The sequence below is a fragment of the Rhipicephalus sanguineus genome, chromosome 4, assembly GCF_013339695.2.
Source record: "Rhipicephalus sanguineus isolate Rsan-2018 chromosome 4, BIME_Rsan_1.4, whole genome shotgun sequence".
In the NCBI taxonomy this organism is placed as follows: Eukaryota; Metazoa; Arthropoda; class Arachnida; order Ixodida; family Ixodidae; genus Rhipicephalus; species Rhipicephalus sanguineus.
The window spans coordinates 110,716,348-110,788,436 of NC_051179.1; the positions used below are offsets into that span (position 1 = coordinate 110,716,348).

The 72,089-nt window shown below is 47.1% G+C and overlaps 1 protein-coding gene and 1 non-coding gene across 2 annotated transcripts; one reads left to right on the forward strand and one right to left on the reverse strand.

Annotated features, from left to right (window-relative positions):
• The first annotated feature begins 907 nt into the window (after window positions 1-907).
• Window positions 908-60,300, forward strand: LOC119388941 (uncharacterized). Its single transcript, XM_049415307.1, has 6 exons — window positions 908-971; window positions 1,496-1,549; window positions 1,634-1,687; window positions 2,306-2,353; window positions 2,449-2,451; window positions 57,410-60,300. The coding sequence occupies exons 1-6, from the start codon at window positions 908-910 to the stop codon at window positions 60,298-60,300; spliced, it is 3,114 nt and encodes a 1,037-aa protein (XP_049271264.1).
• Window positions 15,064-15,135, reverse strand: Trnat-ugu (transfer RNA threonine (anticodon UGU)). Its single transcript has one exon. It is a non-coding gene; the product is annotated as a tRNA-Thr (tRNA).
• Window positions 60,301-72,089: the final 11,789 nt, after the last annotated feature.

Below are 72,089 nucleotides of genomic sequence, written 5' to 3' on the forward strand. Positions count from 1 at the left end.
AAACTGCGCAGCAAGTTCGCTTGTGCAAGGGCCAGGGCAAGTAAGCCTAAGCTATGCATGGCGTGGGTAGCTCGAGTTACTTGTTAGAAGACGCGCCAATGGTTAATACCCACTCTTTCAGAATTAGGTGCATTTTAAACGATGATGAAATGTCGATGATTCACCGAAATTGTCATTTTAGTAGCGTTGTTTTTGCGAACGACGTCGCATTTGCATAACTCAGGGCAGTCGTTTTAGTTGCATATTCGGTCTCTGCCAATGACGCCAAAATACCTTCGTATGCTGGAACTATGGCACCGATATGACTCTAAATATTCTTTTCAGGTGTTCAGTGGTCGGCCGTACAACGTCTACTGTTGTGTGGCGTGGTGCAGTAACAACGGCCACACTTGCAAGAAGCCCGGAACGAGCTTCTTTCGCATCCCACAGGACAACAGCTGAGCCCCGATGTGAAGTGTTTTATTGTAGTGCAGTAATTTCAATAGGAAAACATGCTGTGTATTAGTGCAGATCTTTAAAATGAATTGCATACGACTGTTTTTGAAAGTATGATTTATTGAGTTTCGATTGTTGTGATGGTGTCCAGGTTGTAGTATATAAAAAATTAGGTAATTGGACAATGCCACACAAGCGTAAGAAAAACTGCAGAAAAAATTCTCAGCAATGATCTCGCATAAGTGACATCAGCACAAGCTCATGTTGTGGCAAATTCTGGTAACAGTACTACCGGGTTGTGTAGGTGTGTTTTTGCAGGTAATTTTTACGAAGCAGCTCATGTAGTATTCTAAAAACTCACAGGTTGACGGCATGGCTAGAATATGTTGGAAGAGAGGACCTCTGGAGAAAGTCGATGAAATCGCTTCGCAACTACACAGTTTGTAGTGATCATTTCAGGCAGCATGACTTCATGAATGCTGAGCACAACAGTCTTACAAAACTTGCTGTACCCTCCGTCCCTCCTCCTACGCAAGGTAAGCAAGGGACATCTTCATGTTGTGCGGTTGGATGCTCAATGCGTACCTGATATTGCTTAATCGTACGTAGCATATACATTGTGTGCTTAACAAGTTGAGTAGCACAGATGTACCGAGTACTGGATAAAAAGTAATGTTCAGCAGGTGCTAGTTGCGCATGAGCAGTAGTCGTATAAGTTCCCGAACGCCGGTCTTAATTATGTTTGCTACTTATGGGAGTTACAAATGAGTCTGTAGGTGGTGGGCATCTTGCAGCTCGAAAAACCACATTTTTCAGCTGCCTGCTGTAGTTGTAAAATGGTGGTGAATTGCGAGGGTTTAGAAGAGATAGTTATGTGTATGAACAGAAATGTAATCATGGCGCTCTTTAGATAACTAATGTTTCGGCAGGTGGTGCGCCTCTCGTATCAACAAGTGGTAGTGGCCGTGATAGTGTTGTGCGAGTGTGTTAGTACGAATTATTAATTATTTTATTCAGCGCCGTTCAATGTGGCCTTTCGCTGACTGCTTTTTTTCTGCAGGTGCTGATCCTATCGCCACCCAAAGTGTAGGTGAAGATGAAATAGTTGTTGACAGTGAGTACTAGCAATGTATGTTTGTTGTTTTGTGAAATGATGTTAAATGATGTATGTGTGGCTGACATGTAATTTTTTGTGCAGGTGCGTGGGTTGCGGCATCGCTGAAAGCAGACGGCTATGAAGTTATTGTAGATGGTAAGTTACTGATAAATTAATTTAATTTTTAAACTGACGTGTGTAATGATTCACGCCATTCAATGACTGTTCTTCCTGTAGGTGGGGAGTCTTTGTCGTCGCCATGTGAAACTGGCCAAGAAAGCTGCGCTGGCAAGTACTTGTGAGAGATATGTGATACATTCCATGGTTGAGCCACTGAGTGACACTATTTATTTTTTTTTGCAGCAGATGGGTCTCTCTCATCGCTCTTGGGTTCTTCGTCGGAAACATGCCTTGGTGAGTGCTTGCGAGAGAATCCAGATTTCTGTTGTACATGAGCACTGATTTGAAACTTTTGAATGACACTTCCTTGCTTTCTGCAGCTGGCGGGCCTCGTACCTCCCCATGTACCATGTCAGAAGCTGTCCTTCGTAAGCACTTGGCATAGATTCGCAATTGCTATCATGAAAGAGCAGTCATTTGAACCAATGGAATGACACTCTGTTTGTTTGTTCGTTTTGCAGCTGATTCCCTAGTGCTTCAACCTCGGCTTCGTCTGAAACGTGCCTTGGTGAGTACTTGTGAGATATTCGCATTTTCTCTTTCGAAAGACAAGTAATTTTAACCCTTTGAATGACACTTTTTTGCTTTGTGCAGGTGGTGAGCCTCGCGAATCAACACCGGCTTCGTCTGAACCGTGCCATGGTGAGTACTTGAATCACTAACTATTCCTGTCATGAGAAGGCACTTTTTTGAACCATTGAAATGAGACGTTTTTTGGTGTTTTTTTTTATTTCCAGCTGGTGGGTCTCGTACATCGTCCGGCACTACCTGCACTGGTAACAGTGAGTAGAACCTGTAAATGTTTATAGCCGCAAAGCAATTTTCAAATCTTTACTGCAGTTATTGAGGCCTTCGTTACTACATAATTTTCATGAAGGCTGCAGTGCCTCTGCTTGCTCTTTAAGGATATGCAGAGCTTAGTCGCTTTGCTAAAAAAAGGAAACATTTGCGTTGATAATTTGTGTGGACTTGCATGCCATTCGTGCATAAATTCAGAAGTCAAGTGTTGGGGAACATGCATTTTGTTATCGTCGCAGCATGAATAATGGGCACTTATCGTAACTGCCATCCCAGGCGATGTAATGTTCACAATTAATGGTTCATGTATTTCAAGTTTTAACATGGTTCATTACCTAATGGTACTTGGCTGTCTCTTGTTCATACAGTAGTGTATTGTGCAATGTAGTGTCTCCAGAAATGTAACGTCTCATCACGCACTACTTCTCTGTATTCCTGTTATATTGATTTTAAGCATTTCCCGTGGCAGCTCCCTGCGGAGGAATGAAGTCACCGTCGTGGAAATTTCGTCGCACCATCAAACGCCTGCAGTCATGGGTCGCCTCATGCCGCAAGACCATTGAAAGGTTTCGGAACAGCAGAGGGAGCTACATCCATCAATTGCCAAGGCCTTGGGTGTCGTTCGTCCTTTCGTGACCGAAGAGGTCTTCAATCTCCTTGATGCACATGTGCGAGTAATGAATAGGGGTCAGGAGAAAAGTTTTCCGGCATGGCTAAAGAAATTTGCATTACGCTTAAACTTCAGGGGCCGAAGAGCATACCGCGTTCTAGCGCCCATTTTTTGTCTGCCTACGCAGCGCTCACTGAGGCGTTGGTTAGGAAATATTCGAATGTCACCAGGCGTGATTCCAGGGGTTATTGGGTGTGTGTCAGCTTGTATGCAGACATGGGACAAGCGCGACAGGGTGTGTTCACTCACATTCGATGAAGTGATTTTGAAAAAGAACTTGTCCTATGATGTAACTCAAGAACTTTGCAAGGCTTTGCTGACGATGGAACAGCTCGAACGCCAGATATCGTTGGGAGAGCTATGGTTGCCCTTCTCGCTGGTTTTTCTAGGAGGTGGATCCAGTCAATCGCATTTACAATAGGACACGTATCTACGCCAGCAAGTGTTACGAAGGACTTGCTTGTCTCAATTATAAACCTTGGACAGGTCGGAATCGCAGTCAAATGTTTAATTTGTGACCAAGGAGCCTCAAACGTTGCCCTTTCTCATATGCTTGGATTACAATTCAACGTCCTCATTTTGAGGTTTCTGGTGAAAGGGTGTACTTTGTTGTTGATGTGCCACACCTAATCAAAACCACGCGAAACAACCTGCAAGCACACAAGTTGTTCATAGGAGATGAAGTTATTGAGTGGTCACACATTGAGGTCCTTTATAAGTCTACTCACGAGTTGCGGTTTAAACTCGCGCCTAAGCTGACCGAGAGGCACGTCTACTAGAAGCTTTTTTTTAAACATGAAAGTAAGCAGAGCAGTACAGTTGTTAAGTGCATCTGTTAGTGGGGCAATCGTGGCACTGGTATACGCAAAGGAGCTCCCCGCAGCAGCTATGGCTACAGCCCATTTCTGTGAGCTTATGGATAAAGTGTTCGACTCACTCAACAGCTCACCTCCCAAAAAAATGCACAGAAGTGTCGTTATGCCATTAGGAGAAATGACGAGCTGGTAAACTTTCTGCGAGACCAACTCGCGTGGATCAGATCCTGGATATTCAGTGGGAGATGTCAGCCACAGACTATTATTGGGTGGCAAATAACAATCGAAGCCGTTCTTCAGTTGTGGCAGGATCTCTCCACAAACTGCAACTTCTTCTATCTTCTAACTCCTCGGCTGCAGCAAGACGCTTTTGAAAATATTTTTGGGCATATCAGTCAAAAACAGGGATGTAACACCAAACCTAATGTTGCGCAGTTCATTGCTGGATTAAAGCATATATGTGTACAGAAGGCCTTCAAACTCTCGGAGAAAGCTAATGTTCAGCAACACGACTGTGAACTGCTGCAGGGGTTACCCTTTTCACAGAATAGTTCATCTTTGCTGGACAAGGTTGAACATGCTGGGCCTGACCTGTTTCCCTCTGTTGATGACATTTATATTCTAGCACAAGATATCAAATCTAACATTAGTCACGACTCTGCAGCATACTATCTTTCTGGTTTCTTGGTCAAGAAGTTCCTGTAAAGGTCCTTGCACAATTGTTCATGTACGGAGTTGCTTAAAGACCATAACGACACATTGGCGGGACCCCACCAGTATTTTACAATGCTTAAAACATAACATCTACCCAGTAAAGTATTTGGGAATCTGACTGTACCATCACAAAGAGCTTTTTAATATGTTAAGCTGCTTGACACACACTTTTTAGCAATGATTGAGTCCACGGCAAACCTCCCAGGGGTCTGCAGTGTTCTGTATGCACATTTGTCACAAATAGAGAACATGGATATTTGTTCGGGTAAATGCAAGGAGAAATTTTTAAAGATGTTCTGTCACGTTCGCTTGTGCTGCTACATAAAATTTATCAACCGTAACCTAGATAAGGTGAGGTATCAGTCCGTTTCTGGCACTCAGCTGGAGAAGTTCAAGGGTAGTGGTGTCGGCCATCTAGTGCTGAATGAAGGCTAACGAGTGCCTAATAAACACATTATAATATAATCAGGTTATTAGTCAAAATGTATTGCCTTAATGTAAGGAATGTTTAACATTCTTTGTGTGCTATTGTGCTGGGATCCAGCTTGTTTCTGTTATAGGGCTGTGAAAATTTGAGAAGTTGTGCTTGACTTGCGTCATTTCATTTACCTTCACTGAAGGTACATGTCGGCTTCTCTTGTCTTTGAATCTGTTCTTCTTCGGTGCTGGGCGGGAAAGCTTAAACAAGTAGTGGTGCGTGACATCCACCATTAGTCATTTGAACTATATGTAATACGTTGGAATGTACCGTGTTAAGGAAGGTAGCTTGCGTAAAATATGTCCTGTTTATTCATGAAATGTTTTGACACTATGTCCCTCGTTATTAGTATGCAGTTTGGTTCTGCTACCTGAACCGTATGGAATACATTGGAATGTAGCCTATTGAGGTAGGTAACTTGCATAAAATATGTCCTGTTTACTCAAATGTTTTCAAATATGTCCTGTTTACTCAAATTAGCATGTAGTTTGGTTCTGCTACTGTGGTCTTGAAAGCTCGAAAAAATCAGTGGAGACTTGCGTCTCCTGTCAGTTTATTTTGAGGTGTCAAAGTACCGAATGTTCAGATGTAACGTACTCAAAGGAGATTGTGTTAATGCAAGAAATGAATTGCTACGTTCATCCCGCGTTGGCAACAGTTCCGGTTGTGGCACTCACTTTTAGAGGTTCAAAGGCAGTGGTGCATGCAATGCATAATTATTTCCAGTTTACTTTATGCTGTATGGTTTGTTTAATCCAGCTTATGAAAAGGAACTCGCTACTACAGCGACTATGGCTGCGTGCACATAACTGTAGGCGTGTGGACAAATTGTTCGACTCTGTAAACAGGTAGTTTTCCTACCTTCTCCCCCTTTTTGTAGAAATATATCTGTATGGTCAGTACGCATTCAAGAAAGGTGATTACAAAACTAGAACAGTTTCTGCAGGATGTCATAACATCCAGTTTAATTCAAACTGCATGTCGTGTTAACATTTGGGTACTAAACGTATTGCGTTCAGTCTTCATGTTTGCAATGCGTTCACATTTGTTTCCGTGGCGTTTACAAATCTGTTCGTTTCCGGCACACGGGGGCAAAAGTCCGACAGCACTTGCTGATGTGTACTTATTTTTATTTTGTGCTCGATAATTATGTGCACAAATCGTTAAGCATAAAGTCTACATGCTACGTACGATTAAGCAATACCAGGTGCGCATTGGGCATTATACCACACCGCATGGACATCCAACTTGCTTGCCTTATGTAGGAGGAGGTACGGAAGGTACAGCCGCTTTTGTAAGATTGTAGTGCGTAGCATTCATGAAGACATGGTGCACGAAATGACCACTGCACGCTGTAGTTGCGCAGCAATTTGATCGACTTTTTCTAGAGGTGATACAACACTGCTACATCGAAGCGATAAACTTTGGTGCAAGAGCTTGCACGATAACATTTTCTATGGGCGTGTTGCCGACAAAACAGAATTGCGCACGTTCATTAGCCACCGCAGATGTTTAAGCAGATGGTTTGCGTCTGTACATGGCACAATGCAACATGCTTAAAGTAGTGTTGCGTTAACTGTTTAGCTACAGTGGATCCTTGCAAGTGTCGAAGCAATGAATGCTTCAATCATTATTATTTTTTTAATCCTTGCGAGTTTCGAAGCAATGAATGCTTCAATCATTATTAGTATATTTTTTTTCACAGTTAGTTTTGCAACACTACATTACTGCACCTTGCGTTGCCTTAAGGTACTGTGGCAAGATGTCTTTTTTTTTCAACACTTGCTCACCTGTGGGATCCGAAAGAGTCTCTGGTTTCACGTAAACAACCGAATAGTGCTGCGGTTATCACTAACCGTTCATTTAAATCTGCAAATGCGAGGTTTTCGTGTACCTGTGCGTGCACCTTTTCAATCGAAATGGCCAATACTGACTCTTGGAACGCATTTGCATTTCAAATCCGCATGAAACCTTTGTTGACTTTATTGTTGCCAGGCATGTTCATCTTGGAGCATTATCTCCCGTGCTCATGGGGTTGGTATGACCACGTCTGTTGTAGATATGCCGCAGAGTGTTAGGCATTGCCACTTTACTGTAGCTCTGTTACTCTTGCATTAGTGCGAACATAGCTTTGTGTGCCCAATGTACAACAAAGCATTATCAACAAGGTTTCTTGCATCAAATTAACCTCTGGGGACCTCGACATTGTTTCTGCGTGCAATACCTAGACTTTAGTTCATAGTACGTGAACATTGCCCACAAGTGTTGCGGTCAAATCCTTGCACGGTACGAAGCTGCAGAGCGCTTGCATGCAGCCTATTCCAAGTGTCCTCAATGTTTGGATACACATGCACTTTTAATTGCTTCTGCGTAAATGAGAGCAGGTTCAACAAAAACGGGGGCCTTTATAGATTGTGTGCTAATTGCAGCTGTTTCTGTAAATGACTACAAACGTGACTACAGACACTGAAACTTTAATGGTCTAAGTGTTGGTGTAGCTGCTATGTTCAAGAATGTGTGTGCTATCCTATAGTCTGTTTTGCTGTGGTGGCTATTGATCTTATGTCGAATGTTTTTCTTAAATGGTTGCACATCTGCAAAGACCAACAATTTTGAACGAGTGTTCCACTTTAAAGCATGTTTTTTGCAGGTGGAAATATGTAACGTTATGTCTCCTGGCTTGCGCAAGCAAAGCTTTTGCATATGAACTTTGTACTAACATCCGTTCTAAAAATGTTACCTCAACCGCCTGTCAACACACTGACATGTGTGTGCTGCATAGAGTGTGAGATCACTTGTAGTGCCTTTTTATATCGGGATAAGTCTGTCGTCATGGGGCATTGTCACTGATAAATGTGACAGAAGAACCAGAACAGGGCCTACTTGCAGATAGCTAGAATGTGCAGCACTCTACTCAGAGAGACAAACAACATAACCACAAGTGTGTGTTAGGTATACAAACTGTTCATTTCAGCTTGCGTGCCTAGTGGAAACGTATTCATGCAACTTTATGTTTCGCATGTACCATTCTCTGCACAACAGTGCAAATGTCGCACACGGCATATATTTTTTTTTATGTTGGAAGGTTTGCCTTGTTCTCAAGCGCAAATATCTCTAAGTTACTTTCATGCACCACATGTTTATGACATATAAACCAATTGTTTTTGCAAACATTTTGGCACATGTACTTCTTTTAGCTACCTTCTGTATTGATTGGGCTGCTTCGGATATCTTTCGTTCAGTTTGTATTGCACTGTGTGTCTTTGAAAACGTCCGTATTACAAAATAAAGCATTTCTCCATTCTCTGTGCTTGTCTTGTATGCTTTCGTGCTTACTCAATAGCGTGTATGCACGTGATCTGAAAAGAAAAACAAAAAAAACAAATCCTCGCTAAACATTGCCTCAGTGCAAATGAACGCAATATGCGAGCGGGAGGGACACTTGCACGCACTGCACCACGTCAGAACTTTTAAACTGCGCGCGCTTTAAACCAAAACCGGAAACTCGCTGCACCATGTCCTAAAAAAAATTTTACGCGCGCGGAACCAAAACCAAAACTCGCGAAGGCTGCATGGCCACTGGTGCACGAGACTAAAAAGCCACTTAAACATCGCCCAATGTTAGCGCTGTAAGCATGCTTCATGTTGACTACCTTGTGCTGCCGACCAAAACTAGCGCCGTGGTGTACCCAGAAATTCCCTAGTCAAATTGACGAGAGCAACGAGAGGCCGATTTGAAACTTGAAGTTAGAGGCACTTGATGGCGTGTCTCCTTTAAAGATTTTGTTTACCTGTGTCATGCTTTGTTGTGTTACCTCGCGAGTGTTCGCTTAGGAGTGACTGAGATTGCTAAGACTACCAGCAGCCTGAATTACGACGTCATCGACTCTGCTGTCAGTTTGGATGAAGCGCGAAAGACAGGGACAGAAAAGACACAAGTAAAACCACTCATACTGCGCTACGTGTGGGTTGTTGAACCAGCTAGCCAACAAGTTCACTCTTCGTGGTATCAGTGGTGTTCCGATCCTTGTTAAGCTTCGCCGCTGCACAGTGGCGTTATCCGAAGAAAACTAAACGTCTCGCTGTGAAGCTCTAGCCCTTCGTGGCCGAGAAGGGTTCGCTGCCGCAAAGTGGTTGGCAAAAAATTTACGGCTTCGAAGCAACTTAAAGGAATCAGTCATCTCATGAGACTGTCCGAGACGTGTGAATATTAAAGCTTACAGGCGTATTTTCCATTTGAAATAATGGATATATCGAACTATTTCGCGATCCCCTTCGCATCCGATGTGTCCGACGGTCGTCAAGTGAGGTGAAACTTGAGGCACCCGAGAGCGTGCGTTGCGTTAAAATGTCTGTGCATGCCCTGCTTTATGTTACCTCGCGAGTTTTCGCTTGAATTTATACAGATTGTTAAGACTATCAGCAGCGTTAAGAAATCCATCATCTGCGCATTTATTTGACCTGAAATGTAGCAGCTGGCGTTTGAAGTAGGCATCCGTAGCGGCGCCTCGTCGCAATAGTGCAGCAAGTTCACCATGCGATGGCGCTTCAGGCCACCTGATTCATTGGTATCTTGTAATAATCTCTCTTGGCATAATTAAGTTTCTCCATGACAATATTCCAAGTGGCTTGCTCTGTAGATCTAATGTTGAGGGTTGCTGCAGGCAGAAGAATTGAAGAAAGCTTTGCTATGCACTTGCGCATTTATTAGACGTTTGGGTGCTCGTACGGTGACTGGAGACTGCGTGGGCGCCTTTTTTGTAATCAAAGAAGACAAAGCATCAGGTAACGTATGTGGCAGTTGCGATTTCTCTGCTGGTGGGCTTCGCTGCACAACGAATCGTCGATGCACAGTACATGTTTTGTGGCGTAACACAGCTGCAATGCCATAAAGCGGACTATAGTGAATCTGTCATCTTGTAGCACGTATATATAATGTAAATATATAGTGCATTGAATCCAAGAGGCAGTGCAAGCATGGCGTAAACAAGCAGGGTACGAGTCAAAATATGGGCGATGTGCGCAGCACAGATTTCTTTGCGTTCCACAACGAAGGAATTGCTTTGTAAGTTTTACCGCTACACAGGGTTGTAATGCGACGAAAACTAAATACCACGCTGTGAAGCTTGCTACCTGAAAGAGTATCGCCAGGTTCCTTATACTCAGTATGTATCAAGACATGTACCAACTATATTTAAGCTTCAGACAGGCATTTTATGCATTTTTAATTACGGGTATATCGAACTATTTAGCGATGCCATTTGATTCCGATGTATACGTGTTTTAATGTATATACACTTAGCCGACAGTGTGTATTCGTAACACATTGGTCGGTTTAGCGAAGCATTATGTGGTGAGGAGCATTGATTTTCCTGGCGTAAAAAAATACTTTTTTTATTATATGATATTTAGGAGATGGTGCTTCTGTATAGCACCGGCCATTCCTTTTCACTGATGACAGGATATCTGAAAAGCACAGCAATGAAAAAATATATTTTAAAAAGAACAGCTAGGCAGAGTTCATATATGTCCGTATACAACAGAAAAAAGTTATTCACAATGGTGTTTCATATATCTTCTTGATACAGCACGCATGCGATAGGAGCCATGTATGCATATGCGACATATAACGGTTGAGGATGGCCTAGATCCATCACCACGATGTGTTCGGTAGGCACCGGGAACTCCACTAATCTGATGATAAAATAAGCAATCTGCATCGCTGCGCCTCCTAGTACACACATACTGTGCTCCAAGTAGGGAGGCCGGCTTCGGCGTGACGCTCGTTCGCGTGGTGGCTCATCGTCACAAGCATTTGCTTAAAGCAAGCAATAATATTGATTATTCGGTGACTATGACTTAATATTGGAGCTAAACGTTTTTCCAAGGCACCTGGTGGGAAAAGCTGGCTTTTCTGAAACCACAAAATTAGGCCCAAACAGCAGCTCATATCAATACATAGCATGCTAGCTGTTCCGATCATGTCTCAAACTTCGTCGTCCAAAAAGAACCAGCTTCGTAAACTAATGCTCTTGATACGCCAGCAAGGTTAACACAAAAAGGAAACATAATGCACTGTGCGGCTATGCCTGCGCAGTGATCTCATTGAGCTGAAACAAAACTGATTCCCCCTCCTTGCGAACTGCGTGCCCCTTAGTCAAAAAGTGGCCCTTCCCAAAGAAAGCTGCAAGGATGCACCTTCATTCGTGCGTCCAATAATTCAAGCCAACTGCGTTTCCATGGTTAAATTGGTTAAATCGCACCATCAACGTCTCGCACGCACTTAAAGCCACGTAGAGCCCTACGTACATCTCGCTTGAAATTTCCTGGGGACAGCACCGAAAAGTGGTCTGGTAACGCGGGCATGTTTTGGTGGCTTTTTAGTCGCTCCCTCGCCACTGGTAGGTCTCTTCGTATACCTCTCATAGGGACGCATAATTCAAACCTTCTGCAGACGCTTCGTTTTTTTTTTCGCGTGCTGTGCGTGGCGCGCTTTTTTTTTTCGCTGCGCGCGCGTGCTACGCTCTTTTTTTTTTCGCGAGCGCGCGCGTGCTGCGCTTTTTATTTTTTTTTGCGTGCGCGCGCGTACTGTGCTTGGTTGCGCATGTTTTTCTGTCTGCTCGTGGTGCGCAGTGCGTTTGAATGCACGCAGCCTGCATGATCCAGAGCATAAGGGATGACTTCCACCCACACCATATCTGTGACTTCGTTTTACAGCGAAAGCTGTTATGAGATCATTTCACCGGCCGTTTTTGGCGCCGTAGTTGTCCGCCGCCGCCACCGCCGGTGTCCGTAACCAGTATCGCTCGAAATAAGAAAATAAAACGAAATAGGAAAAGAATTCCAGGATGGAACGAGGTTCGAACCTGGGCCCTCTGCGTGGGAGCCCTGTATTCAACCTCTGAGCCATGAAATATACTGAGTATGTGCAGCGCAATGGTACGAAGACAAGAGAAGACACACAAACGACATAGACTGGCGCTGTCGAAGACAAGAGAAGACACACAAACGACATAGACTGGCGCTGTCGAAGACAAGAGAAGACACACAAACGACATAGACTGGCGCTGTCGAAGACAAGAGAAGACACACAAACGACATAGACTGGCGCATGCCGGTGGTTGAAAATGCTTTGCAAAAAGGCCCTATACAGGCTTCATGTCGGGAAAGAACCACATTAGCATAGGCAATATAGCGTGGTAGAAGAGTAAAATAAGCACCAAGAGTCGCACAACGCGAATTCTGTAACCAGGCGTCACATAATGATGATGATGATGATGATGATGCTCCTTGATCCGAATTGCGCAACGAGTAGGTTGTTGAATGCTTCCAACCCATTACAAAGGGCTCTGCCATAATTCTTCATCATCATCAGGCACAGCATCAACAAAGTGCGCATAATGCCTTACATGCGTTTAGCAAGTACCAACGCTCTCTGTAGAATGACGAAAAATGGCACAGTGCCTGCTGACCTACTTCTCAAAAATTACAATGATTTATAGCGTTGTGGGTTCCCCGCTAGTGCACTTGTATTGGTTGCCAAGGAAGCCCATAAGCGCATGATCCATTTCCTCGGGGTCTCAGTAAAGTTCTTCGACCCCTCCCTCATCTCTCTCCCACGTCAAAGTATGACAGGAGAGTAAAAAGTGACCGGGAGTCACCCAATGCAAATTACATAACTGGTGGGCCGTTTAAAGCTTCCAACCCATTACAAAGAACTGAGCCATAATTCTTCATCGTCATCAGTCGTCGCGTCAACAAAGTGCACATAATGCCTTACAGATGTGTAGCTGGTGCCTCGCTTCTCCGCAGAATGACGAATAATGGCTTAGTAGGTGCTTCCCAACTTCACAAAAATTGTGATTTGTGGCGTAGTGGGTACCTTTCTAGCGTACTTGTATTGTAGCCCCAAGAGAGCTTACAACGGGATCTAGAAACGCCGCTCTTCCAGCTTTCGCTGTGACTGTGCTGCGGTTTCAGCGCAGGCCTGGCGTTTTTATTGCTCCGTTTACGAAAATCAAGATTCGCACATAATGGGGCACGATACGGGTTCAGGAGAACAGAAGGAAAGAATGCACAGTGTGTCCATGATTAAACAGCACAAAAGTTTATTGTAAAATTAAGAAATTGGAAATTAAAAATAGAACAAAGTGAAATATGTAGGCCCTTTGACGTATACACATATAAGTAACACGATTTTTGTTTAGTACAACACTGACCAAAGTGCTCAGGAGCTTCTGATGCGACAGAGTCATGAAATTTAAAGAAATGTAGGCGAAATATCAGTGCATGCCAAAAACAATAAAGATGTGGAAAATACCTAAATATGGAATAATAATGCTGTGAACTACTTATTAACCGCTGTACTAACACGAAATATAAAACAACTAGATATACATATGCTCAGATGTTGCACAAATATACATCAATTGCTGGACACCATCACTACTGATAAACAAGATGAAAAAGCAGATTTAGCAGAGTAAGCAGTACATCGTGCTAAAAAAGAGAAATACACATTATTTAGCACTTGACCACAACTTGACAGTTAGCTGGCGACAACGGCATGAAGGCGATAGTCAGTTTATGCAGCAGCACATAACAATCGAAGAAACGTGTATTACTCAATGGCCAGGTGAAATAAGTCCACTTCACAGCTTTTCTTTCACTGCTAATAGAATGCATAGCAGTAAGATAACGTCACTGAAGTGAGAATGTCATGCCGTGTACACTGAGCACTTCATTGAGATATACGCAAACAATAAAATTCTGCATATAGCACACTTGAAATACTCAAGGCTCACCAGAAAAAAAACAACTCTCATGTCTACACATGAAGGTTATTCGGTTTTTCTATAGGTAATTACAGATATAATACATAAACATGAAGAGTACTTTTTCAGGTGTAAGTGCGTAGAATGAACATTCACGCACTGAAAGAAAGCACTGGGGCAAAGAAGAAAGCTGGTGCACTTGAAGTTGCGGATCGAGACTTCGCAGACAGCATATTCTATAGTTGTTAACCCTTCTTTGGGCAAACGCATCACCTGTGGCCTTCTCGATAACTCCGACAACGTTTACGTCCGCCAGAAAAGCACTTGCAAACTATGAATGCCAACGAGACAAATTACGCAGTTGCATCATGCAAACGTAGTTTCGTCGTCTCGGTATAGTGCAACTTGAGGTACACAGAGACTCAGAAACGCGTATTTTAATGAAGGCGAGTGATAAACAGGCAGAAAAATGCAAAACGCACTTCCAAGGACGCCGGAAAGCAGATGATTTTTCAAAGGCTCCTTTATCTTTGTTAGACACAATAATAATGAGAACTAACAGACAATAACGCCAAGGAAAGTACAGGGGGTGTTATCTGTAGTATTTAGAATATAAATGTGAAGAAAGTAAAGTGGACGAAAAGATGACTTGCCGCCGGCAGGGACCGAACCTGCGACCTTCGAATAACGCGTCCGATGCTCTACCACTGAGCTACGGCGGCGGTCATCCTCCCGTCCACTTTCTGCGGTATATATGATGATTTTAAACCTAGGAGCGTTAGTCAGCGCCAATCGCAGCCATGGCGGCGAGTGTGCAACACTCTTTTTTTTGCCTGTTGGCGTCACGTAGCACGTGATCTTTTTACGAGTTGGCAGCTGACCAATAATCCCTCGCATACTACCTGAAGGCATTAAGTCTGCCAGGACGAGACCCTCGCTATGAATGAAGGAAAGCAGATGATTTTTCAAGGGCTCGTTTATCTTTGTTAGACACAATAATAATGAGAACTAACAGACAATAACGCCAAGGAAAGTACAGGGGGTGTTATCTGTAGTATTTAGAACATAAATGTGAAGAAAGTAAAGTGGACGACAAGATGACTTGTCGCCGGCAGGGACCGAACCTGCGACCTTCGAATAACACGTCCGATGCTCTACCACTGAGCTACGGCGGCGGTCATCCTCCCGTCCACTTTCTGGGGTATATATGATGATTTTAAACCTAGGAGTGTTAGTCAGCGCCAACCGCAGCCATGGCGGCGAGTGTGGACCACTCTTTTTTTGCCTGTTGGCGTCACGTAGCACGTGATCTTTTTACGAGTTGGCAGCTGACCAATAATCCCTCGCATACTACCTGAAGGCATTAAGTCTGCCAGGACGAGACCCTCGCTATGAATGAAGGAAAGCATATCATTTTTCAAGGGCTCGTTTATCTTTGTTAGACACAATAATAATGAGAACTAACAGACAATAACGCCAAGGAAAGTACAGGTGGTGTTATCTGTAGTATTTAGAATATAAATGTGAAGAAAGTAAAGTGGACGAAAAGATGACTTGCCGCCGGCAGGGACCGAACCTGCGACCTTCGAATAACGCGTCCGATGCTCTACCACTGAGCTACGGCGGCGGTCATCCTCCCGTCCAAGGACGCAGTCACGTCAGAGACGCCAAAGTTAAACTATGAGTCTAAAGTGCTTTATTTTCGCTGCTTCTTGGTACAACGATATTAGCTGCAACACCGCGCTCTTCACGATTCAGCCATATTTAAAAACAACTGTTGACCAACTGCAATGGAGCTATATATGTGCGGCTGCGAACGCAAACCGCATACTCACCTATAGTTTTTCGGATCATGGAAGAATCTTGCGGAACTCGGTCTTGAAGTATCCGTGCACCGCTGCATGATGTACGAATAGTTCGTGCCGTTAACTATCACGGCGGCAAGAGCGCACAACACGCAAACGCCGCAAAAACTGCACACGCTGGCGAACGGTCGCTTCGTGTAACGGAACATCACGAAACTTCATATCAAGGGCGGCGACTAGGACGGGCTCCGATATGGCGGCGGCGGAGCACGGCTGACCGTAACGACCACTCCAATAAGTCTCAAGAGCGAACAATGACCTGCCAACCTCAACAGGAGACTTGCAGGTGTCCCCCAAGCATAGCCTGCCTCCACGGCCAACCTGGTGCACGCGCTCAACGCTCGCTTCTTGCTTCAACGGAGCTTTGGACGAATTCAAAACTAGCGTCGCGGCTGCCATTGGCTGCTTTCATTTTGGCTCGCCATCGACTCTAGCGCCAATTTCCCCTTCAGTTATCACACTTCTGGTTGGCGGCCCATTTTCAAGATGGTGGCGATGACGTAAGTGTTTCCGACCGTTGGCATGGCTCTATGAAAGTGTCCGCTGTTTACCAAGTTTCCCTTTCTCTATGGTGCGGCTCCCAGCGAGCGTTAGGCCTAGCGTACCGGCCGAGTCCGTCTACATGCCACAGGCGCTTCTTGGTTTAAGCACACACAATTCCATCGTGTAAGAATTACTGTAAAGTATAGTCTGTACATCCGTTACCTTAAAATAACCATTTATTTCTTGTTTACGGTGTCCGCACAAGGAGCGATGACCATCGATGCGACGCGCTTTCAGCAACGAACGCAGGCTCACCGAAAGCAGCCGGCCGCACTCGCCGGTACTTCTCTGACTCATACGTCAGAACACATACGTGTCAACTGGTACGCGTTCGTGAACTTACACACCGGCATCTTTTTTTCAACAAATTGCATTTGTTCTTGCTGAGCGATTTTATAGTTGTAGTGATCGATAGAACTGCAAATCCGAATACAGGCACGCCCGCTCCGCAGTAATATCGACGCTCGCGCGAGGAAACTACTCCGTATGAATTCATGTAGGCGCGTGTTTATCGAACGAGTCATCATAAAGCTTCTGTACATGTTGATCATAAGCAAGGGCGAGAAACCGCTATTAAAAATCGACAGTAACAGCCGTCAAACTGTACCCTGCTCCTCGATCTATTTAATATTTTTCGGAGTTAAAATGGGAATTTTCAAAGAAACTTAGCACTCTTCCCATTTTGGGCATTTCATTCGTTGCCGGCAACCCTTTGTGTGTGTCTAATAAAGCAGTAAGCTTGATTTGGAAAGGAAGACCGCATCTTCCTTGAATACGCGAAATCAAAATATGAAACGAAACGCTCTCTTACTGCGTTGACTAGCCTTTTTACAGCAACGCCGACATGACTCAGCGTAGCGCAGTGGTAGAGAAGTCGCTTGGAGATCAAGAGGTGGCGAGTTCGAATCCTCGTTGTGGAGCTTTTTTTTCTTTTTTTATTGTACTAATGCTTTCTATATGACTTTCTTTGCGAATATATTTATGTAGGGCACGTAGGCATCGCCGTTGTAGCGTTGTAGAGCCGTTTTGCGCTTGAGTACCCAGCGCCTCCCAGTAAAACGGTGCTCCAGCGGCCCAGTATCCAGCGCGATGCTGGGCCCATAATCAGGCATGGCACTGGACGCTGGTACATAGTGGCGCTGGGTTTTGCAATACGGAGATCACTCCTTTCGCAAACGCGGCCGCTCCAGCGAGCGAAGTGACCTTCGTGTGGTCTATAGCTTCAACACAAACTTTGCGGTGAAAGTACAAGACGTACAAAACTCCCCCTCAAGAGATAATCATGCGAGCACGGTCGACCACGCCCTGAATGCCAAAGTACAAGTGGAAGGCGCACCTCTCTACTGCAGCGAAACACTAGACATAATGTTGGTTTTGCATATGTATGCGTAATTGTACATTTCACATCAGTTACTGGTGCATATAGAATCTAGAAAATATGTACAGCTCTATCATCTCGTGCATGCAAACCTATTGGAATCTCCGATGCGATTTGGAAAGTTCCCAGACGTGGCAATATGTGTTGTGCCATGCCACAACAACTACCATTTGTACGGAGAAGAGAAAAAGTACCCATATCACCTTGTTAGCTCAGTGTCATGGCCAATCGCTCAGCAGGGCTTATGGGCTCTCTTACAACGTGCTTCCTCTCGAGGTCTTGTTTCAAGAGACTTAAAAGAAAGTCGAACTGGTAGGGCATCAAGCGGTAATACTTTGGAAGTATTCCATATCGCCTCGTCTCATTCTCTGCATATGGGTAAAAAGAAATGCTTTTCAGCTATTGCAGAAGATTTTCTCAAGCAACTGAAGTTTCAAAGTCAATGTGACCAACTTCAAGAAAAGAAAATGCGTGACACTTCCAAAAGAAATGCTACTTACCGTCGTAAAATATTCGCTTTCAGCGTGGCGCTTCTTCCACGACGGCCTCACCCACCACCGGCGCTGTCGTTTTTTTTTTTGTATCTTTTGAATTAATAGAACCTTCTTTTTCAAGAGGAGCAACCTTCTGCGGCGGTCAAGGCGCAGCATCGTGAAAATAGGGCACACGTACCGCTTCTTCGCACGACGCCACACAGGACAACACGACGACCAAGCCGCTGCCACTTCGACCGCCGTTGCCAACACTTCAACATGCAGTCTTCTAGTTTTGGACAATACTTATTCTGTGCTTGTTGAATATTGTTTATTGCAATCGCACGTAACAAGTTTTAACCGTAGTTGGTAACTATAAGTGTGAGTATTGCTTTCAGCAAAAAAAAGAGCACTTTTATTGAACAAGCCTTCGAAGCTAACCCGGCGAACATAGAAAGTGGCCAAGCAACCACTACACCGCTACATCGTGGGCGGAGCTTCAGAATACGACGCACCCCGCAGCCCTGGTACCATGTGTCGCAAATAGTCGCATGCGGCAAATCGGACTGCGGTGCGCCGCACGGCAAATCGCATCCGAAATCGCACCATGTGTCCAGCACTTTGCGTCGTGATTCCGTGCTGCGGAGAGCGGCCGCCCTTTCCCGCTCCCTCGGCAGCCTCAGAATATCCAGCACTAGCCGACCTCGGCCAGTCACGTGCGATTACTTGTACCTAGGATTGATGCGAGCAATGCACGAGCGACGTTCATTGTTTTTGTTGTATGTGTTGAGTAACATCTGCGGCGCCTGTTTTTTTTTTCTGTTTCTTTTTATCGCTCGGCGTGTGCGCGATGCGCCGCATACTTTCATGTGTCTCGTGTTGTTTGTATACGTTTGCGCACGATCTGCTTGTCATAAATACAGTAATCCCGCTTCACGAAACATTCATGTTTAAAGCAAAATTTTTTAAAGCGCACATAAAACGAGGACAGAATAACTAAGAATTTGACAGGACAGCGCCTACGTCTTCTGTCCTCGTTTTATGTGCGCTTAAAAAGCTCTTGCTTTAAACATGAATGCTCACCAACTAGCCCATCTCGCCCTCTTTTCACAAAACAGTTTTGTTTTAATGAACGCCTTAGACTACACCATTAATGGGAACTAACAGACAATAACGCCAAGGAAAGTATAGGGGCTGTTATGTGTAGTATTTAGAATGTAAATGTGAAGGAAGTAAAGTGGACGAAAAGATCACTTGCCGCCGGCAGGGACCGAACCTGCGACCTTCGAATAACGCGTCCGATGCTCTACCACTGAGCTACGGCGGCGGTCATCCTCCCGTCCACTTTATGGGGTATATATGTGCATTTATACCTTGGAGTGTTAGTCAGCGCCAATCGCAGCCATGGCGGCGAGTGTGGAACACTCTTTTTCTGCCTTTCTGCCTTCTGACGGGAGGATGACCGCCGCCGTAGCTCAGTGGTAGAGCATCGGACGCGTTATTCGAAGGTCGCAGGTTCGGTCCCTGCCGGCGGCAAGTCATCTTTTCGTCCACTTTACTTTCTTCACATTTACATTCTAAATACTACACATAACACCCCCTATACTTTCCTTGGCGTTATTGTCTGTTAGTTCCCATTAATATTGTGTCTAACAAAGAAAACGAGCCCTTAAGAGTCATCTTCTTTCCTTTAGACTACACCAATAATTTGATTTTTTCGGCGTTAACATACTTGGCAAGCGCACGCGTTTTCAGTCTTGCAAAGCACTTATAGCACTTATCAATACAACAATCAATATAAGAAAGCATGGAAGTTAATTTTTTCAGCAGTTTAGCAAACATGATACCACTGGACAGTGCATGCGTGAAAGTACGATAATATATATTACTGGAGTTCTACGTGTCGAAACCACCATATATGATTATGAGGCACGCCGTAGTGTGGGACTACTGATTAATTTCGATCAACTGGGCGTTTTTAACGTGCACCCGAACATAAGCACATGGGTGTTCTTTGCCTTTCGCCCCCATCGATATGCGGTCGCCGTAGTTCTATTTGAACGTTAAACTGCATCATAATTGCACATCTCTGAAAAATAAACGTAACTGTAGCAGATAAGTATGTAGGTACAGCGTGCTAAAATATTACAGAACACGTAGTGTGGGTAGCGTTTTTTTTTTCCATAATTCGCGCGGTGTAGCACTAGTTTCTCTTCTCAAGTAACCGAGCTGCCGCGACGCCATGAGCCACTGACGTCGCTCTCCATGTTGTAACTTTGCCTTTTCCCGCTCTCCCTCTTCTTCCTCGCTCCGGGTGGTCGCAACACCAAAGCAGTGCCGTAGATAACGAAAGTGACAGTGGCAGATTGATGACACTGAGGGGCGGCGACTCGCGGGAGAGGGAGAGGGGGCTCCCCTTTTGGGGCGCGACTCGTGAGAGTGAGGATGTACGCGCCAGTTGCAAAGAGAGGACCAAACCGACAGGCTGGGTTTTTCACTTTAACGGTTCCCAACCTTTTTGTATTCCTCGGCGAAGCAGTTTTTAGAGTGCGTTTTGCCTTTGTTACTGTTTATATTAAAGACAGTTTACATTCAACGAAGACGTACAACGACTGTTTTTATGCGACACTCCAAAGAACACGGTCCGGTGCGAGGCCATCTTGTCTTGTTCCTTCGCACGACCCACATTGTAACATACTTGTAGAATTGAGGCGGCCGTTACCGCATCAGAAGCATCGTCATTGAAGGGCCAGCAGTTGTACGAATCCATGGCTCATCGTCATACTTGTGGTCAACGCTTATATAGAATGTGAACAGATGTTAACACCAAACGGTCAAACCACTACGAAGTAGACCCTACAAAGGCGACAGAATCTGACTGAAGTCCCTCTATCTTTCAAAAGTAGCGAAAGGTCTTGATCCAGCCGCCGCGATCCGCGATAGGCCGCTTGGCGACACGTGACCTTCTCGCCTTCGCGCCCCGACCAAAGGGTCCAGCGGTGGCAGTGCTGTGCCGGCGATAGGTAGGATCACACTGAGTTTTCAAGCGTGGAGTTGGGCGATTTAACAAGTAAAGAGTACTTCACGCGCCTCTGTCACATTGTTGTTGCAAACTAGAAGCGTTTATGTACCTGAAGTTCAATGGACGCAGAAATTCTGCGTTTGAATTTAATGTTTGGAGTGTGACGTGCTAGTATGTCGGGTCTCTGTGCCTTCGGTTGCCTCACCGCGCGGAGGACGGAAAAAAGCTTTTCATTCCTTTTTCGTTCGGTGACAAAAAATATATGCTGAAGGCCCAACAAAATCAGTCGCAAGAAATTTTTGCCCACAGAAAACACCCGGCTATGCGAAGTTAGTGATTTTGCAATGGTTATAACTTCAAACAGCCTTTCACCTGGCCGGCGTGTTTTTCGTGCATATGCATGAGCATTATCTCAGCAACGCTATTTTTGCTTCGGCATTCTTTATGCCATATATTTGTGGGCAGTAAATGCAGAGTCACACCCCGTGTCTCTAACATTAAATTGCTCGGAACCCTATACAGCTGCAATTGCTTTTTCTCACCGGGGTGGCTTCAGCATTAAAAGCTCACAGGGAAAGGAGAATTTGGGATTAGTTTTTGCCACACCTTGCCGGGTTTTACCGCACTGCTGTGTGCGAGATCGTTTATAGGTCCTCGTTAAAGCATGCCGCGTGATGTTTTCCCTAGAGGACCACATTGATTTTGACAAGTTGGAACAAACAGTACCGCAAGGCACTGGGAGGAAAAAAATTAAACCATATATGCCGCGCCGAACATCTTTGCTAATTTGCCAAGGCAGAAGGAACGGAAGCAACGCTGCAAACGAATGAGGGGGGATCAGTGCTCACAACAAATCTTCGAAAAAAAGTTTGCTGTGAATTCATGCAATAAAACCCAGTTTTTCAAAAAGTGCTCTTTTATCCTCTTGCATCTCTACAAAAATCCACCAAACTCAGCTTTCCTAGTTGTAGTCTGGTTTTAGGGCCTGTATGTGTATACATACAGCATACAGTAGGTGTATACAAACATATATTCCACAAATGCAGTGCAACTGCATTTGTGAAATATCCCCCCTTCTCCTAAGTAAACCTCTTAGAGTATAAACAAGATAAGCTTAGTTAAAAATACCATGTAACCGTGGGAAGACTTCCGAACGCTGACAATCACAGTCGCACCAATAATAGCACGTATTTTGCGCTACCCACTACAAGAGCGCTGGGTGCCCGATGAATAGCACTGACAATTGGGCGAGTTGGTACAGATGCATGGCTTCAGAACGGCGCAACAAGGAAGACGAAAATACGAAAGATCACACGAACACTTGTGTTCGTGTGATCTTTCGTATTTTCGTCTTCCTTGTTGCGCCGTTCTGAAGCCGTGCCCGATGTAGTTTCCGAAAGTAGCAGTGCGCTCGAACTAGAAAACAAGCACTTTTAGCTAACTTTAATACCACCTGTACTTCAAGTTACGCTGAATGTCAAAATATGCAAAGGCAAAAAATAACTGCCCTGCATGACAGTTGCTGGTGGGAACCCGCTCGGAACCTGCTTCGGAAACGCACGCATTTTATTTCAATGTTTAACGTGCTCCGTGCTCGTTAAAGTTATTGTCCCTGTAGTTTGATAACTGATGAGCATCTTAGGCCACAAATGTTAATAGTTTAACGGCTCAAGCGAGCATCGAGTTCGGTTTCAGGCGCCCTCAATATGTGAGGGAGCGAGCGGCGCGTCGTCTGCTGTCGCCGCTCCTTCGACCCCTCGAGAGGGCGCGCGTGTAGTTGTCGCTACCTTTAAAAATACAGGGACCTTAAATCTGACCTGTATGCTGCGCCATCCCGCAGTAACTATGAAAAATAAAGAAATCAGAGAGGGAAATTTTATCTGTGGCCGCTGTCGAAAGATGGCGCTACTTCAATATGTCTGCTTGCTTGAAATGCGAGCGCTTAGCGTAGACAAGGACGTAAAGAAATAACACACGAACAGGCGCTTGAGAATGTGTCGCCGGAATGGCATGAACGGTTCTCGATATGGTCGTTTTTGCATTAACTTAATGACTCTGTAATCATATCGTTCATTATTATGCGGCTTTATATTAACTGGTGCGCTTGGCTAAGCCATAGCTACAATTTAATAACGTCGGCGTATAATGCTATGCAGCCATGAAATGGTAAAAAGTTCAAGAAATATGACGCATCACTCGTGCCGCCATGGCAACGGTCGGAAAAACTGCTGCTCAGGCGTCCCAAAAAATTACGTCATCGCTACGTGATCGCTACCATCTTGAAAATGGGCCCCCAACCAGAAGTGCGATAACTGAAGGCGAAATTGGCGCTAGAGTCGATGACGAGTCAGAATGAAAGCAGCCAATGGCAGCCTGCCACCGTGCCGGCAAAGCCGAGCGCCCCGCGCCGGTCGCGCGCGCGCCGTGATGCTAGTTTTGAATTCCTCGAAAGTTCCGTTGTAGCGTGAAGCGAGCGTTGAGCGCGGGCATCAGGCTGGCCGTGCAGGCTTGCCGGACACCTGTAAGTCTCCCGTTGAGGTTGGCGGGTCATTTTGTTGGCTCTTGACAATTGTTGGAGTGGTCGTTATGGTCAGCCGTGCTCCGCCGCCGCCGAATTGGAGCCCATCCTAGCCGCCGGCCTTGATATGAAGTTTCATGATGTTCCGTTACATTAAGCGACCGATGGCCGGCGTGTTCAGTTTTTGCGGTATTTGCTTGTTGTGCGCTCTTGCTGCCGTGATGGTTAACGGCACGCACCATTCGTAAATTATGCAGCGGTGCATGGATACTTCAAGACCGAGTTCAGCAAGATTCTTTTCCATGATCCAAAAAACTATAGGTGAGTATGCGGTTTGCGTTCGCAGCCGCACATACATAGCTTCACTGCATTTGGGCAAAAGTTCTTTTTAAACATGGCTGAATCGTGAAGAGCACGATGCTGAAGTTACTACCGTTGTATTGTACCAAGAAGCAGCGAAAATAAAGCACTTTAGACTCATAGTTTAACTGCTGCGTCTCTGACGTCGCTGCGTACTTGGAAGTGCGTTTTGCATTTTTTTTGCCTGTTTCTCACTCGCCATCTTTTAAATACACGTTTCTGAGTCTCTGTGTATCTCAACTGGCACTATACCGAGACGACGAAACTACGTTTGCGTGATGCTACTGCGTAATTTGTCTCGTTCGAATTCATAGTTCGCAACTGCTTTTCTGCGGGACGTAAACGTTTTCGGAGTTATCGAGAAGGCCACAAGCGATGCGTTTGCCCAAGGAAGGGCTAACAACTATAGGATCTGCTCTCTGCGAAGCCTCGATCCGCAACTTCAAGTGCACCAGCTTTCTACTCTGCCCCCAGTGCTTTCTTTCGGTGCGTGAATGTTCATTATATGTACTTACAGCTGAAAAAGTACTATTTGTGTTTATGTATTATCTAGGTAATTACCTATAGAAGAACCGTTCGAAGAACCTTCATGTGTAGATATGAGAGTTGTTTTTCTGGTGAGCCATGAGTATTGCAAGTGTCCTATACGCAGAATTTTACTGTTTGCGTTTATCTCAACGAAGTGCTCAGTGTACACGGCATGACATTCTCACTTCAGTGACGTTATCTTACAGCTATGCATTGTATTCGCGGTGAAAGAAAAGCTGTGTAGTAGACTTATTTCACCTGGTCATTGAGTAATAAGCGTTTCTTCGAATGTTATGCTGCATAAATTGACCATCGCCTTCATGCCGTTGCCGCCAGCTAACTGTCAAGTAGTGGTCAAGTGCCAAATAATGTATGCGTTGTAGTGCTTACTCTGCTAAATGTACTTTTTCATTTATTTTGCTTATCAGTAGTGAAGGTGTCCAGCATTCCATATATATTTATGCAACATCTGAGCATATATATATACATATATATATATACATATATATATATATATATATATATATATATATATATATATATATATATATATATATATATATATATATATATATATATATATATCAAGTTGTTTTGTGTTTCGTATTATTACAGTGGTTAATAAGTAATTCATTGCAATATTATTCCATATTTAGGTATTTTGTGCATACTTATCATGCACTGACATTTCGCCGACATTTTTTTAAATTTCATGACTCTATCACATCAGAAGCTCCTGTGCACTTTGATCAGTATTGTACTAAACAAAAATCGTGTTACTTATATGTGTATACGTGAAAGGGCCTACATATTTCAGTGTGTTCAATTTTTAATTTCCAATTTCTGAACTTTACAATGAACTTCTGGGGCTGTTTAATCATGGACACACTGTGCATTCTTTCCTTCTGTTCTTCTGCTGAATTTGTATCGTGGCCCATTATGTGCGAATCTTGAATTTCGGAAACGGAGCAATAAAACGAAGTCACAGATATGTTGTGGCTGGAAGACATCCCTTATGCTCTGGATCATGCAGGCTGCGTGCATTGAAACGCACTGCGCAGCCCGAGCGGACAGAAAAACATGAATGCGCGACCGAGCACAGCACGCGCGTGCACGCGAAAAAAAAAAAAGGACGCGCCACACACACGAAAAAAAAAAACAAGAAAACGGCGCGCGGCATGAAAGGAGAAAAAGCAGGCGCCAAGAAAAAAAAAGCGGCGCCCGGCATGAGAAAGCAAGCGCACTCCGAATAAAAAAAAGAAAAAGACGGCGCGAGGAGTGGGAGGAAGAGAGAGGGGGCAAGGGAGCGCGAGAAGCGAGCGGCTGTTGTTACTGTTGCCTTGACGACGTAAACAACGCAATCGTTACGTGACCGCTATTTCATCGCCGCCACTCACAAGGGCCGTAACTCAACGGCTCTCTTGGCGCTCTCGGCGCAAGCTTCGGCGAAGCGTTTGAACTTCGTATCCCTATGGGAGGTATACGAAGACACCCTCCCCTGATGACCATGGTCGGCCGTAATTCAAGAATAAGGGCCTATAGGTTATACAAATGAATGAATTGTGTACTGAATTCAGTGAGTGTGTGTACTATGTGTCTGCCTAGTGAACATGTGCGTATTAATAAAATGTGTATGAACCTTGCGGTGTCCTTGAATAATCTATGAATGTGCCGACCTCGCCGAAGTACCATAGTGAACTAAACAACGTACGCCGTCTCAGCAGAAAACAACTATACGAATTTAGAGAACGGAAACTATAGCTTTGGCTGTAGTACAGAAATAAGGTCAGTGGCGGCGTACTGAACTGCAATAGAGCGAGGCGAGATGGCGCTGCAAGTACTATCATCATCATTAGACAAACGCATTTTTGCAGCTGCTTCACCCTGGTCGCGCTACTGCGCTTCTTGCTCGCTGTAATATTTTGTTTTTGTCATTGCTAAACCGCGGCTCGCGTGTGCTGTAGTTATCGCCAGGTGATCAAACTGGCCTCGACTGGCAAAAACAACGTCAATCAAGTAAGGTCTATGTCGTTTTTTGTGAGTGCCCAAGCTCGTAGAAGAAATGTATACAATCAGGTCCAACCAAAACAAGTCATTCATACACATCGAAAGCTTTCAACCCGCACGTGTGTAATGAGTCTGAAAACTGGCAAATATGTGCATATAACTGAACATCGCTGAAAGAGCGTTGGTTTCATTCTGCTGTGGCGTTAGAGTTTAACAGCGTAGGTTTAGGGCAAGGTTTTTATCCTGCCGTTAGCTTTACGGCGCTTGCCAGGTTGCGTGGATCTTGAATTGAGAACACGGCGTGGAATCGGAAACGAAACGTGCGCTACGCCGACAGATAGTTGGCGCAGTGAGAGAAATGTAGTTTTGATAAATCTTTTACGAAAACAATCGCGGTTGCTTACAGTTCAGCATCTTTCTCGTACTGCGATGTCACCTTGAATGCGTTACAAATAAGCAATATCGCGTTGTGTTTACAGGGTAGGCACGAATTATGAATTCTTGGCCGCGAGGCCATGCGATAGGTATTATGCATTCAGGTAATAGTTGGAAGAAAATATTTCAGGCTTGTTTTGTTCCTCTTTATAGTTCAGTCACGCAGTTTCTACAGCTAGAATTTCTTGGCGCAAGTAGTAATCGGACTGCTGAATATGCAGCGAAGATGAATGCTAAAGGAACAGAGATATAAGGTGAGTGCTTACAGATTCAAAGAGCACAATTCTAAGAAGATAAGTTTTGGGCATGCATTGTACATCTTTGTTGGTGCTCGCACAGAACACTAAACAACCGCTTAGCCGTAAGCACAATCTCTGTATCACATAGCCATGTCGATAGAACTTGAGCACTCTGTCTCAAGCAAACACTCTCGAAATGAACTGGTGGGGTATGATGTGAACCTGTGCCAATGCTCGGTAAAATAACGGTCCTACACACACACACACATACATATATATATATATATATATATACAGGGTGTCCCAGCTATCTTTAGCCAAGGGTTAAAAAATACAATATTAGAGGCAGGCGAGTGAAATGACTTGCAAATTGCTGACAGCCACCTTGCGCACTACAGACAATTTTTTGTTTTGTAATTAACTAATTTGTTAATTAGGACGATTTAGCTAAATTGCTAAATATTGACTGTAGGCAAGAAATGCTGCTTGCAAAGTTCGAGAGCGTCTTCAGAAACCCCAATCGCATCATTTGCGATAAAGAAAGTCTCACATATACCATTTTTTCCAAGCTGCAAAGAAAGCCCGCTAAATACAAAAAGAACCACGTGACTAGCGCGCTCGCGCGCCGCGGGGATGCTGCCCTCAGCCGTGGTTTGAGCGAACGAAATCAGCTGCGGCCGCGACTCGGCGTCTCCGTTGCAGCGGTAGGCCGATTAAGTTAAAGGTGGTTTCTTGGCCCGCGCTCGCTACAACTTGCACCGTCACGCGCGGAGCTGGCTGGCAACGGGCCAAGAAACCACCGCCCACTTATAGGCCTACCGCTGCAACGAAGCCGGCGAGTCTCGGCCGCAGGTGATTTCGTTCGCTCAAACCTCGGCTGAGGGCAGCATTCTCGCGGCGCGCGAGCGCGCTAGTCACGTGGTTCTTTTTGTATTTCGCGGGCTTTCTTTACAGCTTGGAAAAAATGGTATACGTGAGACTTTCTTTATCGCGAATAATGCAGTTGGGGTTTTTGAGGACGCTCTCGAACTTTGCAAGCAGCATTTCTTGCCTAAAGTCAATATTTAGCAAATTAGTTAAATCGTCCTAATTAACAAATTAGTTAATTACAAAACAAATAGAATGTCTGTAGCGCGCAAGGTGGCTGTCAGCAATTTGCAACTGATTTTACTCGCCTGCCTCTAATATTGTATTTTTTAACCCTTGGCTAAAGATAGCTGGGACACCCGGTATATATATATATATATATATATATATATATATATATATATATATATATATATATATATATATATATATATATATATATATATATATATATATATATATATATATATATATATATATATATATTGCATACTTGCGAGTGTGTTATTTACGTTTTCAATATATTTGTGCTTGGAAGCTGAAGTGTGTATTTTACGTGCTCCTTTGAGAAGCTCCGGCTTGAAGTATGTAAAATCTTGCAGCGTGGCTTGGATAAGTCAAGTTCAGTGCTGGGCAGTATCGAAGATACATGTATCTTAGATACTATCTTAGATACTCTGTGGGCATCTTGTATCTGTATCTCGATACTTCTCGAAATACGAGTATCTGTATCTGTATTTCCGATACATTGAATAATGTATCGTGTATCTTAAGATACAAGATACTTCTATCGCAACACAACCTTGCGAAAGAATAATCGCTGGCCAAGCTCCGCTTCTCAAGCTGGTACTGGTACCACTATGCCATCTGAATAAGTCTTAGGGCAGTGACACAATTTTATTTTTCCGCCAGAGTACCCCAGTGAGGACAGAAGATGAGGAAGACAAGCGCGCGGACGTCTACGCCCAGCCCACATACCTTTTGTTTGCTCGATTTCTTTTCTTTTTAGTTGCGCCAGTGCCGCGACACTTGCTCTTAGCCACTGTCCTGCGCCGCGTCTTCGCGCAAATTCTGATGTTGCTACAGTGTCGTTAATGAAGATTCTCTTGCGTCTTGCTCCGTAACGAGATGCGATGCGTGCAAGAATGGGGATCCTTTGCGTCGCGTGGATTTTACATATCAGCGACTTGAAGGATCTCGTGGATATAAGTTTGACTTGCATGCCGTGAAATAATTTATATGCAAATAAGAATCTAAGAACGTTAGCACCACTGGTACTGATGCTAGATATTAAAGAGCAAGTGTTTACCTAACAGGAAATATCTTGGCCTACCGTATTTTTCACTTTTTGCTACATTTATTCAAAGAATTTGTGAAATCATAATTTTATTATTAGCACAAGTGCTTTCTTAGCTGCCATTTCGCATCCTACATTACCTACGTCTCTGCACTGTTTTTCCGGTCTGGTCACTGCAGTATGTCCTTTGTAACGCGCTCCCAAAATAAGATTTCTGCTTTATTCTTCTGCCTCCTTTATTTCCACTACTGTTTACATATTTACACGTTTCCAAGACGATGTTGACAACAAGTATATAATGATGTGGGCGTACCTTGAGTAAACAGTACAAAACATTCTGCTTACCGCTTAAATAAATCGCGAAATTGAGTTTGCATTATAATATTGGAAATCATTAGGAGTCATCTTAAAGATGTTAGGAAGGGGATTCGAGAAACGCTTTTTTACAGAATGCCCTGTTTTGCTCATGAGCGTCCCAGTGAGCCGTTTCTGGCAATTTTCCATAGCGGCACTGAATTTTCTATTGTCTCAACACGTAAGTTCACGATACTTCATGCTGATAGCTATTAAGGGAGCCATCTGTATTGTGTTTCTGTACTCATTCAATGTGAATGTTTGACACACAACCACCTCTCTATTTTACTTATATTTGTTTTCCTCTTTTAGGCTTTCTTAAATATTTTTCGCATTGCTAATCGCCACGTAATGGGAGCTATAAGTAGCAATAGCCGTGAATAGCGGCGGTGTCCTGCGACGTTTTGTGGAACTATACAATACGTCTGTGTCTGTGAGACGTTTCTGTGTTGCACATGTTCTCTCGTTGAAGAAAAATTGCTAAAAAGATTACACGATAGTGAGTATATCGACAAAGAATCCTTTACGCCGGCAGATAAGTAGAATATGAAAATTCATCGCAGTTTTACGTCATCTACGTATACACCAGGGGTCTCAAACTGAGCTTATAGCCAGCGGGCCGCAGTCGTGAAATTTAGTTGCAAGGGCCGGGAGAGTGAAGATGGCGGGAGAGAGTTTGAACAAAATGACATTTGAAAGGAAGCCTTTCTCATATCTCATATATAGGTCATTTCTGAAGGGGATTTGCAGTCAGGATTCGAGAAACATCGATACCGATGTACACAACGAGTGAAATCTGGACGCGGATTCAAATATAGAGTTTTTGTTTCACGGTTATATTTCAGCACATGGTGACCACTTGTTCCTCACGAAAGGAATGTTTTAGACCAGTCATGTCAGTGCAGCTCACGAACATACTTATTTAGAAAATAAAAACAAATGAGACGAAGACGGTCATGTGTGCGGGCCGGGCCGCTAGCGAAAGGTCTCAAACCGCTAGTATACACCATGCGTCCCCCCCTCCCCCAAAGAAAAGAAAGAAAAAGGTCGCTGCCAGCGTTGTTGCTGCTGTACACCTGCCCGGATATACGGTATTGTTCAAGCTGTCTTTTACGGACAAGGTAAAAGTCCACACCGGTATTTGCTCCGTCGTGCGAAGGCTTCTTATTGAAGTTATTGTGATTATATGGCAACCTGCTAGATGGTCGGCAAGCTGTGCAAAGCAAGTGCCGCTGTCAGCGAAGTGTACAAAGAGTTGTCCTGTGAAGAAGCTAAAACAAACTTCAATAAGCTGTTTTGGGAATGAAACTAATATACTTTGAGCAAGAAGGGCAAAACATATGGGATACTAGCAGACATTTCATTCAAGTGAAACAAAATAGGTCACAGTTAAGAAATTTTCAAGCAGAAATTTTCGTGCATAGGCGTTTGCTGCTACATTATATGGATCTATAATAAGAAATTTGAGAATGTATCGAAGTATCTTAAGATACAACTGCCAAGTATCGTATCGGATACAATTTTTGTGGCAGTATCTTGTATCTGTATCTCCAGTACTTCTTGCCTGCGTATCTTGTATCGTATCGCGATACAATTTGAAAATATCTTTGCCCAGCCCTGGTCAAGTTCATGTATGTTTTAAATTACCTCTTCCATTCCCTAGGTTTTTTTTGTGATGGTAGTGCACAGACTTTAACTATAGTGGTAGGCGCTATAACTGTGACAAGTTAACTTTGTTAAAAAGCTGAAGTAGGTGAGCTCAAAAAAATTTGGGACGTTTCTCTGCTATATGAAAAAAAACTACCATATTCAGTAAACACAATCTCACTCATCGCGACAACGTAAACGTGCTTGGTGTAGCTGTGCTGCAAGAAGTGGTTGCCACATTTGCTATTTGCTCATTAGCTCTAAATAATTTAAAGGACCTCAATGAACATATGTACAAAGGCTAATGTAATTGAGCACAGCCTTGTAAAGCTTTGGCATATTTTTTCTGAAGTTTTATTATCTAAACACGTTTAATTAAGGCAAAACAGTTTTAAGCATAGTTTGTAAACTGTCTCACAGGGCACAACTAAATGTCGGAAAGACTTAATTCCTCTCACTGCCGTGATGTTCGTTTTGCAATGTAGTTTATCATTTAAAAAAGACTGACCCTACGTTTCGAGGCCCGTTCGGTCTTTTACTTTTTTAAATAAAACAACTAAAATCTAAACCTGGCGGGAGAGCCTTTTATTCCTATAATCTTACCCAGCCAGACAGATTTCTGTCGAATATGTTTACCTTTAAATTGATCATTTCTAATGAATCACATGCAAACCATGACATGATTATGAGTCATACAGTAGTCGGCGACTTTAGATTTATTCCGACTGCATGGGGATAAAACAAACGCAGTTGCAGCATTGAAGAAGATAAACTGCTTGTCGAAACATTTGCTCCAGCGACACCTCATCTTCTCAAATTTTTCGTCTCTTCAAGTTTCCGTGTGTCGCTGAACTTCAGCCGCAAAGCTAAGCACACCAGTTTCCTTGCATTTCCCCCCCATTGAAATGTGACCACCGTGGCTGGGAATAAAACCTGCGTCGTGGAGCTGAGCAGTGCCAAGTAATGTAACTAATGCATGGTCCTGTGTTCAATTTCAACGCTATTGCAGTGTAGATTGCACGAAACAGTAGACAGCTAATGCCCGTGGACGATTGTAGGCATCCCTCTTTAAAATGCCTGGTAAGCCATCCACAAATACAGCATTGCAAGTGTGAGGTTGAAGGTGACCTGTTGTAGCAGGCGTTCACATGTTTCACCGCACTGGCAGTGTGTACATTCCGGGGTAGTCATCCTGTCGTTGCATGGCAGTCCTGGACAAACAAGTAATGGCATCATCAGATATTAGGAAGCATAATCAATGAATATGAAATTTTACAAATGTAAACATATAAGCATAGTGAACAAGTAAACAGCAGTTTGTTATACAGATATGCAAACGTACCAATTAATGCATGTTGTATCGCTCAGGCTAGCTTCTTTGCATGGCATGTCATGTAGCAGGTGCCTTGCCCATTGCACACAGCTGTTTCCTTGTCAGGCCAGGAGGCTACCGCAGAAAAAAAGTTATCATAGTGATGGTTTCTTCATCACACTAAAGTGAATGTGCACTCATAATTATGTGAAGCCTTTGTTACACTAAATTGTAGTAAAAATAACCTAAACTGACAACGTGCAGAAAGGAGACCTCTAAACCTTGCTTCTTTTTTTTTTTCAAATGCAAGTGCGGCAAACTATGACTCGCATGTTTTTCGCACTGATATGTGGGCTAGTTACGAAGATACGTGCGAGGCGTTAGTGATGTAGTTGCCTTTTTTCATTGCAGCGACCTGCTTTGTGTTACAAAACGATAAACTCAGCAACTCGCTCCTAATTGAAGCCACGCCGCGAGGAACGCACGATTTCTCACCGACAGAGTATGACACGTTGAAAATTCTAATATTGCAGTGCATCGCCTCCGTGTGACACCCACGCAAAGTCATTGTAAAAGAACTGAAGCATTGGGTTTTGATACTCAACGGTTCGTACACTCTTGGGCTTGAAACGAGTGTTCATCCGGTGAAGACTTCTGCGGTCCCTTCGTTCTGCCGCACTGAGCTGAATGTGCTCCGCGAAAGCATTTTAACGAGTCAAAACAAACAGAACGAAAGCGAGTGTCTCGGCCGGCAGTGGTCCGAAACATTTACAGCGAAACGAAAGAGCGCGAGACCCATGCCAATGCACTGCGAACCGTTACCTGCCGTTGCGCCGTCTCTGCCGCCGTATATTTTGAAATGAAGATAATTTGGTCGATAAGCTGCTGACAACTACGATTCAGCAGGAGCAAAAACTATTTAAAAGAATTAATGAAGCGGTACCTGGCAAGGCAAGGCGACTTGTTATAAAAAGCAATTTGTTTTATTGAAGTGTAGCGTTATACAAAGAAGTAGCCTTCGGTTATTTGTAGAATATTTTGAATTTATACTTGGCCCCTACAAGAAAGTGCAATACAGCGAATGATGGCGCCCATGCGACGCTAACGCAGAGGTTGGTAGGTACACTCCAGGAGTTTAAAGCAGGAACGCGCCGCGGTTGATTTTTTCGCCCTGTGCGGCGGTTTCAAGAATTTGTGAGTTTCCGGGCCCTGGCCTCAGGCGGAGACACCTTTTTTGTATCGTTTACTCCCTATAGATGGCGCCAGCTACCACGTACTTCATGGCTGTGGCGCTCTCACAGCGCCACATACTTATACGTTGTTGAATAACTACCTATCGAAACTATGCTCTGCTGCGCCGGGATTGTTTTTCTGCTACAGAATGTACATTTTGGAGGCACATGTCGGGGCCTATTGCCTTGTAAACGCGTGGATAACGTCACTGCACCATGTGATACTTCAAGAAATAAAGACAACAAGCCTAACGTAAAGTCTCCGGGTGAGAGCACCTTTGCAGTATCCATCTCTTTTAAACTGAACGCCGTCTGGCTGGCCGAGCGAAACGTACGAGTTCCGTCGTTCCGTTTCGGGAGGTTTTCGTCACCACAGGTTTGTCTGCTTGATTTTATTGTCATATCGTTCCATATTAAGTTCAGCGGGACGCTTTTTGTGATTACCAGTGCTGCATACCCTTTATCAGTCGAGAATCGATGCAGTCACTAGGCCTAATTATATTGCTCAATCCGCTGGCCTCGTGTCAGCCATCTTGATTTTGACGGGGGAGGAACGTTTCTCCATTGCAGTGGGGAGGAACGTTCCTCCATTTAAGCACAAACACTGGGGACATCACCGTTTCTGGCTTAAAGGAGAGAGGGTCACGCCATTTTTTAAGAGCATAGTGTTCCACGCGCGTCAACAACCGTTATAGCGAATCTTCCTTTTCCATCGTATTTGGCTGCGTTCACAAAGAGAACGTCAGTACTGTGTGGGCCGACTCTCTTGAGGATAGCGTTTGCACGAGTGAATCATACATCCTTGTTATAGATAGGGTGGATTTGTCTCGGAATGGGCGCCACCATTATGCTTTCCTATGCTTCTCTAGAAAGAGGGTGCGCATTCTGCGGTGAAACTAAGGGTGCTATGCCTGCCTCGTCAAGAATTTTATTGCCTGGCCTAGTCGACGATAACCTAGAGACTTGTGCAGCAAAGTGCGCCTCGATTACTTCTTCAAGTGTGTTAACTTATGCAATCCTAGCTCACAAAGCCACGTGGTGGTGGATTGCGGAAGGCCAAGCAGCCTCTTAGGACGGGTTCTGATTAGTGTGTCAAGCTTATTTTTTTTCCACCTTACTCAACTTGAGGTCAGCGGCACAGTAATTAACGTAGCTGATGAAAAGGGCGCCAAAAACCCTAAGAATAATATCTTCTTTGAGGTATCCTCTTTTGCGAGTGACCCTAGAAATGAGTCTGAGCAAGTTCTTTGCCTAGGCACCAATTTTCTTAAGCGCTTCCCAGTTACAGCCTTTAGGTTTGATTAAGACTCCCAAAAATTTTTTACAGAACCCTCCTTTAGAATGGGGTGTCCTTGCTTGGTCTTAAGTTCAACTGGTATAGTCTCCAGAGGTTCAAGGTTTCGGACTGCTTGCCTTGCCTGTCTGTAGAGTAAAAGTTCAGATTTTTCCGGTGATAGCTTGAGTTCCGTTGCAACCAGGAACCGTTCCGTTACGTTTAGAGCCTCTTGTAAAAATTGATCTAAGTCAGCAAGCGGACCTCCCGGAGACCAGATTGTAATCGCATCTGCATAGATGGTATATCCGATTCCTGGGAGCTCAGCATGTCTGTTGGATAGACTGTTCATAGCGATATTGAAGAGAAGATGTGATAAGACTGAACCCTGAGGATTGCCACGATTGCCTAGTTCATAGGTCTCACTCGAGATCGTACCCAGTAGCAGGTTTGCCTTTCTGTTTGAGAGGAAAGAGTGGGTGAAGTTGTAGTATTTCTGTCATAGATTAAGAGAGGAGATCTCTCCCTAAATATGCTCATGCGAGAGCCTATCGAATGCCCTGGCAAGATCGAACGCAAGTACTCCTTTAATGTCGCGAGAGCGGTTCTCAAGTATAGACATCTGGATGAGTAGCATAGCGTCTTGCGCGGAGAGCGCCTTCCTGAAGCCAAGGAGGTTGGGCCTAAATAGTTCGTGATTTTCAATGTGGCCTGTAATACGATTGCGTATCGCATGTTCGGCCACTTTTCCAATGCACGACGTGAGGAAGATTAATTGGACGCAAGTTATCCATGCGCGGAGGCTTCCCCGATTTGGGGATTAACACCACCTTGGCTGTGCGCCATTCAGTCGGAACTCGTCCTGTGTTCCAGACGTTGCTGATTTCTTTTGAAATGATTTCAATGGCCCTATCATCGAGGTTACCCAGGAGTTTGTTAGTGACTCCGTCGGGCCTAGGCGCAGACCTGCCATTTAGGTTGAAAAGAACGTGTCTAATTTCACACTCCGTGAATGGCTCGTCTAACTCCAGCCTCGCTAGACCTTAGCTTGTTCCTGATCTTGATCGATATTCTGTCGAATACCGTCTTTAAGGGGCAGATAGGTGTAAGCCAAGTTGCTAGCAATCTGCGTCTCCCTGAGGCCGACACCAATCTGTTTCTTGATGAGCCGTTCTGTAGTCAAATTAGTCGCGCTCTTCGAATGCTTATTGTTAAGGAGGCTTTTGAGTAGGTTCCATTTACTGCCTCTTCTTATGCGACTATCCGTTTCATTACATTTCCCATTCCACTGCTGAACGGCAAGTTCATTGGAGTAGGTGTCAATTTCTTTGTTAATCAAGGTTAGCTTAGCCCGGAGTCTACGGTGTATTTTTTGTTCTTCATCTATTTGTGAGGGCATGCTTGGCCTCTAACAGATGTACTAGGTTCGAGTCCATTTTAGGAACCTCAAGCTGCGTCGTTATTTCCTTTGTAGCACTTCTGACGGCTTGCTTTAAGTTGTTGATTAGATCAGCGTACCTTTCGTCTGGTGGAGCTGCCTGGTCTCTGATCTTTCTTAATAGATACCAGTCGACGTATTCATATTTCATATTCGTAGAATGATAGCAAAATGGATACAGAGTTGCGGTGATGCTATTCCTTTCCGATGGAAGAAAATTAATTTCCTGAAACAAGAACAGCGCTTGATCAGTCCATAAAACATTTACTGGTTCCTGCCCGTATATGCATCGTAGATTGAGTAAATTTCATGCCAGGCAGAGAATAAAATCACTAACGTTATAGAGCCCTTACTCAGCGATAGCCTTCTCTGCAATGCTATGGGGCAAAGCGCGAAAGCGTCGCATAGGCGGTGTGCACCGCAGAGAACATGGAGTGCTTGGTCATGATACACGGACAATCTCCACAGTAGAAGCATAGGACAAATTTCATTATATAATTATGCGATAACTGTGTAGAGATAAAACTTCGCCTGAGTTGATGGTTTCCCAGTGTGCAGCTGCTAGTGACCACTGTCGAAAGTGGGAGCGGGGGGGGGGGGGGGGGGGGGGCTAGCGCCTTTTTTGCCCCCGGTAGATACGCCTATGCTTGGCGATTCAAGCGACTAAAATAAGATCGAGAGTCAGACTGATGGTATGGTCGCACAGTTTAGTGACCGCTACGATGTATGCGTTAGCCTTGCAGTTGGCACAGCGGCGGGTGGTGTGTATTTTTAAAGAAAGGTCTAGGTATGGATATAGAAACAACAGGCCACGCGCGCATGCTTGCCCAATGGGGACTGAACTGAAGCGTATGAATGCTTCCTACCGACGATGTTTTAGTTAATCACTTACCGAAATTCAGGCGTCCCATACTCTTACAGGACATAATAATAATATCTGGGGTTTTGCGTCCCAATACCACGATATGATTATGAGAGACGCCGTAGTGGAGGGCTCCGGAAATTTCGACCACCTGGTGTTCTTTAACGTGCACCTAAATTTAAGTACTCTGGCGTCTACCATTTCGCCTCCATCGAAATGTGACCGCCGCGGCCAAGATTGAACCCGCGACCTTCGGGTCAGCAGCCGAGCACCGTAATCGCTATACCACCGCGGCGGACTCTTACAGGACAGTCGACACTATAGCGATCATCGGATGAAGGCTTTCTTACTTAAAACTTCACTTTCGGCGAAACAAAAGTATCTTCAAGCCGTTGTCATCATGTTGTTAGTCGTTCTGTTGGCTGGGCTCATGGCGGTTCATCGAAACCCTCCATCACGTGCCCTCCCTTACACATCTACATGAATAACAACAATGACGAAACAAGTGTTGTGTTTGCATTCAAACGGGGTGTTCTCTGGTCGTCATTCTCGAACTGCGCGGCCAGACACTACGACCAGCTTCCGCGATGACCCGTCCCCGGACCGACCCAGGCCACTCCCTAGCCCACACCTGCGAATACCATCTGCTCTGGCGCACTCCGTCAACACGATCTACCTCTATTTAGCGGAACAGATGACCGCGACGTGGAACACTGAGTCCCAGAGTGTGAAGCTGGTCCGCGCTTACAATACGGAGAACATTTAGCGGCAGCTACAAGAGTGTGATCGTTTACTTGCTCGACGTGGCGAAACTATAGTACCGGAATCATCAAACGCATTTCTCCGCTTGGTCGGCTTTCACGACAACCTTTATGGGGGACTTTGGACGTTTTAACATACTCCGCCTTTGCGCTGAGCAGAGCTTGCGTGGCAAAATGCAGGCAGTGGATGGCAGCCTGGTTCGTCGAACACGTGGAAGTTGGACCAGGGGTTGAAAGCACAGGCGCGCTGTCAGTGTCATCCTTGTTTCCGTCGCAGATTTTGAGGAAAGAAATGCATTTTCGTCGAACACTTCACGACCTATTTTTCCTCATCCAAACGAAATTGCACTGTCTGTAGATGACGTCGCCGTACACTCAATTGTTGACACAGTCACTAGTGAAAATTAGGCCGCCATTACTGGAAAACTCAGAAATTCGACCAAATTGACGACTCCAATAGCTTAACTTTTTTTGCGAATGGCTACGTCACATCACATGTAGTAAAAAAGACGGAGGACTTTTATGCGCGCTAAAAAAGTTTCAACATCACATGTAGTTCTTGGCATCATGCACTGCGCGACTGGTTATTCAAGGTGCCATGTATGTCGTCGGACTTATCGTACGATGCTGTTCCTCGCACGACGTCATCTATGGATGAAATTCCATTTCGTTTTATTATGCTCTAGATGACTGCGCTCGCTTCGAACTTACATCCTCTCTACCACTTTTCGACCTCGAAGGCAGCGCCCCTTACAAAGTGTTTCCCGCTTCTAACATTGACGTCAAGTGGTTTTCCGCCGCTCTCGTTACTGCCATGTGCACAGGCTACGCGCTCACCCGCGTTGTTTAAGCCGTGCGTCACTGCAACGTGCCGTCGTAACTTGTTGCCTCCGTTTGCAATTTTTGGAAGCGGAAGCACTTTTTGCCAAGTGCATATGTTATCTCTCGGCCTGCGCGTCATCACTACTAAGCGGAGAATACCGGGGAAACAACAAACTTTATGACTACGTTCCCCGGTTTCTATACCGGATCCAACGGATTTGCTTCAGATATGCGCTGTCGCCCCACTCACTGCGGCCAGTGATAATGTGTACATCATATCTGACCCCACTGATTATTAGCTCACGCCTACCGAGCACCTCCACCAGTTGAACCAGGGGCGTTTTACTGGTAGGAGTTTGACACAACTGGGCACGGGTGTATCTACAACAAGGGCTAACTAGTAGGGAACCAGTAATCACACTCTGTCGTCTGCCTCTTCTCTCCTGTGCAACCACCGTGTCCATTCCGTTCAGTGCAATCAGAATATTTCTTGCACCTGCAGTATTCAGCACTGATGTTTGCCTGTATTTGATGCTAGCGTTTCTTCTGTGATAACTGGTTTGTCTGTTTCATTACAAGTTTCACTGTATGTTGTTTGGTCACTTCAACATTGCCTAATTTTTGTGTAAGTTTTATTTAAGAGCTGGTGAAAAAAGTGCCAGCTTGGACACTGTAGTCTTTGCTGTATTTCAGCCTACAGTAAAACAATATCACGAAGGCTTTAGTCGTTGCTGTGAACAAGCTTACCTCAAATTATACATAACTGCGGTACATTTTGTCTCTTAAGTGTAATCGTGATGCGCCATTTTTCAAGCCCGTGAATATTTGTTTCAATTGAAATGTGGAAGCGTTGGGCTGTCTTGAAATTGGTTGCCTTTATGACCGAAAGCTGTTGGATTAGCCTTCGATTCTTATTCAAATTCGATGCGCTGTCTGAATTATTCAGTTCATGTTCAGTTTTTTTATAAAATTCGATGTTTGCGCACCCCTAGAAATGAGACGTGATTGCAAGATTTTAAAATCCGGAATGGCCGCCTGGTGCCATTCCTGCGTCTCCGTCCGGACGGTTTTCATGTTGCATTTATTATAATGCGAATGGGAATCATGGACACAATTCCATGATGAAGCCTTTGCTGTGCGCTTATGTACCAGAGTTTAGTAGGAGACTTTTCCACGCGCGAAAACGAAACTGAAGAAGACGACGGAGTGCGCGCGAGAGAGGCCAAAGTGAAGCGCGTGAGCTTCAGAACGGCGACGGGCAGAGCGTGCGTGGCTAGCGAGCGAGCAAGAAGCGGCACGTTCGATCCGCGAGCTGGAGCCATCAGACCAGCCGGGACGAGCCTGGCGTTTCCTGCGGTGGACGTGCGAGCGGGCCAGGCCAAGCTACTGATAGTGTGTCAGATGATTTGTCAGAGACCAGCCAGCTACCGAGTCGGGCCATAGTGCTGAGGCTGCTGAGGTTCGGTACAACCAACTTCTGAGGGCGTGGTCCTGGTGCCACGTATTCCAGTCCGGCACTACCGAATGCTGAGTGGACTCGGTGCTACTTCGGGTGGATTGTGGTCCGATGCGGGCCTGAGCGAGCAGCTCGGGATCTGGGTCTGCCATTTTGATGGCTCGCCGTGCCTCTCCTGCTGCAATCTAAGAAGAAAAAAGTATGAGTGACTCTTTTCGGAGAGTTCTGACTTGCCACGTATAGGACTCTCTTTAAATAGTCACGGTGACTCTTTTGGTGGGTCAGGGTCGGCTCGCTCTAGGAGAGTCCCCTGACGCTCTAGGAAGAGTGAAAAGACTCTCATCCGATGGATCACGTTACCACTTATAGGGAGTCAGAGGACTCTTGCTGGTAACACTCCCACGGGGGTCAAGTGACCCACACCGAAGTGTCAATCGACTCCACAAGTATTTTAAGTTACTCATTTGGCCCTTGCTCTACTTTTGCGCAACTACTGTTGAAAATAGTGGAGTATTCATTTTAAGCAAGCTCAATAATACTTGCCGTTCTGCCCAGCGACTGCAAAAAAAAGAAAAGCTCATTTTAGCATTTTTAATAAAACTCGTCAAAACAACACATTTTCCAGCAAAGTTATATAGAAAGCGCGAAAAGATGGTCTGTGATTTCCAATTAAGAAGTTTCGGTATTCCTCATTTACATGCTTCTATCAGTATAGCCAAATAAAATGCATGACTGACGTGCATAGTGTTATATGGTGCAAAATAAACTGCAGAAATGGGCATCACGTTTCAATCTTTATTCCTTATGATTACGAATAAACAAAAAAGTGGTGACAGCTGGAGGCATCAGACTTGTGGCTTGCTAGGTTGTCGCTCCTGTTCAGCGTGAGCACCATGAAAAACGGTATCTGAAAAGCAGAACGTGATATTATGATGAGAAAAAGAAATTGCAGTAAAGGTTTGCAAAACTGAAAATCAGTTCTGCGGAATCCCACAAGGTGGCGGAATGGTTAATAAAGGGAAATAGACAACCACCCAATTTCTGAGAAATCCGTATGGATTTTCTTGTAGCTTCGTGCTACAAATTGGGTGGTTGTCTATTTTCCCTTCCTTAGGTTTGCAAAATCCACAGAATAAGTGGTTCACATGGATACAATGAAGGCTCACAACAAAACAACAAATGCAAACACGTATGGTAAGGAACCAAGTTTTTTGCCGTTATAGTGTAAAACACAACTTGCAAATAGCAGCTTTTGTAACACGTCACTTGGCGACAAACTTGCTGCAGATGATGATGTGAGCCTGTTTTAAACAACAAACGAAATTGCTTTAGGCTCCTTTGCGTGGGTGCCACTGATCTCTTTTCCTACGTCGTCTTGTCCAACCAAAATAAATGTAGGACCGACTGCCTCGTTGACAGGGCGAACGCCGCTGTTGATTTTCCCATCACGAGCGGTGAGGCGCCAGACCTGAGCGGAACGTTCGTTTCCCCGAGTGTGGCTGTCAACTGGAGTGAAGATGCGGGAGAAGTGATCCGGGATTCTGGGAATAACTAAAACACACACATTATTTGTATATAAAACCACCCTTTGTTCAACACACCGTTATTGTACACATATCTGCCACAAGTGTTCGAATTTCGCAACGAAAACAAATTTTCACGTAAACGGCAGCGGGAAGCTCGTCTCGGAATAGGCACTGGCTATTGGCCTGGTGTGCGACCAATGGCGGCGCTGCGAACGGCGCCTGTATGACGTCAGAGCGGGGATTCGCGCGCTTTCGTCTGCTACGTAGGCCCAGCGCCGTGTTGAAACCACCGTTGTGGTAAATCTCAACAACAAAGCATTTCAACTGTTATCTTGCGTATGGTGGCTACTGACGCTGCTCGAACAACCACGGGACTGCTTTTAACATTAATTTAGAACTACAGCTTTTTATTTCTTATAACTGCGGCCGCTTGTCTCCGCGGCGAGTGCTGCGCAATGGTGAAGTATTGCTCTGTGCCTCAATGTACTTCGTCCGCTCGTGAAAAAGGCGTTAGCTTTCACAACTACTCTAAGGACCCGAAGCTGAAGAGGGAGTGGATCGTCAAGCTAAGAATGGGAATGCGCCCCATGCCTTCAGCGACCGTGTGCAGCAATCACTTCGCGGACAGTGACTTCTGCTACTCACCGTACGCTCCACTCTTAGGTTAGCTTGTGACCACGTTTAAGCGCCTCGCCAATACTTAAGCCGTTTATTGCACGCAGGCTATAAGCATAGGCGACTTACACCAGGTGCGGTGCCGTCCCACAACCTGCCGCGAAGGCCCCTAGACAAGGAGCCGACGATGCGGCCTCCGAGTCGCCTCGCACGTAAGCGCGCCTCGTGAGCTCAGCTGAGCGGCGCAGGATACTGAGACTACGGCTGCATTTGGATGGTGTGTATTTATAAGTATTTTACTTATAAGGACAAGCGCGCGCCTAGCAGAGTGCTTATCATAAAGTCATAAGCGAAACCTGTTGCTGCTGTGTAGTGCACATTCTCTAAAAGTTTTCACCTGAGGCAGTGCAGACACTTTTTTAAAAGCGGAGCTCTTTAAGCTTTTCGTTAGGCTACGTGGCGTGAAACTGGACCCAGCTTGCCTTTGCCACGTTAGTCTCTGTGGCCCTGTGCGTGGTATAATCAGCGATTAACTATTTGTTATATTCTATACCTATGCGACGGCCCTGTGCGGTATTGATAATATAAACTACGACGTAATATCGTTCTTACTGAACCAACATTACGGGACAAACTGCGAGCATGGTCATCGGCAATAGGGTGTGCAACAAGGCGGCACTTGCGCACTTGTTTGCAGGACGAGAGCTGCGACGGTGATGCGATCTCCGTTGACGGCAGGGGCGTAGCCAAGGGGGGCGTTGGGGGGGTTCAAACCCCCCCCCCCGAAATTTTTCAATTTTGCTTGCGTATATAGGCACGCACACGTACAAACACACGCACGAACATACATCAAGTATGGTTGAACCCCCCCCCCCCCGAAAAAAATTTCTGGCTACGCCCCTGGTTGACGGCCTCGACCGCGCATTCAACAACGTGGCCTGCGTCGTACACCGCCTCGCCCTCGATGAGGCACCGCGACCTTTCACAAGCTTTATCTACATACGTGTAGATGCTGGAGAACGGCACGCTTACTGAAATATCGAAAGAAACACCCAAACTAATTAGTATCGTACGGCAGAAACACGATAACGAGCGAGAACACTCACACATGGTTTCACTTTCTTACCAGCAATGCGGTCGGTGGCATCGGCGCACTCGTCGGTCATCCGGGGGATTTCTTGGCCCTGCCGATTGGGGAACTAAACCAAGTTCGAGATTACACTCGAAAACATTCGTTGTAGGCGTTAGTTGACCGTCGCGAGGCTGTTCGTTCGACAATGTTCCCGCCTGGAGCAGACGATCCGCATACAGGAACAGCGGCTGCTGCAGCCGCTGTTCCTGTATTGTTCCTGACGCTGCACACTCAAGGTCGATGGAGATGTTATTATGAAGTAGACTAAAGTGTATCTCAAAACGACATCTTGTACCTTCAGTAGTGCAGACACAACGTGCGATCAGCGAGAAATGACCCTTGATAATTGTTCGCATCGCTGACTTTATGGGAGCTTGTACAGACACGCGCATAACGGTGGCAGCTCGTTAACTGACAGCTTTAGTTGGGCATCCGCAACAGCCCTGCGGACACAGGCTGCTGTTGGAAATGGCTGGCAGATAACTTCCGCAGAGCTGCTGCAGACGCCCAGCTAAAGCTGTATAATCAGTACCTACGAAAGCAGTACACTCACCGTTAAAGGGACCCTCTAACACTTTTCCTGACCTCATTTTTTTACAGTTTTTACTTTCGGGTTGCGTACACTGGAGGCTGAAGAGATTAGTGCAGCAAGAACGGCAGCGGTAGGGGCACGCAGTCCGAAGTTATTCAGCCTAGAACACTCAAAATACAATAAAATGGAGGCCTACCCTCAACTCGATTTTCGCGGGGTCACCTGACTACGTTTCACTCACCCTGTGACGTCTGATGGCGCCCCAATGAAATGAACTGAAAGATCCTACATACGGGAAGCTTGCCCACAATGTTGGCCGTTCTTTCCAACGTATTGATGACGCTGTTGCGATAGTAACAAACAATGTGGTGCATTAAGAGTGAACTGCGCTAGCGAAACGAGGCAGATCGTGAACGCCTCTACATGTTCTCTAGTTTTAGTCGTGTTTCTTGTTGCGACGGCGTCTATATCAACGCTCTTACAATGTTTACAGACGATAGTCTTTCTTGGGATACTTCAACGGAGAAATTTTGGTCTCTCTGTCTCTCTCTGTTTGTCGCCACTTCACGCGATTCAGCTACCCGGCCAAAGTTTAAGCCCATGCCTAAAGACCACCTAACTTGAACTGGTGTATGCGATCATACTTTCAGCGTGGTCGATTAAAAAACAAATATTACGCATATTTGAGGCACAACATCGTTACCTAGGTATTATGCAGTGTGTTGCTTTATTAGAAAATCTATAGATACATGATTCTAAAGATCCTAGTGCTCGAAGAAGCGAGACGCAATGCACAAAAAAAGCCTCTTCCCAGCGATTTCACTACGACGCTATGGTGCTGCCACCTGGCAGCATATGCCGGGTGTTCCGAAGCCGATGTTTCCCGATAGCGCGACAGATGGCGTCCATATCTCACACAGCGTAGAGTCACTGGAAAATCAGAGTACCGCAAAGGTAGGCTGCACGCGGGCAACATTGGGTGGCGGCGGCCATGTCCCTTCCAGACCGTCCGGCGCGTTGCTAGCGTGTGTTGAGAAGTGACCGATCTTTTAGCCTCAGTGCCGTGTTACGCTCGGCAGAGCGGCGTTATGTGTGTGTCTCTTCAAGCGGATATTAGAAGTGATTTCGAGTCATCGACAGGTATGGATCGACTGCGCGGTTAGCGGTGTAACTAATGAAACGTACGGCGAATGTTGCCATGTGCTCGCGAACTATTTTCATGGCTTCAACTGTCTCTTTTCGTGTCACGCCCGGGCGTGTTCGCTAGGTCTGGATATCTAAACATCGTTGCATTAGCGCAGTGACATCGTGCGAGATGCCATTTGCTACGACATTTGGTGAATCTTGACTGCTTGCGCTAGCTTTGCAGTCGGTGTTCACGTTCACTGCACTCGAGAACGTTATCGAACAACATCGAGAACATTCAACATTGCGTCCTTCGACTGATCGCTGACGCATAGCTTGATTGCGCACCGTGCTTGCTGTTCAACTGGTTGATATGTGTAATAGAAGTTCGGTGTGTATGGTAATTGGAAGTTGCGCGCGACGTCTTGATTCGGCACTCCAGCAGCCGAACGCACGGGCGAATCGGCGTGGAGTAGGTAAGGTGCATCTTATCTTACGATACGTAGAAAATAGGCCATCAAAAATGATTGACATCACCACTTAATTTTTTCATTTCCTATTTCTTGTCTCCTTAATATTCCCAACGTTGCAATGAATTTGCAGATATTTTGCTGTTTCCGAAAACATTTCTTTTTTTGGCGTTTCCAGCGCGTAAACAGCTGGGGTTCGGTTTCCGCACTGCTGCACTTTTTTTTTCATAATGCACTCTTATTAAAACTTCCTCGGCACGGTGCTTTATGTTCTTTTGATCAGAAATAGCATATCCCGAAATTTTTAAAGCGCATGCTATTGCAACACAGTATGTATATAGACCTAGGGCTCGCATAAAATCAACTCGCTCAATGCGTGGGATCTGCTTTTTTTTTTTTGCTGTGACCATTTCTCATCAACTATACAGTATTTTAAGGGTAAGCTCGACGCAATGCAGCATTAGCAGCATTTTTTTGCAACAAATTTAAAAATACGCTTGATAACGTTGCCTTATACCAAGTTTATCAACAGAGTTGCACGCTTCTGTTTTGTGCAATGCCAAAGATCATGCCACAATTGCCTTGAAGGTATACCAGTAAACAGTTATTATTTTATTAAATTTCGCTCTCGTGCGTGACACGCTTATAATTCGGATAGCATGCGTAATCTGTTCAACAGATCGAGATACACGGCCGAGCAAATAGAAATGTATGTAGTTTGCAATATCGCTGACCATAGCGAACCGAAAAGGTGAAGTATCCTGTCGCATAAGATCTTTTCCAGCAAAGTTAATGTAGTGCACTGCAGGAAGGAGTGTTATTCGAGGGGGGCGAAATCGTTCAGGCCAACTATGCAGCCACGTAGAACGGCGCTCTTTGACATTAACCTTTCCCACACGGCAAACGAGATTCCCAGAGTAGCTCACCAGTAACGTTCGATTGATGGTGAGCTACTCTCTTCTGGCATATGCATGCAGTGGCGTAGCCAGGGGGTGGCACACCGAGCCGTGCCCCCCCCCCCCCCAAAAAAAAAATGTCTCCTTACGCCCCTGTCTGCATGGCGCGTTTAAAAAAGCGACGAAGTACTTCGGGGGCCGTGGTACTGCTAAATGTCCGGCCACGCTCTGCATTGAACGCGCCTGCACCCAAAGCGCTTAGAAGGGATATGGCGGCGAGAGGTCACGTGATGCGAATAAGCCAATCGCGTCGGCGGCGGCGCGCGGAAAACAGATGCGATACTCTGAAATTTTTCCAGTGACTCTAACACAGCGCCGCCTCTGTTTTATCATCCATGTTTTTATCCATGGTTATCCATGGTTTTATGAATGCGATGCGGCCGATTCAACGTAGAGGAGGCGCTGTCTGAGGCAAGGGAAAAGGTAAATGGCCGCTTCGTGAAGTACAACCCACTCTGCTAGACATGCGCAGACAACGCACGGAAAAGACCGACGACCAAATCGCAGCGGAGAAGCGCTGTCGTGCCGACGCCCGTCGTCTGGAGCGTGCCCAGGAAACGTTCGAGCAACGAGCCCAGCGGCTAGCGCAAGATCTTGAGTCGAGGCACGCCCGGAAGCAACAGGCTACAGACCAGTTGCGCGACGCGCGAATCGTCAGCGACCGAGAGCCTAAGCGAGCGTACCGGGCGGCAGAAGAGACGCCCGAAGCTCGTGCCCAACGGGTAACCAAGGAACGCCTGGCATAGCGGAAACGCCGGGAAGCAGAAACTCCAGAAGATGGCTCCCAAAGGCGTGCAAAAGACCGTGAAGCCAAGCGAGCCCGCCTTGAGACAGAGGAAACACCAGAAGCGCATGCGGCGAGAACCGCCCAGTACCGGGAGGCCAAGCAAGCCTACCGGGTCTCACAAATAGTTCTTCTTTGCAAACTATCATGCTATACAGTACCGCGCGCGACCCAAACATTGCTAACATGTCGTCGAAGTACGAACACATGGTATGTCAGCAGTGATAATGCGGTAAAATTAAATCTGTTCAAGCAAACCCCCACTGCATTTATCATGCGAGGACGGAAATGGTTTGACAACAGCATCATGGGTGGCCGCGGATGAGACCAGGACTCATGTAGAACGGCCGGCCAAAGACTATCGTCTTTCGACGACATTTCCAGTGAAGCACGCAGATACGCGGCCATTTTTTTTCCCTTCAGTTTCTACAAACAACGGCGCCTGGAGCGTCCCGAGCGCGTTTCCCTCCAGCGCCGTGGCGTTCGGCGCATTCTTTGCCGGGCGCTGCAGTTTTAAAGCTGAAATGTCTAAGATCGTCTGTCTAGTTGGTGTTCAGTGAAAAAAGCATGCGCAAGAAAAACTAAAGCCAACAATAACCCCTTTTGTGATGCAACGCCGCCATTACTTCTAACGTTACATTTATCCAATCATAGGCCAGCGCTCATCTTCGTCATTTCCGCCCGCAATAGTTCTGGCGAGCGCCACTACGCGTTGATGCGGTGAGCAGCGATGTGGCGCTTCAAAAAAAGTGTTGGAGGGCCCCTTTAACTGGCGCCCGTTGTCCGTGTCCGCGGCTCCATGAATATTCCGCCCTCCAAGCGTCACTTCGTGCATGGAGCAGGCGCCAACACCACTGAAGACGCGCATGAACATGAAAGTGATGAAACTTCAAGACACACAACCCGCGCAAACAACTCAACCACGCAACGCATTCCAATAGACGAGGAGACTGAGATGACTGAGAGAGGAGGCAGAAGCGGCGCGCCACCCCGGCGCCGACCCTGTCTCCGTCGGCGAGCAAGGAGCCCCAACGGCGCCAAAGGGCAAGCGCGCGATATGTGTGGCGTATACGGTGGCTCTTTCTTCACGGAAGCCAATGGAAACGCGCTTCATGAGCGTCCAGTGACTCCTTCCGAAATGCTAACTCTTTTTCTCTGCCTGTACCTTCCAAAAGGGGTCAAAGGGACACCCGAAGAGAGTCACGGTTCCATGACCCTCTTTTGACTCTTTTTTTTTCTTAGAGTGTGCGAGCGTACGTCAGCTACGTGTTCGTCGGTACCGTGAGTGACGTCTACAGAACCATATACTCCGTGTTAGGCAGAACGCTCGGATATTCGGGTAGGCGTACAGGACTGCAAGGACTGAGGTTTAGAGGGAAAGTAATTGTGTATATAAGTGTCCAGCAAGTGTATGTGTGTGTATTTGTCTTTTGATGAATGTTGTGTATAAATGTTTTCTTGTCTCTGACTCTGTCTGTGTCTGAGTGCCCACACCCACTACACAGAGGCTGTGAAGTAAGGCGACTTCTTTAACAACAAAATGTTTGAAATCTGACGACGTAGCAGCGGCTCCTCATTTTCGGGCTTCACACCGCATGCCAAAATTACGGTCACCGTCAGTGGAGGCAATGCATTAAAATTAAAATTTTGAGTTAAAACGTGCGTTCATGGCCGACTTTAATTCCGCGCGTAGCCATACTGAGTTCTTTGAGCGGTTACCATAGGAGTACCGGAGTATCATGATACTTGAAGCGTTGTATGACCATTGTGTTGCGGCATCTGTACCAGTTCCAGACAACAACAAATTATGCAGAATAATTCTCATGAGGCCTCTTCACGTTAGCGAAGCTTCCCTAGTTTACGAACGCCGGCAGAATAGTACATTCAGACACACGTCATTCACAAAGTGCATGTGTTTTTACTTACAGATTGCATTACTGTAGATCCACTCTGCGATGATCAGAGACACTCAGCGAATCCCCTCAGCCAATATGACGCACTTTCCTGACCAAGAGTAAGTTTTGTTCAGTACAGCAACGTTTTGAATCACAACACATTAACAGTGCATCAACGCGTCAATCCTCGCAAGCGGAGTTTCATGTTACTAAGGCAATTAATGCATCTTCACATGGGATCCACAAGCGTGCAGCACAAAAAAAGCAAAAGCGATAGATGAACAGATATTACCGATGCACCTGTACACGTGACAGTAATGCATGAACCCTTACGGAGCTCCACAGCGATGCTCAGCTAGAGGTGATGGAGCACCAGTGCCCGACGCAACCTGTAGGCAAATATTTAATTAGACCGGGGATGAGACGACGGCCTTACCCGTTTCGCTCCACTGTGCCAGCAGCCATTCTAGCACGCCACACCGCGTGCGTTCACTCAATGACAACAGTTTCCTACACGCATTTCCGTTCGCAGGCCATGTATACAGCCTCCTACAGCCGCGAACATTTCTCAGTTCAAATGACGCAGAAGCACTACTCTTACGTCAGACTGTTGACATCCTAGAACAGTAATGGTGCACCTGCGTGCACTTTTTTTTCTAGCCTGAGTACAGCTTTATAAGTGCTTCTAAACAAGGAGCAAGTTTGCCGAGTAATATTTTAGATTAGCAGTTTGCAGCAAGTCATCTTTGTTGGAGGTAACGAAGCAGTTGCAATTGCAGCTCAAACGCATGCTATCACGAACAGCTGTCGTTAATTACTGAATATTGAATTGCTTAGGTCAGCAGAAAACATGCTCACTCTTAGGATTCTGTCATGAACTGACACTGTCAAAAATGCTGTCTGTGAACGACATTTCTCCATTTCCTACATTTTGTTTTTACGATCTACATATCCCAACATAAGTTTACTGTTAACCCTTTCGGCCCTGGCGGTGTCAATTGACACCATCACAAAATATTTCCCATGGCACCTCGGGAATGAAACCAAAACTGCCCATTCTTGTGGGAATACTTCTTCAATGATCCCCACTGCCATTGACAGCAAAATGGTGACATGCTTGCGGAGCTGGGAGCCGCAAAGAAGAAGAAGCTTGACCAAAGTCATGGGTGACGCCGAGGCGGGTCAGCTGAGGCGGCTGAGCGCCATTTTCATATCGACGTACCGAAGCTGTTTCAATGAGTATCACACTGAAAAATGAGACGTGGTTCACATTTTGTGTACTCTAGTGAATAGCCGGAAAAAAGATGCTATTTTCCTCATTTCACAACCGCTGGGCCCTGATGACCTAATTTGATGTCATGCCTGTAAATTCATTATTACTTGCACCACTGGCTCAATTTTTCGTTTGTGGTCTTCTGAGGCCATAACTATTAGGAAAACACGCAGAAAAAAAGTCCCCGACCAAAATAAAAAATCCAGGGCTGAAAGGGTTAAAGCGGAGTTGATTTGGACACAGAGATGTTCGCAGTTTTGTGCCACATAAGTTGGGCAAGCCCCACTATTCAGCTCCGATCCACTGAATAATGAAGAAACCGTCTATAACTAGCTAGCCCCACTATTCACCTCCAGATTGAGCCCAGCGATGTTCGCGGCATAGGCCAGCCGGTAGAGAGCAAGCACATATTGAGAGAAAGAGAAAGAATAGGAATAAAAGAAAGCAGGGAGGTTAACAGGAGTTGAGCTTGGTAGGCTCTCTTGCCGTGGAGAAGAGGGGCGGGGGAAGGAAAGTTATAGAGGAGAGAAAAGTCACTGCTTTAGCCGACGTAACAGTTCCGCGTTTTTATCACATACGGCGAACCAGTCTCATATCCTTGAGAAAACGCAACAACGCTTTCGTTGCCTTTGCGAACTGTCATGGGCAGCCCCATGGTCCCAATATCTTCTCAACAGCGAAAGCGCTTCCGTCCAGGTGATTTAGAGCAGTACGGAGTTGAAGCCTCTCGTTTGCTTATTTCGGGCAGTAACACAAAAGGTGCTCAATAGTTTCATCGACGGTGCAGTCGTAGAGCTCGGCGCTGTCGGCCATCTCAATCTTAAATGAGCAGGATAGCATAACCCAAGTATAGATAACAGTGGAGCCTAGCGTAGCAAGCAGAGTGAAGTAGAGAGAGAGGGGAGGGTATACTGGAGGTGGAAGAGGGTAAAGAATAGCTAAGCAGACAGATGTCCAGGCAAGGGAGGGCAGAGAGAAGGAGAGTGAGGGGAGATGGGGGAAAAATGCAGGTGGTCGAGCGGAGAGGAGGACAAAGGAGGTCCGGGAGAAGGAGCGGCGGTGCAGATGGTCGGTCGGACCTAGGGGAGGGAGACCCAATGCCCAGCCGCGCCCAGCACAGGTGGTATGACGTTGATGACGGCGACAGCTTTCCTCGGTAAAAGGCGAGATGGTGAACGACAATGCTTATTTTCTTTAAACCTTGCTAAACCATGTTCTACTTTTACTATAGCTTTGCACTACTTTGTATTCCATCGCTCAGGCTTCCCCTCAGATTAGCTGTCCCTTGGCCTTTGCCACGTTAACTCAGTTAAAACTCTTTACCTTTTGTGTTAAGCTTTCTCTTGTATCCATATGCAATGAAATATAGTTCTGCTTCATGAATATTTAGCCGAAGCGTTAGGTGATATTCAATTGGTTGTCTGCCCTCCCGGAACCTGCAGAGTTGACTGTGAGAAAATTCGTAGCAGGGCGCTCCGGGATAAATTTCACCGTATTCGATTCCTAAGTGCTCATGGAACGCATGATGTATACACGTTTCACATTCCATTTCTATCCGAATGGTGCTGTAGAGGTCGGAAATCAAACCAATGGCCTCGGTCGAACCTGTGCGACGTCAAAGCCACGTGGACACAGCCGGAGAGCCAGTTTGGTACAGTAGTACATTGAAGCATTGAGATCGAATATACAGAGTGTGTCAAGAAATGCGTCCGAAAATCATCAAAATAAAGTAAATAGAATGTGTGATTGATGCCTTTTTAATACCTTTGTCTGTGGTGGTAGACATCTAAAGATGACTAGACACATCAATTAAGGTAATAATAAACAACATAAATAATGACCTTTTTAAATAGCGGAGACAGGCGGTCGGATCAAATGGAAGGATTGCTGTCCTTCCTGCGAAGAGGCCATTACCACTTTGATATTTTGAAATATCGGCCTGTCCCTCCACGTTGGTCTAGTGGTTATGGCGCTCGACTGCTGACCCGAAGGTCGCGGGATCGAATCCCCGCCGCCGCGGCTGCATTTCGGTTGGAGGCGAAAATGTTTGAGGCCCGCGTATGAAGGCAGTCTTTTCTCGATCTCTCTCGCTATACTTCGATTTGCCAGTAGCCGGTCTTGAGGTTCATCGACGAAAAGTACTTGGCGTTGTGGATTCAATCTAGGGCGTCGTCCGTCGATCAACTGACCAGCGGTCAGGTGCGTCGGTTTTTTATACAGGTGCTATCGAACTTTCCAGCGATATCGCTGGTGGCGGCGTTATCTCTCGATAAAGCTGGAACATTCGCGTGCGGCGCGAAATCTTAATAAAACGATCTACTACAATCGAGAAGTTTCTCGAACACTGCTTCGCGGACAGCCTTGAGCGTTGATAACCGCCCTTGCTGGTCAAACACAAAAAACATCAAAATAAAACAAGAAGTGGGCGTGGCATTGCCCCCCTCTGAAAAAGCATCGTCCCGATGCTTGTGAAAGAACAAAGAAGAGAGAAAATAAAACAAGTGCATACATAAATAAATTACAAAGGCAAAAGTAGAGTCCCCAGATTGGCTAACGTGCAAAAAACGGCTTAAGACGCACGACATGGACGACTTCAGGTCGTGCGCGGCTTCGCTGAGAGTTACTAATGCCGTCCGGGATGACCTCGTAGTCAAGAGCGCCGAGACGTCGAAGAACCTTGTAGGGTCCGAAGTATCGCCGAAGGAGTTTTTCGCTAAGGCCACGTCGGCGTATCGGCGTCCAGACCCAGACGCGGTCGCCAGGCTGGTATTCCACGAAGCGTCGTCGCAGACTCTAGCCACGGCTGTCGGTGTGCTGCTGGGTCTTGATGCGCAGGCGGGCGAGCTGTCGAGCTTCCTCGGCACGTTGTAAGTAAGCGGCGGCGTCGAGGTTTTCTTCGTCGGTGACATTCGATAGCATGGCGTCCAGTGTCGTCGCCGGGCTCCTTCCGTAGACCAACTTGTACGGCGTCATCTGCGTCGTTTCTTGGACGGCCGTGTTGTAAGCGAAGGTCACGTACGGAAGGACGGCGTCCCACGTCTTGTGCTCAACGTCGACGTACATGGCCAGCATGTCGGCGATGGTCTTGTTTAGACGCTCGGTGAGGCCATTGGTCTGCGGGTGGTAGGCGGTGGTGCGGCGGTGGCCCGTCTCGCTGTATTTTAAGATCGCCTGAGTTAGGTCCGCAGTAAAAGCGGTACCTCTGTCTGTGATGAGGACCTCTGGGGCGCCATGACGCAAGGCGATGTTCTCCACGAAGAACTTGGCTACCTCGGCGGCACTGCCTTTGGGCAAGGCCTTTGTCTCGGCGTAGCGGGTGAGGTAGTCAGTTGCTACGACGATCCACTTGTTGCCGGAAGTCGACGTCGGGAACGGCCCCAGTAGGTCCATCCCGATTTGCTGGAACGGCCGGTGAGGTGGTTCGATTGGCTGCAGAAGTCCCGCTGGCCTAGTCGGCGGTGTCTTCCGTCGCTGGCAATCTCGGCAAGTCTTAACGTAGTGGGAGACGTCGGCAGGAAGGCGTGGCCAGTAGTATTTTTCCTGTACCCTCGCGAGCGTGCGGGTAAAGCCGAGGTGGCCAGCCGTCGGGTCGTCGTGCAGGGCCTGCAGAACCTCTGGTCGCAGTGCCGAAGGTACAACTATAAGGTAGTCGGCCCGGGCCGGAGAGAAGTTCTTCTTTACGAGGACGTCGTTTTTCAAGAGAAATGACGCCAATCCGCTCCTGAATACTTTTGGAACAACGGTGGTCCTGCCTTTGAGGTATTCCACGAGGCCCCTGACTTCTGGGTCGGCTTGCTGTCGTTCATTGAAGTCGTCGGCACTTATGGTTCCCAAGAAGCAGTCATCGTCGTGGTCGTCCTGCGGCGGTGCGTCGACGGGGGCACGAGACAAGCAGTCGGCGTCGGAGTGTTTTCTTCCGGATTTGTAAACGACGGTTATGTCGAATTCTTGAAGTCTTAGGCTCCACCGTGCGAGGCGACCTGAAGGGTCCTTCAAGTTGGCTAGCCAACACAAGGCGTGGTGGTCACTCACAACTTTGAAGGGCCGGCCGTAGATGTAGGGGCGAAACTTCGATGTAGCCCAGATGATGGCCAGACACTCTTTTTCTGTTGTGGAATAGTTGATTTCTGCCTTTGATAGCGACCGGCTAGCATAACTGATGACCCTTTCCAATCCGTCGGTCCTCTGCACAAGGACGGCGCCGAGTCCTACGCTGCTTGCGTCGGTGTGGATTTCCGTATCGGCGTGCTCGTCGAAATGCGCAAGTATCGGAGGCGTCTGCAGGCGTCGTTTTAATTCTTGAAATGCCTGAACTTGTGACGTTTCCCACTTGAACTCGACGTCGGTCCTGGTAAGGTTAGCAAGTGGCTCTGCGATGCTGGCAATGTTTTTGACGAACCGCCTGTAATAGGCGCACAGGCCGAGAAATCGACGTACGGCCTTCTTGTCGGCAGGCGGCGGAAATGTAGCGATGGCGGCTGTCTTCTGGGGGTCAGGGCGTACTCCGGACTTGCTTATCACGTGTCCCAAGAACAAGAGCTCCTCGTACGCAAAGCGACACTTCTCTGGCTTCAGTGTGAGTCCGGAGCTCTTTATTGCTTGAAGTACAGCTTCAAGCCGCCGTAGGTGTTCGTCGAAGTTTGAGGCAAACACAACGACGTCGTCCAAGTACACGAGGCAAGTCTGCCACTTCAAGCCAGCCAGTACTGTATCCATGACACGTTGGAAAGTCGCGGGTGCCGAGCAAAGACCAAAGGGCATGACCTTGAACTCGAACAGGCCGTCTGGTGTTCTGAAGGCAGTCTTTTCTCGGTTTCTCTCGTCTACTTCGATTTGCCAGTAGCCGGTCTTGAGGTCCATCGACGAAAAGTACTTGGCGTTGTGGATTCGATCTAGGGCGTCGTCTATTCGTGGGAGAGGGTACACGTCCTTCTTCGTGACCTTGTTCAGGCGACGATAGGGTTCCATAGGGTTCCATCCTTCTTCCTCACTAACACCACAGGTGACGCCCACGGACTCTTGGACGGCTGGATGATGTCGTCGCGTAGCATTTCGTCGACCTGTTTCTTGATGGCCTCGCGTTCTCGCGCCGAAACTCGGTACAGGCTCTGACGGATTGGTCGGGCACTTTCTTCTGTTATGATGCGATGTTTCGCGACTGCGGTCTGCCGAATTCTTGACGACGACGAGAAGCAGTCCTTGAATTGTAGGAGCAGGGCATTTAGCTGGTCTTGCTTGTGCTTCGGGAGGCTCGGGTTGACGTCGACATCAGGTTGGGCTCGTCGATCCGTCGAAGCAGGTTCTGTAGCATCGAAGAGGGCGAACGCATTGCTGGCGTCCACGAATTCGTGGATGTAGGCGGCCGTCGTACCAATGTTGAGGTGCCTATACTCGTGGCTGAAGTTTGTCAGCACTACCTTTGCTTTGCCATCACGCAGCTCGGCTACGCCTCTTGCGACGCAAATCTGACGGTTCAGAAGTAGTTGCTGATCGCCCTCGATGACACCTTCAAGGTCTGCGGGTTCTTGGGTGCCGACGGAAATAATGACGCTGGAGCGCGGCGGAACGGTCACCTGCTCTTCTATCACATTCAGTGCATGGTTCCCTGGCGTCGCGTGGGGCGGGAGTGCTTTGTCTGAGGTTAGTGTTATCGACTCAGACCTCTGGTCGATAACGGCGCCGCGGTCACTTAGGAAGTCCATTCCGAGTATCACATCCCTGGAGCAGTTTTGTAGGATTACAAAGCTCGCAGGATAAGTGCGGTTATTGATGGTGACTCTCGCCCTGCAGACACCAATCGGCGTTATCAGGTGGCCTCCAGCTGTCCGGATTTCTGGTCCACTCCAAGCAGTCTTTACTTTCTTCAGCTTGGTGGCGAATGGCCCACTGACGACGGAATAGTCGGCTCCGGTGTCGACGAGAGCTGTGACGATGTGGCCGTCGATAAGAACATCGAGGTCACTAGTTCGTCGTCTTGCGTTTCGGTTAGGTCGTGGCGTCGGATCACGGCTTCGTCCTTTTGTCCCGCTGTTTCGACGTTGCGTCGTCAGGTTTTCTTCGGGCCGCGAAGTTTCGTCGTGAGGGCTCCGTCCGGTTTGCATCGTGTTCTGAAGGTCTCGTCGCGTTGTCGTCGTCGGCGGCCGCGGAGGATCTTCGGCATTTCGTTGTACAGCAACCGCACCTCCATCGGTTGCTGCCCTTAGTTTCCCGGATACGGGCTAGGCGACCGGCCCCGGTTTGGGCCAGTGTACTGCCGGCGGTGCGGTGACATGTAGCGGCCGGGCGACGGCGAGCGGGAAGGTCGTCGTTCTTCTCACTGTGTTCCGGTGAGGTAGTCGTCGATGTCGCGAGGCCGTTCGCCTGGCTGCGGGCGCGGCGCGTTGACGGCGAATCCGCGTAGCCCCATCTGTCGATACTGGCATCGGCGGTATGTGTGGCCGGCTTCCCCGCAGTGATAGCAGAGACCCCCGCACCGGACATCTGCCTCCTCAACCTTCGTGCTGCGCGACGCAGGGCGCAGATTGTGGCGGTGCGATCGCAAAGTGAGGAACATTGGCGGGTGTACAACTGCATTGACGCGGTATGTCGTAGGCACGCCAGACGTCGCCGCAACCAGAGCTGGGGGAGCCTCTGCTCTTCTCTGGACGACCCACGGAACCACGCTCGCGCCTGGCGTATCTTTGCAGCCGTAGTCCGCATCAGAGAGCCACGCTGCCCGGTTCTCTGCGTTGCGGTTGCTATGAAAATCACCACACCGGAGCTGGCTGAATTGCTGGCGGACAATTTCGCCCCTCCGGCCTGCCCAGTTCCACCCCAAGGGCTGCCCCCTCTCCCCGCAAACAACAGGCCGGCGCTGTTTAATCCCGAGCGGTTTTTCCCCACCGAGGGCATCCTCCTCGAGATCCGTGCACTGTGCACTGAGGATTTCACACTTAGCGAGCTGACGGTGGTGCTCAACAGCCGCAGGAAGCGATCTGCCCCGGGAGCGGACGGCATCACTTACCAGGCGCTGCGGAATATTGATCATTCCATGATGCCCCGACTGCTGGACGCCTACAACGTGGTATGGCGCACTGGACAGCTCCCTCCTGGTTGGAAAGAAGCACTCGTGGTGCCGATCCAGAAGCCGCGGAAGCCGGCGACGGAACTTTCTTCCTACCGACCGGTTTCACTCACTTCGGCTGCAGGAAAAGCCATGGAGGCCATGGCACTACGGCGCCTTCGTTGGATAGCCACCGCGACCAACGCCTTTCCACCCGAGCAGAGTGGATTCCGCCCAAGTCGCTGCACTTTTGACTCGCTCGCCGACGTGGTTTCCACCCTTGAGGAGGCCAAATTCCGCGGCGAGTACGGCATTCTAGTGCTCCTCGATGTGAAGAGCGCTTTCGACAGCCTGCCCCACGCATCGATTTTGGACGCTCTTCGCGACCTCGGTGTGGATGGGCGGATGCTATCCTACGTTGAGGGATTTTTGGGCGACCGTTCCCTTCGTGTTCGTGTGGGTACCGTATTTAGCGGCCCTCGTCCCGTCACTGCTGGCGTCCCTCAGGGAAGCATACTCAGTCCCTTTCTGTTTAACCTGGTGCTGGCCAAGCTGCCGGATTTTATCCCGTGCGACACGCCCTGTGAAGTGCGTTCGGCGATTTACGCTGATGACATTGCGCTGTTTGCCTGCGGCCCCGGCTACCACCGTTCTGCTCTGCTCAGGTCACTCCAGGTCGCCATCGACGCGGTCGACGCATTTCTCAGTGGAATTGGACTGACGCTCGCCGCCTCCAAAACGGAGGCTCTGCTCGTACACCCGCGAGCGTCGACACGCTTCAGCACACCACGGCTCTCGCTCCGGGGACTTCCTATCGAATGGAGCAAGACGGTGCGCTACCTCGGAGTGACAATCGACAACCGTCTCAGCTGGCGGCCCGCTGTCGACGACCTGAGGAAGGGAAACCGCAAGGTACTCATCGCAGCTCGTAGTCTCCTTGCGCGCGGCCGCGGCTGCACCCCGGCTCTTGCCCTACGCGTCTACAACGCCGTCGCTTCAGCCCGGGTTCTATACCGCGCACCGGTGGCTTCGCTGAGTGCCTGCCAGCTGGCTGCCTTGGACACCGATCATCGGAACGCCGTACGGGAGTACTACGCACTCCCTCACAACTCCCAAGTGGGCCCTACCCTCGCTGAGGCAGGGGAAACGCCCATCTCTCTGCGGATCACCAAAACAGCTCTCAACCACGTGTGGCGCCTGAACAACACGGCGCAAGGGGGTCGCCTGGTCGACCGGCTCCACTCTCTCCCTCACTCATCTCTGGGGCAGCGGGTGAGGGAGTACATGTCGATCGTACCGGACACGCCTTACCGCAGCTGGCCGGCCATCCCTTCGTACCGCCACACCCCCCTGGTCATACACAAGACCCTCGCGGGCATCAAGGCAAAGGCGCGCACCCCCCTAGCAGCAATGCAGCAGGAGTGTTCCGCCCTCTTGCACGATCAGCTGGCCGGGCGGCTGCTTGTTTACGTCGACGGCTCGGTGCTGCCCGACGGCTCCGCCGCCGCTGCCTGTGTTGCGCCATCGGTTGGCGCGGTTCGCAAGTGCCGCCTGCCCTGCCTGGCCTCCTCCACGGCGGCGGAGCTCGCCGCCATCAACCTGGCAGCCGATTTCCTGCTGGAGCAGTCATCAATCAGTGCGGCAGCCATCATCTGCGACTCCCGCGCGGCCTTGGCTGCCATCTCTCGCGAGGAGGACGGCAGTCTTCTGGCGCAGAGGGTAGCCAGGCAACTGCACGCCGTGAAGCAATACGGATGCGACCTCTCGCTGCACTGGGTCCCTTCACATGTGGGTATACCAGGGAACGAGGCAGCCGACCGAGCTGCAAAGGACGCGCACGACCCCAGCACCGCGATCACCGACTGCGTGAGCTTCTCGGACGTCGGTCGTCTCCTAATAGCCTGCTACGTGCGCGAGCGACATCCAGATCTTCGCGTGGCAGCCGGCACGCCGCCGCGGCGGCTCCCTCTCAAGGGACTCTCGCGAAGGGACCGCGGGTTCCTTCTCCGTCTCCGCACTGGGGACAACTACACCGCCGAGCGCAAGCATCGGCACTCCGGGCGTGGCAGTCCATACTGCATCGACTGTGGCGACTTGGAGACACTCGACCACCTGCTGCTCGAATGCCCTGCTGGTGACGCGAGCAGGCAAGTGATGCTCGCCGTGTACAGTCAGCTTGGGCTTCCTCGGGCAACAGCTCAGCACCTTCTCTTTCCGGCGTGCCGCCGTGAGCACGTCAAGCGTGCTCTCTCTGCCCTGCTGGACTTTGTTGACGGCAGCGGACTGCGTGAGCGCCTCTAATTGGTTCTCGTTGTGTTTGTTTTTTCTTATCGGTAGACAGCCTAGTGAAGCCCCACCCCACTTTTTTTTTCTCTACTCTCGCTCCTTCCTCTCCTTCTCATACCTCCACTCTCTTCTTTTACCTCCCCATACCCCTCCCCCTGTGCACTACTGCTGAGGTGTCCCACTTTGATGGAGACAGTTGCGGGGTGCACTTTTCTCTTCATTTCTTTCTTACTTAAAAACCACTTCCCCCAGTGATAGCAGAGCGGTCGGTTGTCAGGGGCACGCCAAACGTCGGTCTTTTGGGGCGCGCAGCCTTGTCCTGTCGGCGGGCGGTATGGCGTCGGTGGTGGTGGCGGTGGTGCCTGGCGGCGGAACTGCTGCGGCGGCGCGGCGTCTAGACGTGGGCGAGGAGGGGGGGCGTTGCGTCGGGCTGCAGCAGCATAGCTCATGGCTTCCGGCTGAGCCTGCGGTGCTGCGGGAATTCCAAGCGATTGCCGGACTTCCTCGTGGACAACGTCGGCGATTGAATCCACTTGATGCTGCGGCGAAGGTAACAGTTTGCGCATTTCCTCCCGCACAATCGCTCTGATGGTGTCACGCAGGTCATCAGACTGCAGCGCCTGAACCTCCCCGTAGGTCGTCGTAGGAATGCGGCGGTTGTACTGCCTAGTGCGGATTTCTAGTGCCTTTTCGAGTGTGGTGGCCTCCGAAAGGCATTCCGAGACTGTCTTCGGCAGGTTGCGCACAAGTCCGGCGAAGAGTTCTTCCTTCACTCCCCGCATCAGGAAGCGAACTTTCTTTTCTTCGGACATGGCTGGATCGGCATGGCGGAATAGGCGAGTCATTTCTTCGGTGTACAGTCCGACGTTCTCATTGGGGAGCTGTACACGGGTCTCGAGAAGGGTTTCAGCCCTTTCTTTCCGGATGACGCTCGTGAAGGTGTTGAGAAATCCGGTGCGGAAGAGGCCCCATGATGTTAGCGTGGACTCTCGATTCTCGAACCAGGTCCTTGCGCCATCTTCAAGGGCGAAGTAGACATGGCGTAGCTTCTCGCCGCAGTCCCAGTTGTTGAACGTGGAGACCCAGTCGTATGCCTCCAGCCAGCTTTCTGGATCCTCGCATGGTGATCCGCGGAATGTCGGCGGCTCCCTCGGTTTATGCATGACGACCGTTGCAGGCGCCACAGCGGCTGTCATTGTGGCTGTTGTCTTCTTCGTAGTGATCCTGGTCTTGTCCGGTAGGGGTCCGTATTGTGGGGGTAGTCCTTCAAGTCTGCGGCTGGCTCGACTGCCGCTGATGTTGTCGTTGTCTTCTTCGCGACGTGGGCTGGGTTCGCGGCTTGACGGGGGCGTCCGGATCATGGAAGAAGCAGCACCTCCACCAGATGTCACGTGGTCGTGACGTCGACGAAGACAGCAGTCGGCGTTTTCAGAATCAACCTGTTTATTTGGCCGAACTTGTGGCCGGGAAAATGAGAACTAGAACTACAGCAATACACGCTGTACAATGATAGCGGCGAACAGGGCGTCGTCCGTCGATCAACTGACTAGCGGTCAGGTGCGTCGGTTTTTTATACAGGTGCTATCGAACTTTCCAGCGATATCGCTGGTAGCGGCGTTATCTCTCGATAAAGCTGGAACATTCGCGTGGGCGCCAAATCTTCACAAAACGATCTACTACAATCGAGAAGTTTCTCGAACACTGCTTCGCGGACAGCCTCGAGCGTTGATAACCGCCCTTGCTCGTCAAACCCAAAAAACCTCAAAATAAAACAAGAAGTGGGCGTGGCAATATTTAGGTGCGCGTTAACGAACCCCAGGTGGTGGAAATTTCCAGAGCCCTCCACTACGGCATCTCTTATAATCGTATCGTGGCTTTGGGACGTTAAACCCCAGATATTATTAACATCGGCCTCTGGTAATTATTGCGGAGCAATAGAATTCAACCAATTCACCTGCGATGCCAAAACCGAAGCTCCGATGAGCTCAACAAGCAGACTACCAGAATGACCTCACTGTTCACAACTACGATTGAAGTTCAGCATTTCTTAACGCACAAGTGCCATACTTGCTCTAATCGCAAACGAAACCCGTACGACCACGAAGCGAAGTCGATCGATGATTGCTACAACGACCTTCGCTCATTCTTGACGTCTCGAAAGAGTATGTAATTTGGGCTCTTCCGAGTTTCGGTTTCGCCGGCGAAATTGGTCACATTTCATTATTCGCTAATATTTTCCGACGTCTGTTTTTGCGAAATCTGAAGGTGGCAGCAGGCTCTTCGCAGGAAAGGCTGCAATTTTCCCAGGTGACCCAACCACCTGGCTCCCCTAAATAAGAAGTTATTTAACTTAATTTATTTTATTGCTGTCGTAATTAATGTCGCTAATCATCTTAGAACGTCTGCGGCCACAAACAACACAATTATGAAGGCAGCTTGAAGTTATGTCATTTTCTTATTTTTGATAAATTTCGGACACGTTTCTTGAAACACCCTGTATGTCTCGTGATGCAATTCAGTTAATGTCCCCTTCTTTTCTAATAGATTTATTGCTTTGTTCTGAGCTCTCACGACACTGTGTCCTCTTTGATATAATTAAGGTTTTCATTCTCACCGTGGCTTACGACCCTCTCAAAATTACAATGATAATAATGATTACTTTTGCCTCAGTGCAGTTAACTTTCTCGACATCTGTCGTTATGTTCTCCTTCCACCCCACTTCCCCACCGTACCTCATGGAAACATCCCGTATTTGCATCTGATTACCTTTCTGTCCTTCTGAATCTTCTCTACGTGCCTGTCGATAGGACGACGCTTTTCGTGTCCCAAATTATTTACATTTATTTACATATCGTGTGCCATCCTTTCACCAATATCAAGAATGCAGCAATGTGTTTGAAAGAGTGCATAAATGTCCCAGGCAAAGTGATTAAGGAACAAAATTCCGCAGTTCCTCAGCAAGCAACTCCACCTGAAGGACATGGCTGATTCTTGTGTCATAGGAATCGGTATAACACGAAATTGAAGCGTATATTCACAGAAGAACAGTTGAACCCTCATTTAACAAAGCCAGCGGGACTTTAACAAAGCCAGGGGGGTTCAACCATACTTTATGTATGCTCGTGGATGTGTTTGTATGTGGGCGTGTATATATACACACGCAAAATTCAAAAATTTCGGGAAGGTTTGAACACACCGCCTCCCCCCCCCCCTAGCTACGCCCCTCCTAGACGCCATAAATTTAGAAAGACCTTTTATGATCCTTTTTCCCGGTATGCTTCGTTAAATCAAGTTTCGCAGCAAAGCTTGTTTCGTTATTTCGAGTTCTTAAAAGCAATAAGCCTATGGGCAACTGCTGGTGGAATTCGAATTTGTTCGTCAAATCGGGAAATTTGTAAAATCGTATTTCGTAAAGTCGAGTTATAACTGTAGTTGATTGTTGATTTCGCATTGATATATGAGATCTTATACAATGTCTGTTAGTCTCTGGCAGCTGTAGCACCATTTTACCGGGATGCACCCACGTTGACGCCTAGTGGCACATTTCCAGTCCGACAACTAACGCCCATGATAATGATTTAACCATGTGGTCGCTGACGTTGTTAACATACACCTCGACGCAGCATATGAAGAATCCCGCGCGACGATGGCATCAACAGGCACATATCAACACTGTTACGCGATATGCACTTCTTCAAAGTGTCGCCAATTTAGGAGAGAAAAGGCAGGTGCGCGCTCCCCAACCGGCGCCTGTGCTCATGCATACACTACTACAATGGGTTTCAGGAACGCGGGAGACAGAGGTTCGTAGCTTGAGCCGCGAACGCGTGAAGGCGTTCCGCTGGCAAGTGTCTAGCTCCACCAAGGCGCGAAATTTGCCCGTGCATGCCGTTGCCTTTCTACGACGCTTATTGCAGCAGTTCTATTAGTCGGTGGTAGCTCACTCGAAGCAGTAGGCGGTGGAGTAACTCCGTTGATGCATGTGGTAGCTGCACTACTCTGACAACTAGCCGTCACACGATAACACGACGCAAAAGGCAAAGGGCGTATCTGCCTGTAGGGCGCCTCCTCGATGACAACGCGGCCAGCGCTCCTTCGCTGGTATCAAGGCGCCCGAACTGCTTCGTCACCGAATCACTCCCTATCGGCGCTCGTTAGTGTCGACATGTAGTACTTCACTTCACCGCTCATAGACGACGACACTGCCTCGCAAACTAACAGCAACGTGCGAAAGAAAACGTATCAGAGAGATAAGGCGCATTTGTGGAGCCTCGTACATGGGTGTCGGCAGCACAGTGGGTAGAGCTTCCAGTACCTATCGTCGCGGATCGACAAGTCGTGGGTTCGATTCCCAGACAATTCGCATGAATGAAACATTTTCTTCTAGTTTTTCTTTGTCATACGTTCACGTATATTTTACCGATGTCATCAAATTTCCGTCATATCCGTGACGGCAATACGTCAATCAAGTCTTGGTGGACCCCGACATAAAACACTGTCGTGTTATAATGTCACTACTTGTATCCGGTAACATAAAAATTCTGCTTGTAACTTTTTGTTAAAAGTTGACTAAATTAATAATTCATCAAACATTCAAAGTGCGCTCATTAACACACAGTTAGCCTTGAACTAAAAGGCATAACGACATATTTTTGGGGCAGCGATTATTGACTACGGTCACTTTCATGTTCCTGCTAGACAAGATGGTCACTTGGGGGGGGGAGCCGCGTTTGGGATCATTCTTTATTACCGACGTGTGTACGATCATTTTGAAAAGCCCTTTTTTTACAGGGACCACCCTGTCATCGTCTCATGCCGCGCATTGAGTCTCATATGTCGCATTGGGGTCACGGAGGTCCCACGTTTGACAGACAGAAGAAGTTTATTGGCTAGTGTGTTTGGACCCCCACCCCCACCCCTGGTCCCTGGACCACTGCGCGGTTCCACACCACGCCTACATGGCCATGCCTCTTTTTGTTATGGCATCGGCAGCTTGAGTCACCGCAGCAAGCTGCAACACACATAAGCCGAGACGGCTACACGTTTTGAACGCCAGCACTTGCTTGTCTGTGAGCGCCAGCGTTGCCGAATAGTTAATTTGTCTGTCCGAGCGAGCGAAGCCAACGTCGGGAGTCAGAGGCATGTCTACGGAAGAGGGAAGTGGAGGCGAAAGGGGAGATAGACGCACCGCGCTCGCAGCAGCAACCAGTATAAAACCAGTAGAAAGGAGACCACAAAACAGAAAATTGGGATGATCGCAAATCAAACCAGACAATCACAAGAACATAACAGGACAGGATATAAAATATGCAAGGAGAGAAACAGAGAACGCCCGCAAGCTGGTGTTCGTTCGTTCGTTTGTTTGTTTGTTTGTTTGATTTTTGTTTGTTTGTTTGTTTGTTTGTTTGCTTGTTTGTTTGTTTGTTTGTTTGTTTTTTCGTATCCTCCAGACTACGACACATACCCACTCTGGGGGTTTGGCCAAGACTGTATCGTAACATTTCGATGGTAGCATGAAGAATGCCTGTAATAAAAAAAATCAGTATAAAATTAGAAAGAGAAAAATGAAATAACAGCTAATATAATAACGAAATTCTGCAATTTTAGTACAATTTCTGCAGTTAAACAAAACCTAGCTTCGAAAATGGAATAACTAGAAGTCTTTTTCAAAGCAATGAATATGTGTGACAAGACAAAATACAATGTTCAATACTTTCTATTTCTTTGCAGAATTGACAGAGGGGAGATATCGCCACTTTAGGTCTGTGTAAATAGAAGTTTAATGGGGCTACGCGGCATCGACATCTGGTTATCATAACATCAGATTCTCTAGCTTTGTATTTCTCCTTCACTTCCTCTTTTTCGCCCTAGCTGCCCGAGTGCTCGAACCCCGGTGTCGTTCTTCGTCGTCACACTCGGCCATGACCGCGAGCGCGTTGGGCTGCCGACAATGTCTCCGGTGGGCGTCATCATTCTTCGTCTTCAGAAATGTCACATAATCACACGAAAAGTACAGAAAGGAGCAGAAAAGGCACATAAACAGACGAAAATTACACAAAAGCTGGACATATACACAAAACAAACACAAGTGAAATACAGATGAATCAATGCTTCGCAGTTCGTGCCGCTTTCACTTCGGGTGGAACTGGCTTTGATATTTTTTTTTCAACGTCGTGCACGAAGGGTAAGTGCGCACAAGTGTACATACACAGATCGTCTTATGTAAATACACCAGCTCCCACTTGGTAAAAGATATATAAGCATGGAACATCATGTGCTTGGATTCAACATCGATGCTCTATGGCAAGGTCACTCTGTGTTTTTATACATTCGTTGATATTTTACAGCGAAAGCTGTTATGAGATCATTTCACCGGCCGTTTTTCGCGCCGTAGTTGTCCGCCGCCGCCGCCGCCGCCGCCGGTGTCCGTAACCAGTATCGCTCGAAATAAGAAAAAAAAAACTAAATAAGAAAAAAAATCCAGGATTGAACGAGGTTCGAACCTGGGCCCTCTGCGTGGGAGCCCAGTATTCAACCTCTGAGCCATGCCGGTGCTTGAAACTGCTTTGCAAAAAGGTCCTATACAGGCTTCATGTCAGGAAGGAACCACATTACCATATGCAATATAGCGTGGTAGAAGAGTAAAATGAGCACCAAGCGTCGCACAACGCGAATTCTGTAATGAGGCGTCACACAATGCTAATTGTGCAACTAGCAGGTTGTCGAATGCTTCCAAACCATTACAAAGGGCTCTGCCATAATTCTTCGTCGTCATCAGGCACAGCATCAACAAAGTGCGCATAATGCCTTACATGCGTTTAGCAGGTACCACGGCTCTCTGTAGAATGACGAAAAATGGCGCAGTGCCTGCTGCCCTACTTCTCAAAAATTACGATTTATAGCGTAGTGGGTTCCTCGCAAGTGCACTTGTGTTGCCAAGGAAGCCCATAAGCGCATGATTCATTTCCTCGGGGTCTCACTAAAGTTACAATGATTTATAGCGTAGTGGGTTCCTCGCAAGTGCACTTGTATTGCTTGCTAAGGAAGCCCATAAGCGCATGATCCATTTCCTCTGGCTCTCAGTAAAGTTCTCCCCCCCCCCGTCTCTCTCCCACGTCAACGTATGTTATACAGCGTGACGGGAGCGGGAAAGAGCAACCGGGCGTCACCCAATGCAAATTACATAACTGATGGGCCGTTTAAAGCTTCGAATCCATTACAAAGGGCTGAGCCATAATTCTTCATCGTCATCAGTCGTCGCGTCAACAACGTGCACATAATGCCTTACAGATGTGTAGCTGGTGCCTCGCTTCTCCGCAGAATGACAAATAATGGCTTAGTAGGTGCTTCCCAACTTCACAAAAATTGTGATTTATGTCGTAGTGGGTGCCTTTCTAGTGTACTTCTATTATAGCCCCAAATGATCTTACAACGGGCTCTAGAAACGCCGCTCTTCCAGCTTTCGCTGTGACTGTGCTGCGGTTTTAGCGCAGGCCTGGCGTTTTCAGTTATACATTACATAATGTTGAGGCCGACTTCTTCGCAACAGTTTTACAAAAGCTGTCACAAGGAAAGGTATTCATTAACTTACTTATATTTTCACATGCATTTTATTTTTTATCCTGGATGAGTAACATTCCATTATTTAATGACAACTATTTGTCCTGAACATAGGCTCCAGGCAACGTGCATTGTACCTACTACGTGACTCAGGTGGCACCCACCCGCTATGGTCATGGTTCTCCACTGCTGCCCGCGCCTGCTGTCGCGGGACCGCTCCTGGCCGCGGCGGCCGCATTTTCGATGGAGGCGAAAATGCTTTAGGCCCGTGTACTTAGATTGAGGTGCACGTTAAAGAAACCCAGGTGGTCAAAATCTCCGTAGCCCTCCACTACTGCGCCCCTCATAATCATATCCTTGTTTTGGGAAGTTAAACCCCAACAATTATGAATTCGGTGGTACCCGCCACGGTGGTCCAGTGGTTATGGTGCTCGACTGCGGACCCGAAAGACGCGGGTTGGATTCTCGGCCGCGGCGGCCGCATTTCGATAAGGCGAAATGCTAGAGACCCGTGTACTCAGATTGAGCTGCACGTTAAAGGACAACAAATGGTCAAAATTTCCGGAGCCCTCCGCTAAGGCGTCTCTGTTAATAATACTGTGGTTTTGGGACGCATACCCCAAACAAATATATTATTATTGACTCAGTTGGTAAATATGGCGTTTGCTGCCGCGCACTTCATTATTCATATTTGTACAAGCTTTATCTAGGGCGGGATATCAGTGACGACAGAGTTAGACAGTCAATATAGGTCGGTGCCGGTACGAATGATCCGAGCCTACAGGAGGATGGCTTGGTAAGCATGTTTCAATGTCGGCGCTTATCACATGCGCGTACTGGAAGAAACGAAAGGAACGAAGTAAGTTAAATAGAGCAGATACGTGGCAGCGATAACCGGACAGTGTTTATCGGTGTTATTGTGGGTCACATCCCCTGCTGCTGTTGACCGCACTGGTTGGTATGCCGGAGTCTCAAGGGATGTCTCCTGCTTCATGGTAAGCGACAAGACATGAGTTTATCGTCTCCCAAACGATGAGGGAGCAGGAATCAGAGGTCCCGGAAGAGTGGCTAATCTTGATGCCATTAAATTCTGCAGTTTGTACGTGCCACCGCAAGACTAATATTACGAGGCGAGCTGAAGTGGGTTATTTCGGATTAATTTCGGTCACAAACGTTCGTTAAACCTGCCTATACATCTAACAGCACAGGTTTTCTTGCGTTTCGCGCGCGCCGCTGCTAAGCTCGAAGATGCGCGTTTTATTCCTAGGCGCGGTTAGCGCATTTTGATGTTCACAATATTTGAGAACACCCGTGCACTTATATCTATATGCACGTTGAAAAACGAAGCCCCGGTGGTCGAAATTACTCCAGTCCTCTCTATTGTCCTGCATCATATCATAGAGCGAGTCTTTCGCAACCGTAGAACCACTGAAGTCATTAATATAGTCATCGCGCACATCGAAATTCGCTACCGTAGCAAAGAATTGAACCCGTATTTTGAACCTTGGGATTTTGTCAGTAAAATGGTTAGCACTTCTATTACGATTTTTTGTATATTTTAGTCATATCCAAAATTCACAATTAAGTGACGCGTGACAAGGAGGAGCGGCTAGTGTTAATTACCATCGCTGCGACCCAAGCGTACAGTGTCCACATTACAACGGTGGAAAGGGCTGGTGAAATAACTGCAATCATGGGCGCGTCCTGTATACCTTTTTGGACATTGTCGTGTTTAGGAACAATTTATCGGTACTACCTTCTACTAATTGTTTATATTCCTTCCTTCTATTAGTGAAATGTAACTATGAACACGCTTAATGTCCACTGCAAATTTTATGGTGCAGTGGAAAGTACTTAGTTAAAACCTGTTATACGTTTTTCTTCGTGTCAACCCCTTCGAAGCATAAACCACGAGGCTATCTTCAAATATTAGTTTATATTTCGAAACAGCAGAAAACCTAGCCTGATGGTAAACGAATATACTGAAAGTTATATGACATAAGTCACACATTGCTTTTAGAGGACGCGCCAATAGCATCAGTTGCTTCTGCAACTTTCTAAAATTAAATTGAAAAGGCGAGGCGAAGCGCGTCCGACATCAAGCGCTTCATAAATCATAGAAAATATGAACAGTGTATTTTTTTTTAAAATACAGCTTTTTATAAAAATTCTATGGCAGTCAGGCCCCTGTCGTCTTCGCACACAAACGCTACATCGAGGCGGAAATACTTCGCGGCAGCAAAAGTTGCATTGAAATGAGTCACTAACAAAAGCTTGGTAAATAACATTTTGATTATTAACTTGAGGGCAGGTGTTTATGCGGCAATATTTTTAGGACGTGAAAATTTACAGGGCAACCGTTTTTAGAAATCTCACAAAACACACATAATTTGAAATAATAATCAGCGAAAGTGAACGCCCTGATGCAGGCGATATCGAAACAAGCTGAGCAAGCCGGGCGCGCAGGAAATGCCGCCGCTGCATTACCTCAGGAAGTTCACGCGATGAACTTTGAAAAGTGGCGCTTCGCGGCAGAATCTGGTCATGAAAAACGGCAAGTCGTCTTCAATACACAATTGGACAGCTTATTCATGGCGTGTCACGTTTCGCGTTTATCTGATCATTTCGCGCGGTACCCAAGAAAACCGCAATCTCCGCTTTTCTTTTTTCCTGTACAGCGTAAAACAAAAGAGCAGCTGCTGTGGCGCTTTTCCTCCCAGACAGGCGAAAGAGTTGTTTCCGCTTATATAGAGTTTAAGTAAGAACAAGATAAGCACTACACACCAAACGTAATGCGAATCGCTGGAGCACCATGAAGGAGCACGATGCTGCGAAGATAAATTCTAACAGCTTATCCGGCCTCGCCTAAACCAAAGCTTCTTTGCACGACCCAAGTGCCGCATGTGTGGCCCTACCATAAGGTATTGTGCTACCAAGTACAGCCAGCGATGGCACCGTATACAGCACCACGCATTGCAGCCCACCCAAAAGACTTTATGCCGATGTGTGGGGAACTAATACAGCAAGTGATGGAGGTGCGGTGTCTGCCAACTCTGGCTGCCAAAGAGCCGCCTATATCAGAGATAGAGAATTCTCACACATCTACAAAGAGAGTACGAGACGTATCCAACTAAATTACTCCCTGCCCTCCGAAGAAACACACTGACAGATTTTCATCACAGCCGGGGCCCCAGACAACGTACCATCTGTAACGCTGTCAAACCCTTTAGTCGATAACAGCAATGTATCTACACTCACTGACATTGGCGCAAGTTTTCCCTCTCGAAGGGCCGCTCACCAGCCTCTGAAATTGAAAAAAAGCAAGCGCAATATTCTCTCCTGGCGTTTCTCGCCTTTCTGGCGCAATTCGTGATGCGGAACAATGATTGCCGTGATGTCTATATTGTACAGTCGAGCGCGATATGAAGGTTATCGCGCGAGCGTCGACCGGCCTAGCGACCCAGGGGCCTAGTGGCAAGTTTCGGAACAGTGAAAATCAAGATTACGCATTTTTATCGCTCGCCGTCGTCGGCTCTTTTATGCTACAACAATCGTCCCTACGACGAACTCTACACCCTTTCTCTCTATATTTAACTTTCCATTCGTTGCGATCAAGTGCATTTTCCGTTGGTTCTTATCTCCGCGGACGATAACAAAATTCCTGGCGAAGATCTGGTAAATGTGGTGCTTGGCACTGCTTCGTTTGAACGACTTGCTAATTTGAACAATACATGGAGGCGAAAATGTTTGAGGCCCGTGTACTTAGCTTTGGGTGCACGTTAAAGAACCCCGCGTGGTCGAAATTTGCGGAGCCCTCCACTACGTCGTCTCTCATAATCATATCGTGGTTTTGGGACGTTAAACCCCAGATATTATTGTTAATTTGAACAATACATATCCCGTTGTCATACAAAAAAAAACGAAATGAAAATGTGCCTGCCTCAGACGGGAGTGATCGCAGCTTGAGGAACAGCAACAAGAGAGAGAGTGCAGCTTGCTGATACCTCCCTCTCCTCGAAAGAGGATTCTGGGCCGTGGCGCTGTTGTAGTGCTTGGTCGACGCTCGCGCGATAGCCTTCATATCGCGCTCGCGTGTACATACTCTCGATTGGTCCATATGAGAGAAATATGTGTGAATTTTCACCTGCACTGCTTTGCCGTGCAGCCGCCCATCCGTTCTTCCTTGGCTCGCATGACTGTCGTGCGCTATCAACGGATTTTACTACATTTTCTGCGTTTCCGAC

What these genes read in the sequence shown, in the direction of transcription:
- LOC119388941 (XM_049415307.1), top strand. Translation starts at nt 908, where the DNA reads ATGAATGCTGAGCACAACAGTCTTACAAAACTTGCTGTACCCTCCGTC. An exon ending in CGTCCCTCCTCCTACGCAAG is followed by an intron (nt 972 to 1,495) that starts GTAAGCAAGGGA and finishes TTTTTTCTGCAG; the next exon opens with GTGCTGATCCTATCGCCACC. An exon ending in CTATGAAGTTATTGTAGATG is followed by an intron (nt 1,688 to 2,305) that starts GTAAGTTACTGA and finishes TGCTTTGTGCAG; the next exon opens with GTGGTGAGCCTCGCGAATCA.